Below are 72,089 nucleotides of genomic sequence, written 5' to 3'. Positions count from 1 at the left end.
TTAGCCATTTATTGGATATGTAGTTGATAAAAATCCCTTTCCCAGCCATGTGATAGTGGTGTACACCTTTAATCCCAGCACTCATGAATCAGAGCCAGGCGGATCTGTGTGACTTCGAGGGCAGCCTTGGCTACAGAGCAAGCTGTAGGACAGGCAACAAAACTACACACAGAAACCCTGACTAAAAAATAAATACAAAAAAAATCCTTTTTCCATTTTTTTAGGATGCCATTTGGAATAAATCAGTATTAGTGGCAGAATAGATAATGCCCCATGGGTGAACCCACAAGTGGACAGACACATTGGAGTTAACAGAATTCATTAAAGTTATTTAATAAATGATCCCTATATAATAATCCACTCTTTACATTAATAATTTAATGAATATACTTCAATGTATTTTTACTTACTCTTTGAGAATTGTATAGACTGCATTTTGATCATATGCACCCCACAACGCCTCCCAGTTATTCGCCCCAAATCTGCCCTCACATCTGTGATGCCCAACTTTGCATCTTCATCTTTGAATTAATTTTTAACAACCCCAGTGGCAGACTCTTGAAGAAAGCTTACTCTCCCTCTGCCAGAAAACATTATTCATCCTTAGGTTATCAGTCAGGAGTGGGGCCTCAAGCACCCTTCCCACTCTATGCTTGAAAGTTGACCAGCTTGATATTGTATAAGTGACCACAGGTGCTGTGGTTCATGAGTGCAGTGGTCCTGTCATGGCCAGAAGACACTGTTTGCTCTAATTCTCCATGAACTCTGGCTCCTACAATCTTTCTACCCCATCTTTCATGATGGTCTTTGAATCTTGTGGAAAGGGTGTAATACAGATGTCCCATTAAATATGGCTGAAATCAGTGAAAAAAAACTATAAAGATACAGTGAAACAAAGAGTCGATTCTTTGAAAACACTAACAAGATGGGCACACCTTTAGCCAAATTAACCAACAGGAAGAGGAGGATGAAAACAATAAAACAAGGAGGAAAAAGGAGACATGGAGGGGTCAATCCTTAAGAATCTTCATTCCACCAAACTGGAAAAAGCTTTTCAAAAATATTGATGAATTTCTAGATGTCTGTGATCCACCAAAATTGTATCAAGATAACATGAATAATTTAAATAGTCTCATACTAATTAATGATATAGAAGCAGTAATTAAATATTGCCCACTAAATGTAGCAAAGAGCAGGACAGAATCAGTGTAGAATTGGACCAGATATTTAAAGAACAACTAACATTCCTCAGATTATACCATAAAATAAAAAACGAAGAATCTCTTCCAAATTCTTCTTTATGCCAGGAATACCCTGATGTTGCAAGGGGGAGAGAGATAGATACTTAGATGGGTAAGAAGGAAAATAAATAGATAGGTTGAATGATAGATAGATATATGGATGGGTAGATAGAATTATAGGACAATCACCCTGATGAACATATACAAACAAATTCTCAATAGAATACTTGCAAATCAAGTTTAGGGTCATATCAAAAAATAATCATCTACCATGATCAAGTTGTTTTCCCTCCAGAACTGCAAGGATAATTCAACTGACATAAATCAACATATTTATTCCACCACATAAAAGGAATAAAGAAACTACATAACCATCTGAGTATATGAAAAAAACGGCCTTTGTAGAAATCCAACCTCCGTTGATGATGAAAGTTTGGAGAATCTAGGGATATAGAGGATATATTTAAACATAATAAAGTCCTTGTACAACAAGCCCATGGTAACATCATGCTAAATAGAAAACAAACTCAAAACAATTACAAAAAATTCAGGAACAAGAAATGGATATTCACTCTTTCTGTTCCTATTCAATATAGTACTTGAATTCTTAGCTAGAGCAATAAGACAACTGAGGTAGATAAAGAAGATACAAATAGAAAAGGGGGAAGTCAGAATGTCCTTATTTGCAGATGATATGATTCTAAACAAATAAAACTAAAAATTTTCAGAAGTCCCTTAAGGCTGATGAATACATTCATAAAGGTGGAAGAATGCAAAACTAACACAGAGTAGTCAGTGGCCTTCCTGTATACCAATGACAAACCTACTGAGAAAGAAATCAGGGAAACAATTCCACTCAGAATAGGCTTAAAACACATTAGACATTTGGATAGCATACTTTTAAAGACACTATTAATAAAACAGCTATGGAGTACCCAAGAGAAATCTAAATATATTCAAGACCCTTAAAGCTGATGTTCTGAGAGACCTTCAAGACTGAAATGAATGGAGGTTTTTTTTTTTTCTTAGAGGAATGGAGGTTTTTAAAGCTTGGTGGATAAGTACGTAATAGAAAAGGTCATTTTGGCTAAATTGATAATACTAATGCAATAAATCTTGAATAAGGAAATGTGAGTATAATAAATCACCCTTTTCTGTGGAACTTCATAATCTAACAATAAATGCACTATTATGTGGCAAAGGATAATTTATAAAGTGGAAAAGGCAGGAACATCAAAGGTACTTTTTAAGAGAGAAAAGTAGGGAGGCATGCCATATTAGTGAGAAATATGTCATATGATAATAAAAAAATAAAAAAACCACTTTAGTAGAGTTATGTAAGCAGTGGGTGAGATTGGTAGAATGGATATTGCAACAGATACAGTGTTTTCAAACTTTGTAATTGGTGAAAACAGAGGCTACAGGCAACATAGAAAATGATCGAATATCAGAGTATGTTCAGAGAATATGTCAAATGTTCTAGTTAGCTTTCTGTTGTTCTGATAAAAGTCCAAAAGCCAATCTGGAAAAGTAAAGTGTTTATTCACCTCACAGGTTACAGTCCATCATCAAGGGAAGCCAAGGCAAGATCCCAAGGCAGGGGCTTGAAACCACAGAGGAACACTGCTCACTGCCCTGCTCAGCTACCTTTCCTCTATGGCCCACATTCACATGCATGGGGATGCCACTACCTACAGAGGACTGAGCCCTGCTCCATCAGTTAGCAATCAAAAAAATGCCAAAGAAGCATACCTACAAACTAGTCTGAAGAAGTCAAACCTCAACTACTTGTCAAGTAGACAGCAATGATTAGCCATCATAGCAAGCCATAAAGGGGAAAACATTAACTTCAGCCTACTGCAAAGAAAATAGACCCTCTATGAATAGAATTCTATGTCTAAAGTGAAGTTTCAAATGTATGAAGAATAATTTCAAAGAATTTATGTTGGAAAATGTATCTCTCTTTAAAATGAGTGACAATCACTCAAGCCACAAAGGAAAAGTTGGTAAACTTGACTAGTGAAGCCCCTTCTGGAGGCTGCAGAGTGGACATGGGTGGTGGCTGTTGGCTGTTAGCACCTTGGACCATCCTTGCAGTGTTTTGGTGGAGGAGTTCCCATCAGTAGCCCTACCTCTTAATGCAGAGACCAGGTCCCAAATACAAGCCTGAGACATCAACTGGATACCAGAGCTTTTGTTCTAGAGAAATGGAGGAGTCCATTCTGCTTGATGATTTGGGGAAGGCTGCATCCCATTTTCAATGTTGTAGATGATGCAATCTTCTGAAGCAGCACCAGGAACATTGTCTAAAGCCAGTATTCTTGGGGACACACACTGCAGTGCCCTTGCTCATCATGGAAGTGTCAGTGGGAGCTCTGCAATAAGACTTTCTCTGGAGTATTATGTGCTTCCTGGTGCTGATGCTTCCAAATCCTGCTTCTTTAACCATCAGTAAACTTCAAATCCCAATAAAACATTTTGTGCTTTGAAAGCAATTGGAGTCTTCTACCTGTTGTATACAACAAAGACTCCACAGAAGTCTTCCCAGGTTCTCCTGTTTTAAGAGGGAGTTTTTGGCTTTTTTGTGTTGTTTTTCCATTTGTCTTTCCTTTTCAGGATGCATGGAGTGAGCAAGAAGGGGTCTGGAGGATTTAAAGTCCAAAACACATGGCCTGAGGAACCCCACTCTTTCTGACTGCTGCATTGTGTTTGCTGTGTTGGGCCTTTCTTCCTTTTTCTTTAAAGGACACCCGTTTCTACCTACTGGAGCCCATTTCCACCCCAGTAACTACCAGGCACATCGTACTTATTTCCATGTCTAATCTCCTATTGTATAGAAACTGGATTTCCAGCTGATCCCCTCCTTCCCAAGAACCAGAGATGGGTGTTTAGCCCTATTTCAGCCACCCATGGCCACAAGGAGGCCAATAAAGTCACCATGACCATGGGATCTACAGCTGAACCAGATGTAAAATGGTTATTGTCACTCCATCCTTTCACTCTCTAAGGGAGCCATTTGCTCAAGAATATAGTGACCGTGATGGCTATTCTTGGTTGTCAATGAAAATATATATGATATTAACTAAAATCAAAATATGTAGATCACATATATGGGAGATTTCATTTGAAGTAGGAGGATCTACTTCTAGTCCTGCTCTTTGAGGTAGGAAGTCCCACCTTGAATTCAGACTTTACCCAGATGTAATCTCGATCACCTCTTCTGCTAGAAGGTTGTATAATGAAATGGCAGAAGGAAGATTTACTCTTTCTCTGCTTGCTCTTGCCTTGTGAGCACATGCATTCCTTCACTGGAATTAGAACCTACTTCTTTAAGATTACAGCATAGACTACAGACAACTAAGACATCCAGTCTTGTGGACTGAGCAACTACTGGATTCTTGGACTTTCCATCATAGCCATCCTTGTATAGTCTGGACCACAGACTGGAAGTCATTCTAACAAATCCCTTTTCTAGACATAGAGAGCTTCAGGTTATAACTTCTGTTACTCTAGAGACCCCCGACTAACACACCAAGCAGGTAAAGAGGACATTCTAGAGCACTTTGTGTCTCAGCGATGTCAAGATTCCCCAATGGCCACCTTCCCTTAACCCTTCTTCAGGTGATGCTCTCAAATGGAATGCAGAGTAATACAATTAAATTAGGGCCTCAGATGGAGAGATTCTAGGGTAAGTGAGGACCGGAAACAAATCCCCGTGTCTTAGCTTTTGTGGGCCATGACTGGGCACCCCTACCGACATGAAGATCAGAGGACAATTTGTCAGAGGTTTGTTGTCTCCATCAATCATGTGAGTGCCAGGGAAGAAACTAAGGCCTATAGGCCTGGCAGCAGGTACCTTTGCCCACTGAGCCAATCGTCCAGGTGATCACAACATCCATGGAATTGAATGAGTTTTGTATCTATATTGATGATCTATTGTATATATGTTCTTTATTCATCGAGAGTAGATTTTTTTCTACTCTTGCTTGACTGCACCAGATTGGGATCCCACAGGATTAATCCCTCCACACATTAACTCTCTGATTCAGTCTCAGAAGTCAGATCTGGTCCAGGGGAGCTTCACAAGAATACAGCACTCATCTGGAAGGAACCCTTCTTCAATATACAGTGAGATCTGCTGTGGGAAAAGAGCAGCATCAACCATCCCTCACCCTTCCTAGCCTTGCACAGGTGTGCTCTCCATCAGAGGCACATGGCTTTTGCTGCAGGCTTCATCCACTCTGGCTAGTCTGAAGCTTCCTCCCAACACTTAGCTGGACCATCAAGAGGGACTCCTAACCACACCTCCACCACCAGGAGGATCTTCTCATTTCTGCATTTTATCAGATGGCCCTAATCTTTATTGTCATCCAATGTGAGATGTGAGAGATCTGCTCCAACGCTGACAATAAGTGATGCTGGAGCAGGATCCTGAACCCATGAACACCTTGCATGGTTGCATGGCATCCTAAGACAATTACCACCATGCCTACATCATGTATTTGTCCCTATTGAACTCCTGAACTTTCTCTTTTTGCTTAGGGCTGATTCATTCCAACTAATACAGCACACGTGGCTAGAAAAAAAAAAAGCCAAGTGTAGGAGCTGAAGAGATGGCTCCTTTATTTTGAGTAATTGTTTCTCTCCCAAAGAAAAAACAGAGCAGCTAAAAAGCATCCTTAACTCCAGTTTCAGTGGAATTTGATGCCCTCTTCTGGCCTCTGGTGTAATTGCATGCATGTAGTGTAGAGCCCTTCAGCAGGAAAAACATCCATACATATAAATAAAGAAATCTTAAAAAAAAAAAAAGTTGCACTAATGCATCATTAAGGCCTACAGCAGCAAAAAAATAATGTGAAAACTTATCTTTGAATTTAATCTGTCTGTTATTTGGTTATCACAAGAGCTATATTTCAAAGAAATCAGAGGCAGATAGCTCTGGTTTTTTAATTTGTTTTTATTTAATATTTTATTGATTCTCCTTTGGTTTCATATCCCACATCAATATTCCACTCTTCCAAATACCTATTCCCTTGCATCTGTGCTCTGCCCTTGATACTTCCCATCTAAAATAAAACAATATAAAGAAAAATGCAAAATGCAAAATGAAAAGAAAACAAACAAAAATCTTGCTGAGGAATCTGTATTGTGGCCCAGTGAGTCATACAGTACACCCTTTCGCCTATATATCTGTTCTTGCAAGTATTCCTGGCCTCTGACTTCTCCTACACTGTCAATAATCCACCCTCCCTGGGGCTCCTCTTGGATATAGAATTGATGTCTGTGTCATGGAGATCCTGTAGCTCTGATCTGCAGATCTGGGCCATTCACATGCTCCTGCAGTTCATAGATGAAGAGGGTGTTAGGGTGGGATAACTTATAGCCCTGGTTCTGAACCTGGGTGGTAGCTGGGTTAGTGAGCCCACCAGCTGTCCCTGATCGTCACACCTGAGCAAGCTCTCCAACACTGCCCCAGCTAATTCACCAAATGCAGCAGGCAGAAAGAACAGAGGACAATTCTCCTCATTTCAGGCCCTCATATCTGGGTCACCCACATTTAGACCACAAGAACCAGCTCTGCTGTTTGGACAGGCAAGGTGCTGGGCCCACTCTCCCAATTGTTGCAGTTGGTCAGGGACAGACCCAGCTCTTCTGTTCTCAGGCCCCAGAGGCCAACTCTCCCACCAGCTTCAGATAGCATGTGCTCAGGTGGGGCAGGCATCTTTCCCTCACCCTTGACAACACAGGTCAGAAGAAGGGGAGCAGAGTCAGCTCTTCTGCTCTCACACCCTCATGGCCAGCTCTCCTGCACCACCACTAACAAGAACAGCTCTACATGCTGCTCAGTCCAGGTGCAGGATCCACTCTCCAAGTGCTGCAGTTGGTGAGGGGCAGATCCAGTTCTCCCTAGTGCTGCAGCCCGTGAAGGGCAGGGTTAACTCTTTGAATCCCTATCCTGTCTTCAGTGGTAACAGAGCCACTGACACCAACATAAACTGAACCTGTGGCAGGGTACAGGTTCCAGACATGGCCCTTAGCAGCAGCCTAGGCCTGGAGGACACCATGGCCTCTGGTGGCAGCATAGGCCACTGAGAGCTGTATGGCCCTGGAAGAAGTACAGCCCTAGAACATTAACATGATCTTAAGTGGCTACCCACACACTAACTGCTTCTGTATATCTCTTGGTTGACAACACAGGCCATGGACATGAACATAGAACCAGGCTGCATTTGCAACATGGACCTAGACATGATCCTTAGGCTGCATCCTGAGTCTGCATGTCTCCATGGCCATGTTTGGCAATGCAGGTCACTCAGAACAGCATGGACTGAGCAGCAGGCCCCAGATATGTCCATGTGGCTGCCAAGATCCCAGGAATTTGCAATGTCTTTGATGGCATTAGGAGCCTGGGACATCAATGCAGACCCTGGTTTCAGCAAAGACATGGACCCAGATGTGGCCCTTGGCAAGCTTCCCGGCACATATTTCACTATGGTCCTCGGTGGCAGCACAGTCCTCTAAAACACACACTGCCCCTGTGGGATCATATCCCTTTGACAGTACCATAGTCACAGGTGGTAGCCCAGACTGAAGGTGGCTGCAGAGCCCTCAGTGGTAACAGGAGTCACAGATATCAACACAGATGCCCACAGCTGTGTCATGGCCATGGACAAGATATGGTCCTTGAATGCCCAGACAGGGACATCACAAAGGCCCGGATGGCAAGCAGGTCTTGGAGTTTTTGTATAATCCATCAGTAAATGTTTGGATTTCCTGAGAGGCATTAGAGCAGTACTGGTGTGTTTCTCATTAATAGGGTTCACAGGATCATTTCATAAAATGTGTATACAGAATACTATAGTTTAGGGATAGCTAAAGTTATGTCCAGAAAGAACAGTATGGATACTTTTTCTATCATGCAATGGGTATACACAGAGTTGGAAACACCATCCACATCCAAAGCCCTGTGTATCCCTGGCTTGGCTGGGAACTCACTATGTAAGCCAAGCTGGGCACACTGAAGTTCTGAAGTTACAGATGGTTCTGGAGCTATAAGAGTGAAACATCACACATGACCTAGAAATTGATATTAAGAGTGAAGAGTTGGAAACTGTGTGTTTAGAACAACTTGACATCAAGATAGTCTTCCGTGATGGATTTCCCACCACATGAGAAGGGCTAAGGACTCAGTGAGCTTGCCAAACCATGGACATTAAACTGACAGAAAAAGTCTTGCTCACCAACATCTCTACCCTTCACATTATTGTATCCTTCACAAGGAACACATTCTGTCGAATGTCAGGGTTCGCAGTAACTCTTGTCTCAGGTTTTCTGTGTCTCAAGCTCATTCATGATGCTTTCTTTTCTTCAGGAGTACTGAGTCAATAGACCATGGATGTGATGGGGCTGGACCACCCGGAAGTCAGCTGGTGTTTGTCTCACTGGTGAGATCACAGCTGAAAGGGGTGTCTTCATCTGAGGGGGCCTTGACACTAGGGTGGAGAATGTTGCACGATCAAGCTGACTGCGGCTTCTATGGCTTCCTCAGTTGTCCCTCAAGAGCTGCTGTCAGTGTAGGAAAGGCTATCATACCTAAAGCAGTTTGGCTGGGACACAGCTAGATAAACTTTGAGCCCAGAGCAATACTGACCAGAGAAATCAGTCTTAAGAGTTCAGAATGGGAAATCACATTTTTATTTACAAAAAAAAATACAGTCATTTTACTCAATAGTGCCTTAAAAGGAGCACAATATAAACAGTAAACAGCCTTATCAAAATACCAAACAACAAGAACACAAGAAAGAACAAATGAATTCAAAACCTCAAACCATAACAAAGCAAACCAAAAAACCCAAACCAAACAAAACAATCAAACAAAAAAAATTAAGCTAAGCAGCTTGCTTAATTAAAATAATAAGATTAGGTTAATCATGCAACAGACTTTGAAGCACAGACCAACAGCCTGTGGCTGGCCTTGGAAACATGGTAGGAAGGCAGTCGCAATTGTAAAAAGCATTTTCAAAGCAAATATAGCCATGCTTCCTTGGAATCTCATAGGATGTCTTCTTCTGAGGAGGCTTCCGTCCAAGGGTGGAGAACACCATGGGTTCATGATGTCTGTGGCTTCTTTGGCCTCCTCAGTTCTCTCATAGCTGCTGTGAGAGAAGGAAAGGCAATCAGTCCCAGAAGCAGCCTGCCTGGGCCACAGGCTAGACAAAATTAGGTCTATTCACACTGGAAGCCAATGTCAAGAGCCCCCAGTCCCCATGAATGCCATGGTTGCAGGGGTTGGAATGCAGTGGTGGCTCACTTGCCTGTGATACTTCCTGCTCCTGCTGCAGCAGCTCTGTCTGCAGGAGGCTCTCATCCTGGGCTGTGACATGTTCCAGCTTGTGGTGCAGATTTTCTGACCTAGAGGAGGAAGGCAGTTAGGGACAGGCCTGGTGGGGACCTGTTATCTCAGCTGTTGAGCCTGAACCAGCGCTAGTCAGCTGGACCGTCCAGTGTGACCTTTCAGCTGAGGTCATTCCCTGCATTTCCTAGCAGAGAAATGTCAGCTTATACCTGGGTCTGGGTTTTATTCTCAGCTAAAATCTACTAGAAAATGAACTGAGAACTACACTGTGCTGGGCAAGAAATTCAGCATGTTTTTCCAGTTCTCTAGATACATTGTTGTGAGAAAAAATAACAGTGTCTGATAAACAGTTCAGGGCAGATGTACATGGCCCTGATTAGATACCAGGTGAATGAGCAACCTGGGAAACTGAATGTAGACCCTCTAGAGACCTACAAAATAAAAGCAGTGAAGGTTCTGATTATTCCTACAGCACAGAAACCTGCCTGAGTTCAACACCTCAACCCCTAAATAATCTTATGTCCAGTAAAATCTTTTCACAGGAGACAGATGCACAGTGCAGAGAGCTTGTAATCAGCAAGAGTGTGCTGCATGCAGATCTGTCCAAAATAGGAACTTTTCTGTAAAGGTGATGTTCTAAAAGGAAAATAAAGTGACAGGAACACACCCTGTCCTCCAGAAGTATCCCGCCTCTTGCTAGACTGAGGACTACCATAGCGAGATTTATGTGGCAACACAGGGGACACTGAGAAGATACCAGAGAGCTCAGGAGGGAATAAGGGGTACACATTCCCCAGAAACATTAAAGATCAAACACAGTGTTTCCTGGAGAAGTTCTTGTGAACTGGGCTAGCACAATACCCTGAGGTGGTCTTTCCGTGGCTGTGGCTGAGAGCCATCCAGATGGGGAGAATCCCAAAAGGACAGAGATCCAGGGACAGGTGACCTACATCGTTATAACCACTCCCCCCAGCCTGGGCTCCCACCTCATCTCAGAGACACTGAAGTGATGTTGCAGCTTTTCTGCCAAGTCCCTTTGCTGGGTGACCAGCTCCTTCTGCTTCAGCAGGTCCTTCAGTCTTTCCTCCAGGTTTTCCTGCTCCTGTGCATTAGAAGATTGTGTTCTCAGTGGACTTTTGCTCACTCACATGGACACACATAAAGTCATGAAAGCACACAAGTACATGTATGCACACATACAAGCACACTGTAATGAACTAACATGTTCATTTTCCCAGCTAATGCTAATATAAAGAGCAATCACCAGAAATACTATTGAGAAGAGGATTAACTTTTGTTGGATGAGAAACAAACACAGTGAGTATGAGAGATAGGCAGTTCAGACACTGAATTGCCTGTCCTGTAACCTAATGTACAGGCAGGTAGACCTCCGGGGTCCTGGCCCATTAGCCAACCCTGCTTAAGAACTTCCCCAAGCTGTGCAGTTTAGGAATTAACCCCAGCACAGGACCACTGCATGTGGTGGACCAGACCACTGGTCTTGTTCAGTGCTTCCCAGTTGCCCTCAAGGTGAGCAAATTCCTCCAAGAGAAGCTCCCTTTACCACAGGCTGCCTCACTTCAGACCCAAAGCAATGAGCTCAGGAAACTAGAAGTTCTCCACAACCAGGATGCAAAAGGAACAGTTCCTCCCTGTAAGGTGATCATTTCAGAAGTTTGTATGAGTAACAAAAGGCTGACTAAATCAGAGTCAAATGATATTCCATGGAAGGGCTCAACCACACTGTACTACACTCTTCCAATAATGGACATCTAGATAGTTTCTACTAGAGGCTACTCTGAGGAACGCTGCTAAAACTCTGCTGCCCTCTAGCTTCTCTAGGGACATCTACTTCATGTTCTGGATCACTGTGTCACCTGGGGATTGCAGTTCAACCTTCTGAAGAATTGTTTGTGGCTTCTCACTGCGCTCTATCATTTTATATGACCAGCAATGTCTGAGGGTCCTCATTTCCCCCAGCCCTCATGAGGCGGATTTTAACTCAGAATGAAGAACTCTGAAGAAAAGCAGTTACTGAGTGCTGCAGGCACAGCACATGGTGAGTGCTTCAGACCATCATGAGCCTAAGTTGGGTGTGCTGAGACAGCCCCCTTCTCACACCTCAGCATGGCTAGGGGACTTCTGCTGGACTTGGATGCAGAAAGATGCACACTGCAAGTCAGACTCTCTCAACCAATAACATCCAGTCCAAGCTCCACAGCCAAGGTAAACTGAGCCAAGGTTAGGCAAAAGTGGAAAGAAAGTGGTAGCAGGCAATGGGGATGAGGACAAGACAGGGCACAGAGAAGACAAAGTAAGCCACAGACCATTGAGTATGCAGTCACCATTCACCCCGGGCAGAGAAGGGACACAAACTCTCAGCCAGCCAATCCTGCCTCAAAGACACAATGGCCTCAATATTCTGTACCAAGTTCCTTTGGTTTGCTCCAAGGATTTCCTTGCAGATAAAAGTTTTTGAGTCTATATATACTGAAAACCACTGAATTACAGCAGTTTTTCTATCCTTTCATTCTAGAGAGCTAGGTGGACATGTAGAAAGATGGGCAAAAGAATACAGAATTTGATAGATGCCAAGTGTGTTGGCACAGTACATTCTCAATAATGTTGGGTCTCCATCATCATTAAAGATGCTCATGAATAAGTTTGGAGAAATACACACACACACACACACAAGTTTACACATTCACACACAGAAGCACATACTTGCACTCATAAGCACCCATACTCCCAACACACACAAGCACTTACCCCTACACATACAGGAAACATGGGCACAGAAACACCCATTAACCCACACAAGGTCATAAACACAAACATAAAGGAACATTACTGTAGAAAGAACAGCCAGAATTCACACACACACAGAGGTTCACCCTCACAGTTGGACAGAAATGCAAACACAGATACACACACACACACACACACACACACACACACACACACACTCCTGAACATATGGCCAAGAGAGGACTGCTGCCTTGTAGCAGCTTTTCTGCTCTGGGGGAGGTCATGGGTCTTCCCTGCTGTGTACAAGGCTCTTAGATTCAGCCAGCCTCTGCTACCCTGCCCTGCACTCTTTTCCTTCCATGAACTTTATACATCCCAAGACCCACTGATCCCACAGGTGGCAAGTTAATCCATCATAATCTCTTCACTAAACTTACCCTAGCTCCTCCAAGAAGACCTGGATAGCTCAAGTGAAAGAGAGTGACCCATGGTCAACACCCAGGAGGTTGTCAACAGATGACAGTGCATATGATACGAATTCACCCCAATGTCAGTCAGAAGGAGGCCAGTGACATCACCTGCAGTGCTTTTCAGGAACACAGCACTCCTCACAGCTATGAGAGGGAATCTGTTCTAAGACACAGCCATGCAAATGACATAGTCAGCAACACAATGTCAGCAAAGAGATGCACTGTGGGATTCCGTGTTGTGAAGCCAATGAGACAAATCAGACACTTCCTGTTGTGTTAGCTTTGTGTAGTGAAAAGGAAGAAGTCTAATTTTATTTTTCAAATAGCCGTAGTGTTTGATTTTTGTTATTTATTAAAAAACACATGTATACCAAAGCAATAAAAGTGTATAAACACAACAGAAAGCAATTTAAACTTACTACAATTACATGAGACAAGACAAAAGGTCCCTCTGGGGAAGAGGGGAGCCAGAGTGCCGGCCAGCCAGAATGGCCCAAACAGAAATTTTTAGGTTCATTGAATGACCTGGGCTCAAGGGAACAAGGGAGTGAGCAACAGATGACAACATAGGATTTCATTATGTAGCCTCTGAACACACACATATGCACACATTTACACATGCCTGCATAGATCACACACCGACCACAGAAATCAAAAGTGAGCAGAAAACAAGGAAGGGTACATCGCATTGAGTGAACAACTGAATTTAGACTATACACATCACATGTTTCAGCAGAGACTTACAACACAGCTATCCGTCACTTGGGAACTAAAAATGCCTAGAGGAGAGCACACAGCTTAGTCAAACTATGTTGAAGTGATTGGAGAAAATGTTCTCTTGAAGCCTCAAATCAGTCACTCCAACCCTCAGGCTGTCAAAGTCCTCCCACATCTATGGTCATTCAGTCAGCTCCAGACTGGAAACTCCAGGAGGGAAGAACTGTCCAGCACCACCCACAGAAAACAGGCTGACAAGCTGATACTCAGGCCTCTGACATTATGAACCAAGAGTTAAGCTAAGAGAAGAGAGCACATTGCCATGTAGGAAGAAAGGAGAAGACCACATGCCACCCCAAAATTGACCCCAAAATGAGAACTACTCACTTTGCACTGGCCCTGGGCTCTAATTCTTACAAGCTGTTTCCTACCTGTGATCTCACATGACATCTGCAAAGCAAATGAGCCACAGGCCACTGACCTAATCAATGAGAGCTCTGTGATATTCTCCAAGTAGCTCTCTGCATAGCACACTGGTAACATAATAACATGTAGGTGTGTTAGAGCTGACTGACCCATCTCTCTGAATGTACTGCAGCTTCTAGCAGAGCAGGAGGGTTTGTTTGCTAATCATCCAGTATCTTGAAAGAGGCTAACTCTACAGAGAGACTTGTGAATGATCACAGAAATGAACAATTGGATGGTATGGAGTTTGGATTCTGGATGGGTGGGTGGATGGTTACATGGGAGTCTCTATGTCTATGGTTGGACAGTTGGGCAGCCTGCCCCTAGTGCCTCAGCCTACCTGCTGCTGCTCAGCACAGGGGTCACAGATCTTCTCATGGGCCTCCTTCAAGAGCTTCTTCACCTCCTCACAAGTCTTTTGCAGTTCAATCTGCTCTTTCCACAGCTGTATGTTCTGGATCCTCAACACACGTACACTCTTCTTTAGGGGATTGCACTCTCGTAGGAACCGGCCATGGAGGTAACTGAACCACCAAAGAAAGAAATGCTGAGCCTCAGAGAGGCTGCATTTGCCATCTCTACTTTAATGCCACTAACCCTGAAAAGTCACAGGCCCCCAGACAGCCCAAGAATGGAGCTCTCAGTAGCCAAGCCAGCATCACTCAGGGGCAGGCCAAATCCAGAGAGTAACCAAATTCCACACAGATTCAAACTACTTCTGAAAACCCTGGTACCAAAAGGGATCCTGTGCCTCTAAGAACAGGGCGCAGCCCATACCTGTGCTTAACTGTTCATGGTCTTGGGAAAGCATCAGCAGGTAGAGGGCAAACACTCTCTGAAGGAGGGCAGAAGTCCCAACCAGAATAAATTCTCTCTACAGATCCCAGGCAAACCAGATCTGTGAAGCTCCAACCAGAGCCCTGGAGGCCCTGGGCTTCAGGACATCCCCTTCATGATGCAAAGGATATTCCTATCTAAGGGCTCCCACGGCTGGACAACGATGGGAGGGCCTCAGTGTTTTTCCACACTTAGCAAAATTGACTCCAAGAGGCACAAACCCAAGGGTCACAAAGGAGGATGCTGGCTAAGAGGCACACAGGCTAGAACCAGAGCCTTCACTTTGAGTCAAGGACAAAGAAAGGCAGAAACAGTCCCTCCCAAGCTAGTAGGCACTTACCTAAAGTATTCAGTCTCCTCAATCAGCCCCTTGCACTTGTGCAAGGCATCACTAATCTCCATGGGCAATTTCTGGAGAGCTGACATCACCTGATTGTGTTCCATTTCAAGCATCTCGAGTTCAAAATTTAGCCTGTGGTAGGGCATGGACCCAGGAGGGAAAAAACCCATGAAAAAAGGCCAAAAAGAACACATGAAAGAAGCTGTGCCATGGACTACCCCAGTCCAGTGGATGCCAAAGCTTGCCACTTAAACAGTGGGACCTCCTGGTGCTTATTAAACATCCTATCCTGTCCCCAGGACAGAACAGCCAGGATGTCTAAGGGGAGGAATCCAATGATGCATGAGCACCCACAGTGGGCTTGGAGCTATAGATAAGCGCTCTAAGAAGTTCCCAGGAGTCTGTGTCACATATGTGGACTCACTAGAAACCTATGGGGACATTCTCCTGTCTTCAGAACAGGGATTCTCATTCCTGGGTGTCTATTGCTACATGGAGGACCAGAGCACACAATCAGTATTTCCAGGAGGGAGCCCCAACTTCAGGATGGTTTTGTAAACTTCACATGTGATTCGAATGTTCTACCAAGGTGAGCACAGAGCTCAAAGTGGGGTTCCCTGGCCTCAGCAGTGCCATTATCTGGAAACTATGTTAAATCCTCAGACCATGCCCTCAGACTCTCAGGAACACACACACACACACACACACACACACACACACACACACACACACCCCCCACATGAAATCAGGATGCCCAAGAAATATTGGCATGTGGCATTGTCACAGAGTATAAGAAGACCAGAGGGGAGCTGTGATGAGCTCCAGGCCTTCCAGCCACATCCTGAGACGGATGAGTGGACCAGGCCTCCAGCTGCTGCCAGGAGCTTTCAGCACACGGTCATCTGCTGGTCAAGCACAAAGACTTAACACAAACTCACCACACCTAGCATCTTTCACAAGGCACACCTGTCAAGACCTCTTGAAATGCATATTGAGAGCTCACATACTACTGTCCCTATCCCCAGACTGTGATTCAAGCTATAGGCTCTGCTTTTCATTTGGAGGAAGCAGACAAGCCTGCATCCCCATCTCACTCCTACCCATGCTCCAAGTTCTGCATTTCAAAAAAACTCATGAAATTAGTTTAGGCAGCAGGACACCATGGTGTTTCACCCTCCTGTTCCTCAGGAAACCTGGGCTTGATACTGTGGTGTCATCATGGCCAGCAGAGAACTGGGAATAAAGACTACCTGTTGTTCAAATCCTTGTTTGTGTAATTGGCCAGGATTCCACGCAGATCATTTCTCTCACATTCCATATCATGTAGACGAATGGTGAGTTTCTCTAGTTTTTTCATTTCCTGCACCTGCTCCTGCTCCTGCTTAGTGAAGGTGGAGAGTTGGGATGGTGCCCCCCGAGTAGTCCCTGCAGGTAGACAAAGACAAATGAACTTGTATTCTAGAATGGCATAGGACCAGGAGAGTCCATGCTGAGTCCCAAGATGAAGCCTAAGGAAGAGAAAATGCAAGGAACCCAGTGAAGCTTCCAAACAGCAGGGCAGCTATCCTCAAACTGGGGCCCCTGAGCTCTGTCTCTGTCCTCAAGCGCTGTGGATAATCATGTGCCTCCCTCTTTATTGCAGCCCTCTGGTCCTTGAAGGCATAAGCAAGCCCAGCCAAGTAGAATTGGAGGACAGTGTCAGGTCATATCTGATGTGATGCAAGTAAGTCCTGTTGTCCCTAGTACTTAGCAGCACCAAGGCTTAATCACATGTGCCCAGGACCAAAGCATCTGAAGATCTGCTGTGTGTCCAGGGGAGTTTCTTCACTCAAGTATACTATCATGTCATCTGCAAATAGGGAAAGCTTGACTTCTTCCTTTCCAATTTGTATCCCCTTAATCTCCTGATGTTGTCTTATTGCTCTGGCTATAACTTCAAGTACTATATTGAATAAGTATGGGAGGAGTGGACAGCCTTGCCTTGTTCCTGGTTTTAGTGGAATCGATTTGAGTTTCTCTCCAATTAATTTGATGTTTGTAGTGGGTAGCCATTCCAGCTTTGTTCTGGAAGTTCCAACCCCCATTGAGAGTTTGACAACTGTCACGCCTACAAGGCGGGGCTAAGGGAGGTGCCTGGGAACCCGAGATAAGGATGGGCGAAAGCTCTCTTGGTTCCAGGACGCTGGATGGTGGAGGTGGACAGAGGAGAGCTCCAGAGAACACCGCTGGATTGTGATACACCTTCCCCAGACCCCGCGACCTACCTATCCCTTAATTTGTAAGTTACGCCATTAAATAAATCTCCTTTTAACTACGTGGAGTGGCCTAAATAATTTCACCAATAGATGTTGGCTGTTGGCTTGCTGTAAATTGCCTTTATTATGTTTAGGTATGTTCCCTGTATTCCTGATCACTCCAAGACCTTTATCATGAAGGGGTGTTGGATTTTGTCAAATGTCTTTTCTGCATGTAGTGAGATGATCATGTGGGATTTTTTTCTTTGAGTTTGTTTATATGGTGTATTACATTGACGGACGTTCGTATGTTGAACCACACTTGCATCCCTGGAATGAAGCCTACTTGATCATGGTGGATAATTGTTTTGATGTGTTCTTGGAGTCTGTTTGCCAGTATTTTATTGAGTATTTTTGCATCAATGTTCATGAGGGAGATTGGTCTGTAGTTCTCTTTCTTTGTTGCATCTTTGTTTGGTTTGGGAATCAGGGTAATTGTAGCCTCATAGAAGGAGTTTAGTAATGTTCCTTCTATTTCTCTTGTGTGGAACAATTTAAAGAGTATTGGCATTAACTCTTCTTTGATGATCTGGTAGAATTCTGCACTGAAACCATCTGGTCCTGTCCTTTTGTTGCTTGGGAGACTTTTAATAGAATCACTTATTCTGTTTCCTTAGGGGTTATTGGACTATTAAAATAGTTTACCTGGTCTTGATTTTAACTTAGGTATGTGGTACCTATCGAGACAATTATCCATTTCTTTTAGATTTTCCAGTTTTGTGGAGTAGAGGTTTTTGAAGTATGACCTGATGATTCACTGGATTTCCTCATTGTCTCTTGTTATGTCCCCCATTTCATTTCTGATTATGTTAATTTGGATGCTCTCTCTCTCTGCCTTTGGTTAGTTTGGATAAGGGCTTGTCTATATTGTTGATTTTCTCCAAGAACCAGCTCTTTGTTTCATTAATTTTTTGTGTTGTTCTCTTTGTTTCTATTTTATTGATTTCAGCTCTCAATTTGATAATTTCCTGGCATCCATTCTTCCTGGGTGACTTTGCTTCTTCTTGTTCTAGAGCTTTCAGGTGTGCTGTTAAGTTACTAGTGTGAGATTTCTCCAACTTCTTTATGTGGGCCATTAGTGCTATGAATTTCCTCTTAGCAGTGCTTTTACAGTGTCCCGTAAGTTTGGGTATGTGGTATCTTCATTTTCATTGATCTCTAGGAAGTCTTTAATTTCTTTCTTAATTTCTTCCTTAACCCATTGGTGATTTAGTTGAACATTATTCAGTTTCCATGGGTTTGTAGGTTTTCTGTAGTTTTTGTTGTTGTTGAAATCTACCTTTACACCATGGTGTTCTGATAGAATGCAGGAGGTTATTCCAATTGTGTTGTATCTGTTGAGATTTGCTTTATGGCCAATTATGTGGTCGATTGTAGAGAAGGTTCCATTGGGTGCTGAGAAGAAGGTATATTCTTTTTTGTTAGGATGGAATGTTCTGTAGACATCGATTAAGTCCATTTGAGTCATAACATCAGTTAAGTCTTTTATTTCTCTGTTAAGTTTCAATTTGGCTGATCTGTCCAGTGGTGAAAGTGGGGTGTTGAAGTCTCCCACTATTAATGTGTGGGGTTTTATATGTGGTTTAAGCTTTAGTAATGTTTCTTGTACATATGTGGGTGCCCTTGTGTTTGGGGCATAAATGTTCAGAATTGAAACTTCATCTTGGTGGATCTTTCCTGTGATGAGTATGTAATGCCCTTCTTGATCTCTTTTGATTGATTTTAGTTTGAAGTCTATTTTGCTGCATATCAGGATGGCTACACCCGCTTGCTTCTTAAGATCATTTGATTGGAATGTCTTTTCCCAGCCTTTTATTCTGAGGCGGTGTCTGTCTTTGAATTTGAGGTGTGTTTCTTGTATGCAGCAGAAAGATGGGTCTTTCAAGCAAAATTAGTGTAACTCAAGGAGGTGGTCAGCTTCATTGACTGTCTCAATCCATTATCAAGGATCAACTTCAGAAGTAAATCATTTATTTAAATTTAAACAGCATTAAATTAAGATTAATAATTAATATGAAGTGAATTGTAGTCTATCAGAAGTTGTCTTAGAATAACATGATATATGAAAATGAGCATGGGAGAGGAAAGTTGTATAGTTTCAAATGTTTGTTAACCTATCAATCCAGATAATTTATTACAATGATTGTTTGTTGTTATTGCATATCAAACAAGTTGGCTCTTTTGCTGTGGATGATGAGACTTCCCGACTAAGGGGAAAATATAACAAATAAATTTATTTTTGTATTTTCAAAGGAAAACATCTTGTCAATATAATGGTATATTATAGATTGTGGAAATTGTACATGAATTATTTCCAACGGTTTTAGAACAAATTATTGGCACAGGGTAGACCTTTTAACATTCCCGGTCGGAGATATCTTCTATTATATCTCTTAAAAAGCTAAGAAGAATTATAAGTACATACCATGGAGGCAAACTTTTCCCTATCCTTTTCTTGTAGAGGTATAGTGAAGGAACAGTTTTTTAAGACAATAGTATAACAGGCCATTCTTTAGGTAACAGAGAAGGCAAAGGCATTCCAGGCTGTAGAGAGCCCATTGATTGAATTATTTTATTTATGGCTCTCAGATGTGTCAGCATTCTCCATTTTCAATAACAAATACAGGAGAATTACAAGGACTGAAGTCCCACACCACCTCACAGGTTACAGTCCATCATCAAAGGAAGCCACGGCAAGATCACAAGGCACGGGCTTGAAACCACAGAGGAAAATTGCCCATTGCTCTGGTCAGCTACCTTTCCTCTATGGCCTAGGCTCTCTTGTCTAGGGATAGACCTACCCAGAGGGCTGTGCCTTCCAAAATCAAATAGCAATCAAGAAAATGTCAAAAAAGCATGCTGCAAGCCATTCTGATGGTGTAAGTTCCTCAACTACATGTCAAGTAGACTTCCAATAGTAGCCATCATAGCAAGCCATAAAGGAGAAAACATAAGCCTCAGTTTGCTGCAAAAAAAACTTGATCATTGATGAATAAAATTCTATGTCCAAAGTTAAACTGCAATTGTAGAAAGAAAATTTAAAAGGATTTATGTCAGAAAATGAAATATTTAAAATATTGAGTGAACATAAGCCCGAGCCACAAAGGAAAAGTTGATAAATTTGACTATTGAAATCCCTTCTGGAGGCTGCAGGATGAACATGGGGAGGGGATGTTGGCTGACGACACCTTTGTCCATCCTCACAGTGTTTTGATGGAAGATTGAGAAGCCCTAACCCTTACTGCAGAGACCAGGTCCCAAATACAAGCCTGAATCATCAACTGGATGCCAGAGCTTATGTTCTAGAGAAATGGAGGAGTCCATTCTGCTTGATGACTTGGGGAAGGCTGCATCTCATTTTCAGAACTGTAGATGTTGCAATCTTCTGAAGCAGCACAAGGAACATTGTCTAAAGCCAGTATTCTTGGGGACACACACTGCAGTGCCCTTGCTCATCATGGTAGTGTCAATGGGAGATCTGCAATAACATTTAGCTCTGGACTATTATGTAGTTCCTGGTGCTGCACTTCCAGATCCTGCCTCTTTGATCACCAGTAAACTTCAAATCCTAATAAATCATTGTTTTCTTTGAAAGCAACTGGAGTCTTCTAGCTGTTGTATAGAATGAAGACTCCACAGAAGTCTTTTATGGCCCTCTTGTGTTAAGAGGGAATTTTGGCTTTTTGTGGTTTTTTTTTCATTTGTCTTTCCTTTTCAGGATGCATGGAGTGAGCAAGAATGTGTCTGGAGGATTTAAAGTCAGAAACACGTGCCCTAGTAACACCACTCTTTCTGAATGCTGCAGTGTGTTTGCTGTGTTGGGCCTTTCTTCCTCTTTCTAAAGAAGACACATTTCTCACTCCTGGGCCCTTTTTCACCACAGTTACTAAAAGGGACATCATACTTATTTCAATGTCTAATCTCCTATTGTATAGAAACTGGATTTCCAGCTGATCCCTTGTTCCCAAGTACCAGAGATGGGTGTTTAGTCCTATTTCAGCCATGCATGGCCATAAGGAGGCCAATAAAGTCATCATGACCATGGGATCTACAGCTGAACCAGATGTAACTTATGATTATTGTCACTCCTTCCTTTCACTCTCTAAGGGAGCCATTTGCTCAAGAATATTAGTGTAGAGGGAAATACAACCATGATGGCTATTCTTGGTTGTCCATGAGAGTACATATGATAATAACGAAAATCAAAATATATAGAGCACATCTATGGGAGATTTCATTTGAATTAGGAGGATCTACTTCTAATCCTGCTCTTTGAGGTAGGAAGTCACACCTTTAATTCAGACTTTAGCCCAGATGTAATCTGGACCACTCCTTCTGCTGGAAGGTTGTATAATGAAATGGAAGAAGGAAGATTTACTCTTTCTCTGCTTGCTCTTGCCTTGTGAGCACATCCATTCCTTCACTGGAGTTAGAACCTACTTCTTTAAGATTACATCATAGACTGCAGAAAACTAAGACTTCTTGTCTTGTGGATTGAGCAGCTACTGGATTCCTAGACTTTCCATCATAGCCATCCTTGTATAGTCTGGACCACAGCCTGGAAGTCATTCTAACATATTGCTTTTCTAGATATAGAGAGATTCAGTTTATAACTTCTATTACTCGAGAGAGCCCTAATACACCAGGCATATAGAGAAGACATCCTAGAGCAGTTTGTGTCTCAGCGATATCACAGGTTCCCAATGGCCACCTTCCCTTAACCATTCTTCTGGTGATGCTTTGGTGTTGGCCTTCATGGCTCCTATAACATCTCAGTAATGAGAGTAAAATAGCAAAAATTCCACTTCTCTCAAATGGAATGCAGAGTAATACAATTAAATGAGTGCCTCAGATGTAGAGATTCAAGGATAAGTGAGGAATGGACACAAATCCCCATGTCTTAGCTTTTGTGGGCCATGACCAGTCTCCCGACCCACATGAAGATCAGAGGACAATTTGTCAGAGGTTTGTTGTCTCCTTCAATCATGTGGGTCCCAGGGAAGGAACTAAGGCCCATAAGCCTGGCAGCAAGTGATTTTGCCCACTGAGCCAATTGTCCAGCTGAACACATCATCCATGGAATTGAATGAGCTTTATATATATATATATATATATATAGATGTTCTGTGTGTATATATGTTCTTTATTCATGAAGAGTAGATTATTTCTACCCTTGTTTGACAGCACCATTTTGGGACTCCACAGGATTATTTCCTTCACACATTAATCTCTGATTCAGTCTCAGACTTCAGATCAGGTTCAGGGGAGCTTCACAAGAATACAGAACTCATCTGGAAAAACCCTCTTCATCAGTACACAGTGGGATCAGTTGTGGGAAAAGAGCGGCATCAACCATCCCTCTCCCTTCCTAGCCTTGCACAGGCGTGCTCTCCATCAGAGGCACATGGCTTTTCTGCAGGCTTCATCCCCTCTGGCTCTTCTGAAGCTTCCTCCCAACACTTAGCTGGAGTGTCAAGAGGGACTCCTAACCACACCTACACCACCAGGATATCTTCTCATTTCTGCATTTCATCAGATGACCCTAATCTTTATTGTCATCCAATGTGAGATGTGAGAGATCTGCTCCAACGCTGATAATAAGTGATGGTGGAGCAGGATCCTGAACCAATGAACACCTTGCATGGATGTATGGCATCCTAAGACAATTACCACCATGCCTACATCATATATTTGTCCCTACAGAACTCCTGAACTTTCTCTTTGGTTTGTGCTGATTCATTCCAACTAATACAGCACATGTGGCTAGAAAGAAAAAAGCCAAGTGTAGGAGCTGAAGAGATGGCTCCTTTACTTTGAGTAATTGTTTCTTTCCCAAAGAAAAAACAGAGCAGCTAAAAAGCATCCTCCAGTTTCAAGAGGAATTTGATGCCCTCTTCTGGTCTCTGGTGGAATTGCATGCATGCAGTGTACAGCCCTTCAGCAGGCATAAGGCCAATACATGTAAATAAAACAAAGAAATCTTAAAAAAAAGATTGCAGTAATGCATCATTAAGGCCTACAGCAGCAAAAAAAAAAAGATCACTTATCTTTGTATTCAATATGTCTATTATTTGGTTATCACACAAGCTATATTTCAAGAAAATCAGAGGCAGATAGCTCTGGTTTTTTAATTTGTTATTTTTTAATGTTTTATTGATTCTCTCTTGGTTTCACATCATGCATCTCAATCCCACTCTTCCAACTACCTGTTCCCTTGCATCTGTGCTGTGCCCTTGGTATCTCCAATCTAAAATAAAATAATATAAAGAAAAATGCAAAATCCAAAACCAAAAGAAAACAAACAACAATCTTGCTGAAGAATATGTAGTGTGATCCAGTGAGTCACACAGTACATCTTTTAGTCTATACATCTTTTCTTGTAAGTGTTCTGGCCTCTGACTTCTCCTATACTGTCAATAATCCACCCTCACTGGGACTCCTCTTTTATAGAATGGTTGTCTGTGTCATGGAGATCCTGCAGCTCTGATCTGCAGATCTGGGCCTTTCACATGCTCCTGCAGTTCATAGATGAAGAGGGTGTTAGGGTGGGATGACTTGTAGCCCTTGTTCTGAACCTGGGTGGTAGCTGGGTTAGTGAGCCCACCGCTTTCCCTCATCTTCACCACCTGAGCAACACTGCCCCAGCTAATTCACCAAATGCAGCAGGCAGAAGGAACAGAGCCCAATTCTCCTCCTTTTATGCCCTCACATCTGGGTCACGCACACTCAGACAACAAGAACCCACTCTGCTGTTTGAACTGGTAAGATGCTGGGCCAATTTTCCCAATTGTTGCAGATGGTCAGGGACAGACCCAGCTCTTCTGTTCTCAGGCCCCAGAGGCCAACTCTCCCACCAGCTTCAGATAGCATGTGCTCAGGTGGGGCAGGCATCTTTCCCTCACCCTTGACAACACAGGTCAGAAGAAGGGGAGCAGAGTCAGCTCTTCTGCTCTCACACCCTCAGGGCCAGCTCTCCTGGACCACCACTAACAAGGACAGCTCTACATGCTGCTCAGTCCAGGTGCAGGACCCACTCTCCAAGTGCTGCCATTGATGAGGGGCAGATCCAGTTCTCTCTAGTGCTGCAGCCTGTGAGGGGTAGGGTTAACTTTTTGAATCCCTATCCTGTCTTCAATGGCAACAGGAGCCACTGACACCAACATAAACTGAAGCTGTGGCAGGGTACAGGTTCCAGACATGGCCCTTAGCAGCAGTCTAGGCCTAGAGGACACCATGGCCCCTGGTGGCAGCACAGGCCACTGAGAGCTGTATGGCCCTGGAAGAAGTACAGCCCTAGAACATTAACATGATCTTAAGTGGCTACTCACACACTAACTACTTCTGTGTATCTCTTGGTTGACAACACAGTCCATGGAAATGAACATAGAACCAGGTTGCATTTGCAACATGAACCTAGACATGATCCTAGGCTGCATCCTGAGTCTGCATTTCTCCATGGCCCTGGTTGGCAATGCAGGTCACTCAGAACAGCATGGACTGATCAGCAGGCCCCAGATATGACCATGTGGCTGCCAAGATTCCAGGAATTTGCAATGTCTTTGATGGCATTAGGAGCCTGGGACATCAATGCAGACCTGGTTTCAGCAGAGACAAGGACTCAGATGTGGCCCTTGGCAAGCTTCCTGGCACAGATGTCACTATAGTCCTGTGTGGCAGCACAGTCCTCTAAAACACGCACACTGCCCCTGTGGGATCATATCCTTTGACAGTACCATAGTCACAGGTGGTGCCCAGACTGAAGGTGGCTGCAGAGCCCTCAGTGGTAACAGGAGTCACAGATATCAACACAGAGGCTCACAGCTGTGTCAGGGCCATGGACAAAATATGGTCCTTGGATGCCCAGGCAGGGACATCACCATGGCCCGGATGGCAAGCAGGACTTGGAGTTTTTGCATACTCCCTTAGTAAATGTTTGGATTTCCTGAGAGGCATTAGAGCAGTATTGTTGTGTTTCTCATTAATATGGTTCACAGGATCATTTCATAAAATGTGTATACAGAATACTATAGTTTAGGGATAGCTAAAGTTATGTCCAGAAAGAACAGTATGGATACTTTTTCTATCACGCAATGGGTATACACAGAGTTGGAAACACCATCCACATCCAAAGCCCTGTGTATCGCTGGCTTGGCTGGGAACTCACTATGTAAGCCAAGCTGGGCACACTGAAGTTCTGAAGTTACAGATGGTTCTGGAGCTATAAGAGTGAAACATCACACATGACCTAGAAGCTGATATTAAGAGTGAAGAGTTGGAAACTGTGTGTTTAGAACAACTTGACGTCAAGATAGTCTTCCGTGATGGATTTCCCACCACATGAGGAGGGCTAAGGACTCAGTGAGCTTGCCAAATCATGGACATTAAACTGACAGAAAAAGTCTTGCTCACCAACATCTCTACCCTTCACATTATTGTATCCTTCACAAGGAACACATTCTGTTGAATGTCAGGGTTCGCAGTAACTCTTGTCTCAGGTTTTCTGTGTCTCAAGCTCATTCGTGATGCTTTCTTTTCTTCAGGAGTACTGAGTCAACAGACCATGGATGTGATGGGGCTGGACCACCTGGAGGTCAGCTGGTGTCTGTCTCACTGGTGAGATCACAGCTGAAAGGGGTGTCTTTATCTGAGGGGGCCTTGACCCTAGGGTGGAGAATGTTGCACGATCAAGCTGACTGCGGCTTCTATGGCTTCCTCAGTTGTCCCTCCAGAGCTGCTGTCAGTGTAGGAAAGGCTATCATACCTAAAGCAGTTTGGCTGGGACACAGCTAGAAAAACTTTGAGCCCAGAGCAATACTGACCAGAGAAATCAGTCTTAAAGTTCAGAATGGGAAATCACATTTTTATTTACAAAAAAAATTACAGTCATTTTACTCAATAGTGCCTTAAAAGGAGCACAATATAAACAGTAAACAGCCTTATCAAAATACCAAACAACAAGAACAAAAGAAAGAACAAATGAATTCAAAACCTCAAACCATAACAAAGAAAACCAAAAAACCCAAACCAAACAAAACCCAACAAAACAATCAAACAAAAAAGTTAAGCTAAGCAGCTTGCTTAATTAAAATAATAAGATTAGGTTAATCATGCAACAGACTTTGAAGCACAGACCAACAGCCTGTGGCTGGCCTTCGAAACATGGTAGGAAGGCAGTCACAATTGTAAAAAGCATTTTCAAAGCAAATATAGCCATGCTTCCTTGGAATCTCATAGGATGTCTTCTTCTGAGGAGGCTTCGGTCCAAGGGTGGAGAACACCATGGGTTCATGATGTCTGTGCCTACTTTGGCCTCCTCAGTTCTCTCATAGCTGCTGTGAGAGAAGGAAAGGCAATCAGTCCCAGAAGCAGCCTGCCTGGGCCACAGGCTAGACAAAATCAGGGTCTATTCACACTGGAAGCCAATGTCAAGAGCCCCCAGTCCCCATGAATGCCATGGTTGCAGGGGTTGGAATGCAGTGGTGGCCAACTTGCCTGAGATACTTCCTGCTCCTGCTGCAGCAGCTCTGTCTGCAGGAGGCTCTCATCCTGGGCTGTGACATGTTCCAGCTGGTGGTGCAGATTTTCTGACCTAGAGGAGGAAGGCAGTTAGGGACAGGCCTGGTGAGGACCTGTTATCTCAGCTGTTGAGCCTGAACCAGCTCTAGTCAGCTGGACCGTCCAGTGTGACCTTTCAGCTGAGGTCATTCCCTGCATTTCCTAGCAGAGAAATGTCAGCTTATACCTGGGTCTGGGTTTTATTCTCAGCTAAAATCTACTAGAAAATGAACTGAGAACTACACTGTGCTGGGCAAGAAATTCAGCATGTTTTGCCAGTTCTCTAGATACATTGTTGTGAGAAAAAATAACAGTGTCTGATAAACAGTTCAGGGCAGATGTACATGGCCCAGATTAGATACCAGGTGAATGAGCAACCTGGGAAACTGAATGTAGACCCTCTAGAGAGCCTACAAAATAAAAGCAGTGAAGGTTCTGATTATTCCTACAGCACAGAAACCTGCCTGAGTTCAACACCTCAACCCCTAAATAATCTTATGTCCAGTAAAATCTTTTCACAGGAGATAGATGCACACTGCAGAGAGCCTGTAATCAGCAAGAGTGTGCTGCATGCAGATCTGTCCAAAATAGGAACTTTTCTGTAAAGGTGATGTTCTAAAAGGAAAATAAAGTGACAGGAACACACCCTGTCCTCCAGAAGTATCCTGCCTCCTGCTAGACTGAGGACTACCATAGCGAGATTTATGTGGCGACACAGGGGACACTGAGAAGATACCAGAGAGCTCAGGAGGGAATAAGGGGTACACATTCCCCAGAAACATTAAAGATCAAACATAGTGTTTCCTGGAGAAGTTCTTGTGAACTGGGCTAGCACAATACCCTGAGGTGGTCTTTCCGTGGCTGTGGCTGAGAGCCATCCATATGGGGAGAATCCCAAAAGGACAGAGATCCAGGGACAGGTGACCTACATCGTTCTAACAGCTCCTCCCAGCCTGGGCTCCCACCTCATCTCAGAGACACTGAAGTGATGTTGCAGCATTTCTGCCAAGTCCCTTTGCTGGGTGACCAGCTCCTTCTGCTTCAGGAGGTCCTTCAGTCTTTCCTCCAGGTTTTCCTGCTCCTGTGCATTAGAAGATTGTGTTCTCAGTGGACTTTTGCTCACTCACATGGACACACATAAAGTCATGGAAGCACACAAGTACATGTATGCACACATACAAGCACACTGTAATGCACTAACATGTTCATTTTCCCAGCTAATGCTAATATAAAGAGCAATCACCAGAAATACTATTGAGAAGAGGATTAACTTTTGTTGGATGAGAAACAAACACAGTGAGTATGAGAGATCGGAAGTTCAGACACTGAATTGCCTGTCCTGTAACCTAATGCCCAGGCAGGTAGACCTCCGGGGTCCTGGCCCATTAGCCATCCCTGCTTAGGAACTTCGCCAAGCTGCACAGTATAGGAATTAACCCCAGCACAGGACAACTGCATGGTGGTGGACCAGACCACTGGTCTTGTTCAGTGCTTCCCAGTTGCCCTCAAGGTGAGCAAATTCCTCCAAGAGAAGCTCCCTTTACCACAGACTGCCTCACTTCAGACCCAAAGCAATGAGCTCAGGAAACTAGAAAATCTCCACAAACAGGATGCAAAAGGAACAGTTCCTCCCTGTAAGGTGATCATTTCAGAAGTTTGTATGAGTAACAAAAGGCTGACTAAATCAGAGTCAAATGATATTCCATGGAAGGGCTCAACCACACTGTACTACACTCTTCCAATAATGGACATCTAGATAGTTTCTACTAGAGGCTACTCTGAGGAACACTGCTAAAACTCTGCTGCCCTCTAGCTTCTCTAGGGACATCTACTTCATGTTCTGGATCACTGTGTCACCTGGGGATTGCAGTTCAACCTTCTGAAGAATTGTTTGTGGCTTCTCACTGCGCTATATCATTTTATATGACCAGCAATGTCTGAGGGTTCTCATTTCTCCCAGCCCTCATGAGGCAGATTTTAACTCAGAATGAAGAACTCTGAAGAAAAGCAGTTACTGAGTGCTGCAGGCACAGCACATGGTGAGTGCTTCAGACCATCATGAGCCTAAGTTGGGTGTGCTGAGACAGCTCCCTTCTCACACCTCATCATGGCTAGAGGACTTCTGCTGGACTTGGATGCAGAAAGATGCACACTGCAAGTCAGACTCTCTCAACCAATAACATCCAGTCCAAGCGCCACAGCCAAGGTAAACTGAGCCAAGGTTAGGCAAAAGTGGAAAGAAATTGGTAGCAGGCAATGTGGATGAGGACAAGACAGGGCACAGAGAAGACAAAGTAAGCCACAGACCATTGAGTATGCAGTCACCATTCACCCCGGGCAGAGAAGGGACACAAACTCTCAGCCAGCCAATCCTACCTCAAAGACACAATGGCCTCAATATCCTGTACCAAGTTCCTCTGGTTTGCTCCAAGGATTTCCTTGCAGATAAAAGTTTTTGACTCTACATATACTGAAAACCACTGAATTACAGCAGTTTTTCTATCCTTTCATTCTAGAGAGCTAGGTGGACATGTAGAAAGATGGGCAAAAGAATACAGAATTTGATAGATGCCAAGTGTGTTGGCACAGTACATTCTCAATAATGTTGGGTCTCCATCATCATTAAAGATGTTTCATGAATAAGTTTGGAGAAATACACACACACACACACACACACACACACACACACACACAAGTTTACACATTCACACAGAGAAGCACATACTTGCACTCATAAGCACCCATACTCCCAACACACACAAGCACTTACCCCTACACATACAGGAAACATGGGCACAGAAACACCCATTAACCCACACAAGGTCATAAACACAAACATAAAGGAACACTACTGTAGAAAGAACAGCCAGAATTCACACACACAGAGGTTCACCCTCTCAGTTGGACAGAAATGCAAACACAGATACACACACACACACACACACACACACACACACACACACACACTCACATTCCAGAAAATATGGCCAAGAGTGGACTGCTGCCTTGTAGCAGCTTTTCTGCTCTGGGGGAGGTCATGGGTCTTCCCTGCTGTGTACAAGGCTCTTAGATTCAGCCAGCCTCTGCTATCCTGGCCTGCACTCTTTTCCTTCCATAAACTTTATACATCCCAAGACTCATTGATCCAACAGGTTGCAAGTTAATCCATCATAATCTCTTCACTAAACTTACCCTAGCTCCTCCAAGAAGACCTGGATAGCTCAAGTGAAAGAGAGTGACCCATGGTCAACACCCAGGAGGTTGTCAACAGATGACAGTGCATATGATATGAATTCAGCCCAATATCAGTTAGAAGGAGGCCAGTGACATCACCTGCAGTGCTTTTCAGGAACACAGCACTCCACACAGCTATGAGAGGGAATCTGTTCTAAGACACAGCCATGCACATGATATAGTCAGCAACACAATGTCAGCAAAGAGATGCACTGTGGGATTCTGTGGTGTGAAGTCAATGAGAGAAACCAGACATTTCCTGTTGTGTTAGCTTTGTGTAGTGAAAAGGAAGAAGTCTAATTTTATTTTTTAAATACCTGTATTGTTTGATTTTTTTATTTATTAAAAAACACATGTATACCAAAGCAATAAAAGTATATAAACACAACAGAAAGCAATTTAAACTTACTACAATTACATGAGACAAGACAAAAGGTCCCCCTAGGGAAGAAGGGAGACAGAGTGCTGGCCAGCCAGAATGGCCCAAACAGAAATTTTTAGGTTCATTGAATGACCTGGGCTCAAGGGAACAAGGGAGTGAACAACAGATGATAACATAGGATTTCATTATGTAGCCTCTGAACACACACATATGCACACATTTACACATGCCTGCATAGATCACACACCGACCACAGAAATCAAACGTGAGCAGAAAACAAGGAAGGGTACATCGTATTGAGTGAACAATTGAATTTCGACTATGCACATCACATGTTTCAGCAGAGACTTACAACACAGCTATCCGTCACTTGGGAACTAAAAATTCCTAGAGGAGAGCACACAGCTTAGTCAAACTATGTTGAAGTGATTGGAGAAAATGTTCTCTTGAAGCCTCAAATCAGTCACTCCAACCCTCAGGCTGTCAAAGTCCTCCCACATCTATGGTCATCCAGTCAGCTCCAGACTGGAAACTCCAGGAGGGGAGAACTGTCCAGCACCACCCACAGAAAACAGGCTGACAAGCTGATACTCAGGCCTCTGACAGTATGAACCAAGAGTTAAGCTAAGGGAAGAGAGCACATTGCGATGTAGGAAGAAAGGAGAAGACCACATGCCACCCCTAAATTGACCCCAAAATGAGAACTACTCACTTTGCACTGGCCCTGGGCTCTAATTCTTACAAGCTGTTTCCTACCTGTGATCTCACATGACATCTGCAAAGCAAATGAGCCACAGGCCACTGACCTAATCAATGAGAGCTCTGTGATATTCTCCAAGTAGCTCTCTGCATAGCAGACTGGTAACATAATAACATGTAGGTGTGTTATAGCTGACTGACCCATCTCTCTGAATGTACTGCAGCTTCTAGCAGAGCAGGAGGGTTTGTTTGCCAATCTTCCAGTATCTTGAAAGAGGCTCACTCTACAGAGAGACTTGTGAATGATCACAGAAATGAACAATTGGATGGTATGGAGTTGGGATTCTGGATGGATGGTGGATGGTTACATGGGAGTCTCTATGTTTATGGTTGGACCGTTGGGCAGCCTGCCCCTACTTCCTCAGCCTACCTGCTGCTGCTCAGCACAGGGGTCACAGATCTTCTAATGGGCCTCCTTCAAAGCTTCTTCACCTCCTCACAGGTATTTTGCAGTTCAATCTGCTCTTTCCACAGCTGTGTGTTCTGGATCCTCAACACACATACACTCTTCTTTAGGGTATTGCACTCTCGTAGGAACTGGCCATGGAGGTAACTGAACCACCAAAGAAAGAAATGCTGAGACTCAGAGAGGCTGCATTTGCCATCTCTACTTCTAATGCCACTAACCCTGAAAAGTCGGAGGCCCCCAGACAACACAAGAATGGAGCTCTCAGTAGCCAAGCCAGCATCACTCAAACGCAGGCCAAATCCAGAGAAAAACCAAATTCCCGAGAGATTCAAACTACTTCTGAAAACCCTGGTACCAAAAGGGATCCTGTGCCTCTGAGAACAGGGTGCAGCCCACACCTGTGCTTAACAGTTCATGGTCTTGGGAAAGCATCAGCAGGTAGAGGGCAAATACTCTCTGAAGGAGGGCAGAAGTCTTAACCAGAATAAATTCTCTCTACAGATCCCAGGCAAACCAGATCTGTGAAACTCCAACCAGAGACCTGGAGGGCCTGGGCTTCAGGACATCCCCTTCATGATGCAAAGGATATTCCTATCTAAGGGCTCCCACTCCTGGACAATGATGGGAGGGCCTCAGTGTTTTTCCACACTTAGCAAAACAGAGTCCAGGAGGCACAAACCCAAGGGTCACAGAGGAGGATGCTGGCTAAGAGGCACATAGGCTAGAACCAGAGCCTTCACTTTGAGTCAAGGACAAAGAAAGGCAGAAACAGTCCCTCCCAAGCTTGTAGGCACTTACCTAAAGTATTCAGTCTCCTCAATCAGCCCCTTGCACTTGTGCAAGGCATCACTAATCTCCATGGGCAATTTCTGGAGAGCTGACATCACCTGGTTGTGTTCCATTTCAAGCATCTTGAGTTCAAAATTTAGCCTGTGGTAGGGCATGGACCCAGGAGGGAAAAAAACCCATGAACAAAGGCCAAAAAGAACACATGAAAGAAGCTGTGCCATGGACTACCCCAGTCCAGTGGATGCCAAAGCTTGGCACTTAAACAGTGGGACCTCCTGGTGCTTATTAAACATCCTATCCTGTCCCCAGGACAGAACAGCCAGGAGGTCTAAGGGGAGGAATCCAATGATGCATGAGCACCCACAGTGGGCTTGGAGCTATAGAAAAGCACTCTAAGAAGTTCCCAGGAGTCTGTGTCACATATGTGGACTCACTAGAAACCTATGGGGACATTCTCCTGTCTTCAGAACAGGGATTCTCATTCCTGGGTGTCTATTGCTACATGGAGGACCAGAGCACACAATCAGTATTTCCAGGAGGGGGCCCCAACTTCAGGATGGTTTTGTAAACTTCACATGTGATTCGAATGTTCTACCAAGGTGAGCACAGAGCTCAAAGTGGGGTTCCCTGGCCTCAGCAGTGCCATTATCTGGAAACTATGTTAAATCCTCAGACCATGCCCTCAGACTCTCAGGAACACACACACACACACACACACACACACACACACACACACACACACACTGCATGAAATCAGGATGCCCAATAAATATTGACATGTGGCATTGTCACAGAGTATAAGAAGACCAGAGGGGAGCTGTGATGAGCTCCAGGCCTTCCAGCCACACCCTGAGACGGATGAGTGGACCAGGCCCCTCCAGCTGCTGCCAGGAGCTTTCAGCACATGGTCATCTGCTGGTCAAGCACAAAGCCTCAACACAAACTCACCGCACCTAGCATCTTTCACAAGCCACACCTGTCAAGACCTCTTGAAATGCATGTTGAGAGCTCACACGCTACTGTCCCTTTCCCCAGACCGTGATTCAAGCTATAGGCTCTGCTTTTCATTTGGAGGAAGCAGACAAGCCTGTTTCCCCATCTCACTCTTACCCAGTCTCCAAGTTCTGCATTTCAAAAAAACTCATGAAATTAGTTTAGGCAGCAGGACACCATGGTGTTTCACCCTCCTGTTCCTCAGGAAACCTGGGCTTGATACTGTGGTGTCGTGATGGCCAGCAGAGAACTGGGAATAAAGACTACCTGTTGTTCAAATCCTTGTTTGTGTAATTGGCCAGGATTCCACGCAGCTCATTTCTCTCACATTCCATATCATGTAGACGAATGGTGAGTTTCTCTAGTTTTTTCATTTCTTGCACCTGCTCCTGCTCCTGCTCAGTGAAGGTGGAGAGTTGGGATGGTGCTTCCCGAGTAGTCCCTGCAGGTAGACAAAGACAAATGAACTTGTATTCTAGAATGGCATAGGACCAGGAGAGTCCATGCTGAGTCCCAAGATGAAGCCTAAGGAAGAGAAAATGCAAGGAACCCAGTGAAGCTTCCAAACAGCAGGGCAGCTATCCTCAAACTGGGGCCCCTGAGCTCTGTCCCTGTCCTCAAGCACTGTGGATAATCATGTGCCTCCCTCCTTATTGCAGCCCTCTGGTCCTGGAAGGCATAAGCAAGCCCAGCCAAGTAGAATTGGAGGACAGTGTCAGGTCATATCTGATGTGATGCAAGTAAGTCCTGTTGTCCCTAGAGCTTAGCAAGCAACAAGTCCTGATCACATGTGCCCAGGACCAAAGCATCTGAAGATCTGCTGTGTGTGCAGGGGAGTTTCTTCACTTCCTATAGGAATCATATTCCCATGGAAACTGAAGAAATCTACTGGGATGAGGTGCAGCAACACCCTACCCAGAGAGAGACATCTCAGCAGTCAGTCTGTTCCTCCTGCCCTTCTTTGCCTCTAAGAATGTAATGAAAGAATTCCCAGCTGCAGCCTGGACAGTTCATAGCTCTCCAGAAACTAACCATCAGAAACTCTTGACTCTGGGTCTGCTCTTTAGAAAGCCAGAGAAGCTGGATTGGCCCATTGTTACTCAGAAACCGCCTGCTGCTGAGCTCTACTACCAGAAATCTCAGTTCAAGTTCACTTCCTCCAGCACACTTCTCTAACTCTGCTCAGGAGTCACTGTGCCTTAGACAGAACCATCTATTTCTCCAGGTTTGACACTGAGGCCAGCTTCCTTCTTCCTCTCTTTGGTCTCTCCATGTTCTCCATTCTCTCTCCCAAGCAGCCTGCTCAGTCTTGCCAACATGTCTATGAGAACTGATGAATAACCCACAGGCATTGGTGTTACCACAACACGAGTGACATCATAGAGATTACCAAGGACTCTCCAGGATAGAATAGAATCACCATAGAAGGGATGATTAGGGTCACCTCCAGCAGACCTCAATTATCCACTAACTAGCTCTTCTCCACTTCACCAGAACCATGTTGCCATTCCCAGGAGCCTTCCCAGAAACACAAGGGAAGACCTTCAACACCTCCTCCTTACAAAGCCAGAGATTTCTTTCTGTTTCATTAGAGTATAATCACTCCTTCATGTATGGGAAGATGAAGACTCACTTCAAAACACATCCCAGGAAATGACTGGCCCCTTGTTGAGATCCCCAAACAATAACATGAGAAATAAAGTTTGCTAAGTAACACGAGAAGTAAAGGTCAGGATGGAGGAGAGGAAAGATCAGTCCCCTGATGTCAACAAGCACATTGTGGAGGATCCACAAGGCTGTTACTGTATGTGGGTGTGGTGGGAGCTTATGGGTGTCCTGTCAGAACAAAGAAATGTCCCTTAGTTAGTGAGAAAAATTTCCCTGAATCATCAGTCCAATAAATTGCAGCCAACACAATATTAGCCAATGTGTGATCAACTAGTGACATATCAGGCTGGAGATGCTAAGAACTGGGGTTCTCCATGTGAGCCCTGAGACAAAAAGAGCAAACACTCCCATTAATCGTCCATTCCTGCACTCAAGTTTGAGGAAAGATGAATGGCTAGAGGCAGGACAGACACAGACATGTAAGGACAAATGTGTCACAGTCATGGGAGAGTATGTAGTGTGTCACTGCTATGTTGCTTCACCTAGAGCTACACAAAGACTAATTTCTTGATCTGGAGCCACCTGTGACAATGCACATGCCCTTGGGAAGGAAATGGGCACAGCCAGCTTAAAGAATACTCATCGGAGCATGTGAAGGGCAGGCAAAGGACACAGGAGACATATTATTAGGGTTCATTTGCCCTAGACCCTTCCCAGAGCCGCAGTTCACACTTGTGAATTTCCTGGCAGTCCTGAAATGAGGAGCTAGCACCATGTTTAGCCTGGATTGCAAATTCTTCAGAAGACTGGAGTGTGGATTCAGAAGTGTACTTGGTGGACCCCAGAACAAATGAGTGATGTGGGGTAAACTATGTCTATTCAGATGTTATATTACCCTGACATCCAAGTTAGACAAAGTTAAGTATCTCAGTAATTCCCTATTCTAGGAGTCAAAGAACAGTACCTGCTCTATGCACTACCTCATCTCAGTCAAACCTGACACATTGAAAGATGCTCAGGAAGTAACTGACAGATGAGTCTTTGTCCTAGCAGTTTCTCAAAGACCAGACTTGAATCTCCCCCTCTGTGGATGTCAGTTCTCCCATCTCTCTATAGGGAGGTAGATGTCTCAGAAGTCAGCAGGTTTCCTCTGTCTCCCTAGACAATGTGACCCAGGATGCATCCTCCTGAGGCTTATTCATGGTTACAGAGAATGCACTGTAGCTTCAGAGCCCTCAGCCAAGTGCTTTGCAAAACCAGGAGAAAATTGCTACTGTCACACTCAGATAGTTTAAGGATGCCCACCTCACTTGCTCTATGCTTCAGACTCTCATGTTAACGGGGAAGCCATGCAGGGCACGACATGATCATCAGATTCACAAAGCCATCCTCACTGACAATCCAAGAAACCCAGAGCTGGCAGGATGGGGACAGTATCAGTCCAGGTCCACTGAATCTAACAGCTCTCAGGCTGAACTGCAGACCTGTGTGCCATCAGCAGGTGGTACCCAGAAACCACAGGGGTCCTATGAAGACAGCAGCACTTGGTGGATCCTGCCCTGCTAGTGGCTGTGATGTCAAGTATGAGAACCTTATGCTTTGCCAGGGCACTCTCCTTTCCCTATTATTACTGGCACACAACTAAAGAAAGAGATTGTGCATTTTTTGGGGGGGGAGACACAATTATGGTACAGAAATCTCATTAACTCCTCTGTGCCTCCTTCCCCACTCAGAGTGAAAGCAGATGGTACCCAGCAAAGCAGCTAAAGCCTTGTCAATTCCTAAATCTGTCAAACTAACCATCATGGATCCTTGATCTGGGTCTGCTCTTTAGGAACCCAAAGCAGAATAGGCCTATTCCTTCCCACAAGTTCCCAGCTCTTGAGCCCTAGCTCTGGAAGGCTCAAGACCATCACATCCAGAAAACTGCCCAGCCCTACTGAACTCACTGTGTCCTCCCCAGCACCAGAGATTTCTTCATGCTTTCCAGTGAGACCTAGGGCCTGCTTCTTTCTTCCTTGTTCTGGTCTCTCCCCGCTGTGTATTCTCTCTCTCAACTAGACGCCTCAGTCTTGACCACATCTCTGTAAGTGAACCTTACAGCACTGAACTAATGTCCTAAGCTCACGTGGTGTTGCTACAACACTAGTGACATCACAGGGGATTCCAAGAGCTCTCTAGGATACAGTAGAATTCCAGAGAAGAGACGGCTGATGTCATGGGGCACAGCCTTTGCTTCCTTGCTAATTATGCTTGAACTGACCAGAAGCTGAGGTTTCTTTCCAGGAGTCTCTGCTGTGACACAGGGGAAGCCATTCAGCTCCTACTCCTTCCAAAGCTAGAGATTTCTCTCTGCTTCATTAGAATCTTTTTGCAACTTCACCCATGAGGAGTTGAAAGCTCATTTATAAACACTGACAATAGTTGGCCCTTCCTATCCTATGGAGAGGCTACTCATTACCCCCACATTTCCCCAGAATACTCTTGAGTAGTAGCAGCTGGAAATATTACTTAGAAGTTTAGAGGTGGGAGAAACAGACAGAAACTACAGGATAACCTCCAGGGGGCCTGGCTCTCTGCCCTAGGGTATTTAAAGGAATGCCAAGGGGTAGAGCAAAAGACCACCCCCCCAGCGCAGACAAGTGCAGACTATCTCAAACACCTGCACTCAGGCCCGTGGTCCAATCATCCTCTCTATGCAGACCTGCTGGGTAAAGCCACTAGGAAACCCTAAAATGGGCTCCAATACCATTCTAATATCCATACCCAATAATATGAGAAATAAAGCATTCCAAGAAATTAGTCAGGATGATGTGGAGGAGGAGAGTTGAGTCCTCTGAAGTAAACAAGCACCTAGAGAAGGGTAAGGTTAAGGGAAGGTGGCCATTGGGAATTTGTAAGTGAGCTGAGACTCTTATGAGACACAAATTGTTCTAGAATGTCCTCTCTACATGCCTGGTGTATTAGTCAGGGCTCTGCAGCACAACAGAAGTTATAAAATGAATCTCTCTATATTGAAAAGGGATTTGTTATAATGACTTACAGGCTGTACTCTGGCTAATCCAACAATGGCTGGCTATGAGTGGAAAGTCCAAGAATCCAGTAGTTGCTCAGTCTACAAGTCTGGATGTCTCAGCTGTCTGCAGTCTATGCTGTAATCTCAAAATGTATGCTCTAGTGCCAGTGAAGGAATGGATGTGCTAAGAAGGTGGAGGAAGCAGAGAAAGAGGAAAAGCTTCCTTCCTCCAGGTCCTTCTATAGGCTTCCAGAAGAAAGCATGGTCCAGATTACATCTCGATTAAAGATCTGAATTAAAGGTGTGACTTCCTACCTCAAAAATCTAGACTAGAAATAGATCTACCTCCTTCAAATGAAGCAGAAATGGCCCACAGCTGTGCCCTCTATTTTCTGGGTGTTAGTTGAACTTAGATGTAGTCACACTGACAACCAAGAACAGCCATCACAGTTGTATTCTCCTGTTCACTGATACTCATGAGCAAATGACTTAGAGAGTGAAAGGAAGGACTGATGATGATCAAACATCACATCTGCATCACTTGTAGATCTCATGTCATGATGATATTCAGTGGCCTTTTTATGACAATGGATGGCTAAAATAGGATGAAATGCCACTCTGTGGTTTCTTGTGCAGGAGGGATCAGCTAGAAAACCGGTTACAAAAAAATCCAGTCTATCTGTATAATTGAAGATTTGGAACCAAATAATTATGTTATGTCTGGTAGGAACTGTGTTGGAAAAGTGTCCAGGAGGCAGAAAATGGGTACTCCTTCCTTAAAGAAATAGGAAGAAAGCAAACACACTGGACCTGTCAGAAAGAGTGGGCTGTCAGAAGGAGCCTGTGAATTTGGACTTGAACTCCTCCAGGCCACATCTTGCTTACTCCATGCATTCTGAGAAAGGAAAAAACTCCTACTGAAGAAAGGAGAACCCTGGGAAGACATCTGTGGGGTCTTCATTATAAACAACAGGTAGTAGCCTCCTATTGTTTTCTAAGCAAAAATGATTTATTAAAATTTGAAGTATCTCTGGTGGTCAAAGAGCCGGGATTTGGAGACAGCAGCAACAGGAAACAAATCATACCCCAGAGTTAAATCATGTTACAGAGCTCACCCCTGGCACTAGCATGATGAGCATGCAGTATGTGCCACCAAGAATACTGTCTTTGTGCCTGGTGCTGGTTTAGAAGTTTTCAAAATCTATGGCTCCGAAAATGGGATACAGCCTTCCAGAAATCATCAAGTAGAATGGGCCCATCCATTTCTTTGGAACATAAGCTTATAAGGAGCAGGAATTCTGATGGGAGCTCCTCCACCAAAACACTGCACGGATGGCCAAAAGTGCTGTCAACCATCAACTACTCCCTATGTGTACGCTGCAGCCTCCAGAAGGGACTTCAATAGCCAAATTTACCAACTTTTCCTTTGTGGCTTGTGTGATTGTCACTCATTTTAAAGAGAGTGACATTTTCCAACATAAATTCTTTGTAATTATTCTTCACACATTAAAATTTCACTTTGGGCATAGAATTCTATTCATAGAGGATCAATTTTCTTTGCAGTAGGCTGAAGTTAATGTTTTCCCCTTTATGGCTTGCAGTGATGGCCAATCTTGGCTGTCTACTTGACACGTAGTTCAAGATTTGACTTCTTCAGACTAGCTTGCAGGTATGCTTCTTGGGCATTTTCTTGATTGCTAATTGATGGAGCAGGGCTCAGTCCTCTGTGGGTAGCGGCATCCCGGATATGTGAACCTGGGCCATAGAGGAAAGGTAGCTGAGCAGAGCAGTGAGCTGCATTCTTCTGTGGTTTCAAGCCCCTGTTTTGGGATCATGCCTTGGCTTCCCTTGATGATGGACTGTAACCTGTGAGGTGAATAAACCTTTTACTTTCCCAGATTGGCTTCTGGATATTTATTAGAGCTTCAGAAAGCTAACTAGAATGTTTGACATATCCTCAGGGCATGCTCTGTTGGCCCATCCTTTTCATTGCGGCCTATAGCCTCTTCTTTCACCAATTACAAAATTTAGGGACACTGCATCTGTTGCCATATCCAGTCTACCAATCTCACCCACTGCTTACATAACTCTATAAAATATTTTTTTATTTTTTGTCATCGTATGACGAATTTCTCGCTAATATGGCATGCTCCCATACTTTTCCCTCTTAAAAAGTACCTCTGGATGTTCATGCACTTTCTGCTCTGTAAATTATCCTTTGCCCGTAATAGTGCAGTTATTGTTAGATTATGAAGTTCCAAAGAAAATAGTGATTTTTTTGTACTCACATTTTCTAATTCAAGATTTATTGAATTAGTATTATCAATTTAGCAAAATTGACCTTTTCTATTACCTACTTATCCACCAAGTTATAAAACCCACCATTCATTTCAGTCTTAAAGTTCTCTCAGAACATCAGCTCTAAGGGTCTTGAATATATTTAGATTTCTCTTGGGTACTCCATAGCTGTTTTATTAATAGTGTCTTTAAAAATATGCTAATCCAAATGTCTAATATGTTTTAAGCCTATTGTGAGTGGAATTGTTTCCCTGATTTCTTTCTCAGTTTGTTTCTCATTGGTATACAGGAAGGCCACTGACTATTTTGCATTCTTCCACTTCTATGAATGTATTTATCAGCCTTAAGGGATTTCTAATAAATTATTACTTTTATTTGTTTAGAATCATATCATCTGCAATAGGGACATTTTGAATTGCCTCTTTTCTATTGGTATCCTCTTTATCTACCTCAGTTGTCTTATTGCTCTAGCTAAGTGTTCAAGTACTGTATTGAATAGGGGTAGAAAGAGAGAATAACCATTTCTTGTTCCTGAATGTTTTGAAATGGTTTTGAGTTTTTTTCTATTTACCATGATGCTGCCATGAGCTTGTTGTACAATGACTTTGTTATGTTGAAATGTATCCTCTATATTCCTAGATTCTCCAGGACTTTCATCATGAATGGAGGTTGGACTTCCACAAAGGCCCCCTTTTTTTTAATACTCTGATGGTCATGTAGTTTCTGTCTTTTATTCCTTTTATGTGGTGGAATAAATATGTTGATTTATGTATGTTGAATTATCCTTGCAGGTCTGGGGTGAAGATGATTTGATCATGGTGGGTGATTATTCTTTGATGTGATCCTGAACTTGATTTGCAAGTATTCTATTGAGAATTTGTGTGTATATGTTCATCATCATAATTGTCCTGTAATTCTATCTACCCATCCATCTATCTATCCATTATCTATCTATCTATCTATCTATCTATCTATCTATCTATCTATCTATCCATCTATCTATCTATCATTCTACCTATCTATTTATTTACATTCTTACCTATCTGTGTTTCTATCTGTCTCCTTCCCTCAACATCAGTGTGTTCCTGGCACAAAGAAGAATTTGGACGAGATCCTTCATTTTTTATTTTATTGGATAATTTGAGGAGTTTAAGTTGTACTTTAAATGTCTGGTCAAATTCCACACTGATTTTGTCCTGCAATAGTCTTCTTTTAGTTAGGCAATTTTTAATTACTGTTTCTATATCATTAATTAGTAAGGGACTATTTAAATTATTCATGCTATCTTGATATAACTTTGGTGGATCACAGACATCTAGAAATTCATCAATATTTTAAAATGCTTTTTCCAATTTGGTGGAATGAAGATTCTTAAGGATTGAATCCCCCTCCGTGTCTCCTTTTTCCTCCTGTGTTTTATTATTTTCATCCTCCTCTTCCTATTGGTTAATTTGGCTAGAGGTGTGCCCATCTTGTTAGTGTTTTCAAAGAATCGACTCTTTGTTTCACTGTATCTTTATATTTTTCTGTTTATTCCACTGATTTCAGCCGTATTTAATGGGACATCTGTATCATACCCTATCCACAAGGCTCAAAGACCATCATGAAAGATGAGGCAGAAAGATTGTAGGAGCCAGAGGTCATGGAAGACTAGAGCAAACAGTGTCTTCTGGCCATGACAGGACCACTGTACTCATGACCCACAGCACCTGTGGTCACTTATACAACATCAAGCCAGTCAACTTTCCAGCATAGAGTGGGAAGGGTGCTTGAACCCCTACTCCTGACTGATGACCTACGGATGAACAATGGCTTCTGGGAGAAGGAGAGTCAGCTTTCTTCAAGAGTCCTCCACTGGAGTTATTAAAACATAATTTAATAATAAAGATACAAAGTTGGGCATCACAGATGTGGGGGCAGATTTGAGGTGAATTACTTGGAGTTGGGGGGTGAATATGATCAAAATGCAGTCTATGCAATTCTCAAAGAGTAAGTAAAAATACATTGAAGTATACTCATTAAATTATTAATGTAAAGAATGTATTATTATATAGGGATCTTTTATTAAATAACTTTAATGAATTCTGTGAACTCCATTGTGTTTCTCCACTTGTCGGTTCACCCAGGGAGCATTATCTATTCTGCTACTAACAGTGTTTTATTCCAAATGGCAGCCTACAAAGTTGATAAAGGATTTTTTTGTTTTATTTTTTATTTTATTTTATTTTATTATTATTATTATTATTATTATTATTATTATTATTATTGGTTTTTCAAGACAGGGTTTCTCTGTGTAGCTTTGCGCCTTTCCTGGAACTCACTTGGTAGCCCAGGCTGGCCTCGAACTCACAGAGATGTTTTATTTTTTGAGACAGGGTTTCTCTGTGTAGTTTTGGTGCATGTCCTGGATCTTGCTCTGTAGACCAGGCTGGCCTCAAATTCACAGAGATCCGCCTAGCTCTGACTCACTAGTGCTGGGATTAAGGCATACACCACTATCACAGGGCTGGGAAAGGGATTTTTATCAACTACATATACAATAGAAGGCTAATATCTAAAATATGTAAAGAGCTAAAAAAAAAAAACCCTGGATATCAGGAAAATGAATGACACAATTAAACTTGATTTACAGAAAAAACAGAGAATTTTCAGTAGAGGAAATTCTTGTGTCTTGGAAACAGTTTTAAAAAATGTTAAGTATCCTTAGTCATCAGGGCAATGCAAATCAAAACTATTGAGACTTCACATTTCATGAGGCAGAAGAGAGGAGATTAATAAAATAAACAACATCTAATGTTGGCCAGGATATGGAGTATGGAAAACCCTCATCCATTGCTGGTAGGAATGCACACTTGTACAGCCGCTATGGAAATAGGTGTAGCTGTTTCTTGGGAAGGTAAGAATCGATTAAGACCCAGCTCTGCCACTCTTGGTGTAAACCTAAAGGATGCTTCACCTACCACAGAGACACTTACTTGCTCAACCAAGTTCATTGCTGCTGTATTTATAATAGCCAGAAAGTGGAGACATCCTAGGTGTCCCTGAACACATGAATGTCTAAAGAAAATGTGGTTCACTTACAGAGATAGGCTATTACTAAGCAGTTAAAAAGAAAAAGAAAACCATGAAATTTGCAGGTAAATGGATGAAGCTAGAAAAAGTTATCCTGAGTGAGATAACCCAGACACAGAAAGACAAATAAGGTATGTTTTCACTTATATATGGATGTTAGCTGTTGAGTCCAAGATAAATAAGTTACAATCTGTATATGCCAGGTTAGGTATGTAATAAGGGACTTAGTGGGAGGGACAGATCTCCACCTAGGGGGAATAGAATAGATTGTTATAGATGGATGAAGGACAGAGTCTGGAACAGGATGGTCAAATGAGGGGGGAGAGTGAAGAGGGGGCTGTGAAGAAATATAAGGAGGGAGAGGTAAAATTAAGGGCCATGTGAGGGATCTTATGCAAGTCTAATACAGTAGAACCACTCTAATAAATATATATATGAGGGATGTAGATGGAACAGCCAAAAAGAAAAAAAACAAAAAATCAGGAAGACAGAACCCCAAATGAATATCTCTTGTCACCAAATGAAGCTTCCAATATTGGCGCTGGGTTACATTTAGTCCATTTGTTGGCCTAATGAGACCAATTGAACCCCATAAAACCCAAGGTATTGTAAGGCTATTGGTTGCTCTCCATAAACTGACAGGAAGGTGCTATTCTTGAAAATGACACCATCACAACTTATTGAACATGCATCAGTCAAGCTGATGCCTCCTTAAATCCCTCACCACATAAGGACTAGATTTTATGGCAGTGGAAGGGACTCTGCCCATGATCAAAGAGAAAAGTAACACCAACCCAGCTACAATGGTGACTGCATCCAAGATATGATGGTGCCGTGGTAACAAACTAGTCTGAGAAACCAACCAGTATCTCTCTTGAATAAGGCCCACTCCATGTGAGATGGAACTCATACCAAGCACTGTGTGCATCAACAAGACCTGAGACTGGATAGGCCAGGGTCCACAGGGAAAATCAAATACTACTGTTCTGCTTAAGGAACATAGCAATAAAATGACTCCTAACAATATTCTGCTGTACTCATAGATAATGCCTTTCTCAGCCCTCATCAGAGCAGCGCCCTCCTGCGGCAGATGGGAACAAATACAGAGACTCTCAGCTAGAGCATATGCAGAGAGGAAGAGATCCTGGAAACTCAACTCTAAACAGGACATCTCCACTCAAACTCCTCCCATCAGGACTTAGGGAACCCTGTGGAAGAGGAGGTGAAAAGAGTCCCACAGCATACTGCAGATGGTGAGACCACGGTCCATCTACTGAGGGGAAGCACAGATGTGGAGTGGGGCCAGACTAACCCTGAGAAGAGCTGCACTGCATGTGTTTCACAGGGCAGAGCTGGAGAGGGAGGAATGCCCCATCCATCTGGATTCCAGAAGATCACATGAGTACCAGATGCTGGACATTGGGCTGTAGGATTTGGATTATTATAGCTGGATTTTGGTATTGTTATCATCTTAAAATTTTTGTGCTCCAGCTCTTCTCTTGTGGAATAAGAAAATATCTAATTTTTTGTTTGTTTTACCAGACCCAATTAATAAACTTTTGTTTTATTTGTTTTTTAGAGACCTTGTACTTTTGAGTTGTAATTTTTAAAGATTGTGGGATTTTTAAAACTTACACTGTGTTTTATATTATGATATTATCATAAGAATTTGGGGAACAAAAATAAATGGTTATGATGTTCAAGTGATGTGTGTGTGTGTGTGTGTGTGTGTGTGTGTGTGTGTGTGTGTGTGTGTGTTATGCTGACAAGGAATAGAAACTCCTAGCTAAGTTTATCTCTCAACTTGAAGCAGCATAGCAACAATGGAAATGAGAATTTCAGTATAGAACCTGCATGGATCAGAAGGCACATTAATCACAGAGAAATTTTCTTTCATAGTTTTACATTATTATACTGGATAAACATTTTCTGTATTACAATAAGTTTACAGCATGTGTAATTTGTATTTGATAATAACTTTTATGGCCTGACCACTTAGGGTTGGATAACCTATGAAGGGATTTTTTTCCTAGGAAAGGTTAATTTTCTCACCTACATTTTTTAAATATTGTGGGCACCACTTCCCTGTCATATATAAAAGAAAGTACCTAGGAAAAAAGATTAAGTTTAAAATTTTCGTTGAAACATATTTCATGTTATTATGTAAAATAGTGGGGCTTTTTAATTTTATTGGATAATTTAATTTAATTTAACATATCAGCCCCGGATTACCCTGGCCCCCCTCCCATTCCAATCTCATCCAGGGCAAGTACTCCCCTGGGGATTGTGTTCAACCTGGTAGATTCAGTTCAGGCAGGTCCAGTCCCCTCCTTCCAGGCTGAGCTAAGTGCCTCTGTATAAGCGCCAGGTTTCAAACAGCCAACTCATGCTCTGAGGACAGGTCCCAGTCCCAGTGCCTGGGTGTCCTCCCAAACAGTTCAAGTTAATCAATTGTCTCACTTATCCAGAGGGCTCCTCAGCTATTGGTTCATAGTTCATGTGTTTCCATTCGTTTGGCTATTTGTCCCTGTGCTTTTTCCAACCTTGGTCTCAGTAGTTCTCGCTAATACAAATGCTCCTCTTTCTCGCCAATTGGACTCCTGGAGCTCCACCTGGGGCCTGGCCATGGATCTCTGCATCCGGTTCCTTCAGTCATTGGATGAGATTTCTAGCATGACAATTAGGGTGTTTGGCCATCCTATCACCAGAGTAGGTCAGTCCGGGCTTTCTCTCACCCATTGACAGTAGTCTACTGTGGAGGTATCTTTGTGGATTTCTGTAGACCTCTCTAGCACTTTGCTTCTTCCTACTCTCATGTGGTCTTCATTCATCATGATCTCTTATTTCTTGTTCTCCCTCTCTGTTCTTGATCCAGCTGAGATCTCCCACTCCCCAAAGTTCTCTTTCCCTAGAACCTTGCCCTTCATTACCCCCAATCACGTCCAGGTTGTTCATGTAGATCTCATCCATTTCTCTGTCATTGGGCGATCCCTCTGTCTTTCTTAGAGTCCTGTTTTCTAGGTAACCTCCCTGGAGTTGTGAGTAGCAGTCTAGTCACCTTTGTTTTACATCTAGTATACTCCTAGGAGTGAGTACATATCATGTTTGTCTTTCTGTGTCTGGGTTACCTCACTCAGGATGATTTTTTTCTACATCCATCCATTTAGCTGCAAACCTCATGATGTCATTGTTTTTCTCTGCTGAGTAGTATTCCATTGTGTATATGTACCACATTTTATTTATCCATTCTTCAGTTGAAGGGCATCTAGGTTGTTTCCAGGCTCTGGCTATTACAAACAAGGCTGATACGAACAAAGCTGAGCAAGTGCCCTTGTGGTATCATTGAGCATTCCTTGGGTATATGCCCAAGAGTGGTATTGCTGGGTCTTGGGGAAGACTGATTCTCAATTTTCTGAGAAAGCACCATATTGATTTCCAAAGTGGTTGTCCAAGCTTGCATTCCCACCAGCAGTGGAGGAGAGTTCCCCTAGCTCCACATCCTCTCCAGCATAAGCTGTCTTCAGTGTTTTTGATCTTAACCATTCTGACAGGTGCAAGATGGTATCTCAGAGTCGTTTTGATTTACATTTCCCTGATAATTAGGGATGTTGAGCAATTCCTTAAATGTCTTTCAGTCATTTGAGCTTCCTCTGTTGAGAATTCTCTGTTTAGTTGTATAGCCCATTTCTTAATTGGAATGTTGGGCATTTTGATGTCTAATTTCTTGAGTTCTTTATATATTCTGGATATCAGCCCTCTGTCAGATGTGGGGTTGGTGAAGACCTTTTCCCATTCTGTAGGCTGTCGCTTTGCCTTGTTGACTGTATCCTTTGCTCTACAAAAGCTTCTCAGTTTCAAGAGGTCCGTCCCATTGATTGATTGTTTCTCTCAGTGTCTGAGCTACTGGTGTTCTATTTAGGAAGTGATCTCCTATGCCAATGCATTCAAGACTACTTCCTACTTTCTCTTCTATCAGGTTCAGAGTAGCTAGATTTATGTTGAGGTCTTTGATCCACTTGACTTAAGTTTTGTGCACTGTGACAGATATGGATCTATTTGCAGCCTCTACATGTTGATAACCAGTTATGCCAGCACCATTTGCTGAAGATGCTTTATTTTTTCCATTGTTCATTTTTGGCTTCTTTGTGAAAAATTATATGTTCATAGGTGTGCGGATTAATGTCAGGGTCTTCAATTTGATTCCATTGATCCACATGTCAGTTTTTATGCCAGTACCAAGCTGTTTTTATTACTGTAACTCTATAGTATAGTTTGAGGTCAGGGATTTTGATGCCTCCAGAGGTTGTTTTATTGCACAGGATTCTTTTGGCTATCCTGGGTTCTTTGTTTTTCCATATGAAGTTGAGTATTATTCTTTCCAGGTCTGTGAAGAATTGTGTTGGTATTTTGATGGGGATTGCATTGAATCTGTAGATTGCTTTTGGTAAGATTGCCATTTTTACTATGTTAATCCTGCCTATCCATGAACATGGGAGATCTTTCCATTTTCTGACATCTTCTTCAATTTCTTTTTTCAGGGACTTAAAGTTCTTGTCATATATGTCCTTCACTTGCTTAGTTATTGTTACCCCAAGGTATTTTGTATCATTTGTGGCTATTGTAAAGGGTGATGTATCTCTGATTTCCTTCTCAGCCTGTTTGTCAATTGTATATAGGAGGGCTACTGATTTTTTTGAGTTGATCTTGTACCCTGCTATGTTGCTGAAGATGTTTATAAGCTGTATCAGTTCCTTGGTTGAATATTTGGGGCCACTCAAGTATACTATCATGTCATCTGCAAATAGGGAAAGCTTGACTTCTTCCTTTCCAATTTGTATCCCCTTAATCTCCTGATGTTGTCTTATTGCTCTGGCTATAACTTCAAGTACTATTTGAATAAGTATGGGGAGAGTAGACAGCCTTGCCTTGATCCTGATTTTAGTGGAATCGATTTGAGTTTCTCTCCATTTAATTTGATGTTTGCTGTTGGCTTGCTGTAAATTGCCTTTATTATGTTTAGTTATGTTCCCTGTATTCCTGATCACTCCAAGACCTTTATCATGAAGGGGTGTTGGATTTTGTCAAATGTCTTTTCTGCATGTAGTGAGATGATCATGTGGGTTTTTTTTCTTTGAGTTTGTTTATATGGTGTATTACATTGACGGACGTTCGTATGTTGAACCACATTTGCATCCTTGGAATGAAGCCTACTTGATCATGGTGGATAATTGTTTTGATGTGTTCTTGGAGTCTGTTTGCCAGTATTTTATTGAGTATTTTTGCATCAATGTTCATGAGGAAGATTGGTCTGTAGTTCTCTTTCTTTGTTGCATCTTTGTTTGGTTTAGGAATCAGGGTAATTGTAGCCTCATAGAAGGAGTTTAGTAATGTTCCTTCTGTTTCTCTTGTGTGGAACAATTTAAAGAGTATTGGCATTAACTCTTCTTTGAAGATCTGGTAGAATTCTGCACTGAAACCATCTGGTCCTGTCCTTTTTTTGCTTGGGAGACTTTTAATAGAATCACTTATTCTGTTTCCTTAGGGGTTATTGGACTATTTAAATAGTTTACCTGTTCTTGATTTAACTTAGGTATGTGGTACCTATCCAGACAATTATCCATTTCTTTTAGATTTTCCAGTTTTGTGGAGTAGAGGTTTTTGAAGTATGACCTGATGATTCACTGGATTTCCTCATTGTCTCTTGTTATGTCCCCCTTTTCATTTCTGATTATGTTAATTTGGATGCTCTCTCTCTCTGCCTTTGGTTAGTTTGGATAAGGGCTTGTCTATGTTGTTGATTTTCTCCAAGAACCAGCTCTTTGTTTCATTAATTTTTTGTGTTGTTCTCTTTGTTTCTATTTTATTGATTTCAGCTCTCAATTTGATAATTTCCTGGCATCTATTCTTCCTGGGTGACTTTGCTTCTTCTTGTTCTAGAGCTTTCAGGTGTGCTGTTAAGTTACTAGTGTGAGATTTCTCCAACTTCTTTATGTGGGCCTTTAGTGCTATGAATTTCCCTCTTAGCAGTGCTTTTATAGTGTCCTGTAAGTTTGGGTATGTGGTATCTTCATTTTCATTGATCTCTAGGAAGTCTTTAATTTCTTTCTTAATTTCTTCCTTAACCCATTGGTGATTTAGTTGAGCATTATTCAGTTTCCATGGGTTTGTAGGTTTTCTGTAGTTTTTGTTGTTATTGAAATCTACCTTTACACCATGGTGTTCTGATAGAATGCAGGAGGTTATTCCAATTGTGTTGTATCTGTTGAGATTTGCTTTATGGCCAATTATGTGGTCAATTTTAGAGAAAGTTCCATGGGGTGCTGAGAAGAAGGTATATTCTTTTTTGTTAGAATGGAATGTTCTGTAGACATCGATTAAGTCCATTTGAGTCATAACATCAGTTAAGTCCTTTATTTCTCCGTTCAGTTTCGATATGGCTGATCTGTCCAGTGGTGAAAGTGGGGTGTTGAAGTCTCCCACTATTAATGTGTGGGGTTTTATATGTGGTTTAAGCTTTAGTAATGTTTCTTGTACATATGTGGGTGCCCTTGTGTTTGGGGCATAAATGTTCAGAATTGAAACTTCATCTTGGTGGATCTTTCCTGTGATGAGTATGTAATGCCCTTCTTGATCTCTTTTGATTGATTTTAGTTTGAAGTCTATTTTGCTGCATATCAGGATGGCTACACCCGCTTGCTTCTTAAGATCATTTGATTGGAATGTCTTTTCCCAGCCTTTTATTCTGAGGTGGTGTCTGTCTTTGAATTTGAGGTGTGTTTCTTGTATGCAGCAGAAAGACGGGACTTTCAAGCAAAATTAGTGTAACTCAAGGAGGTGGTCAGCTTCATTGACTGTCTCAATCCATTATCAAGGATCAACTTCAGAAGTAAATCATTTATTTAAATTTAAACAGCATTAAATTAAGATTAATAATTAATATGAAGTGAATTGTAGTCTATCAGAAGTTGTCTTAGAATAACATGATATATGAAAATGAGCAAGGGAGAGGAAAGTTGTATACTTTCAAATGTTTGTTAATCTATCAATCCAGATAATTTATTACAATGATTGTTTGTTGTTATTGCATATCAAACAAGTTGGCTCTTTTGCTGTGGATGATGAGACTTCCCGACTAAGGGGAAAATATAACAAATAAATTTATTTTTGTATTTTCAAAGGAAAACATCTTGTCAATATAATGGTATATTATAGATTGTGGAAATTGTACATGAATTATTTCCAATGGTTTTAGAACAAATTATTGGCACAGAGTAGACCTTTTAACATTCCCGGTCAGAGATATCTTCTATTGATATCTCTTAAAAAGCTAAGAAGAATTATAAGTACATACCATGGAGGCAAACTTTTCCCTATCCTTTTCTTGTAGAGGTATAGTGAAGGAACAGTTTTTTAAGACAATAGTATAACAGGCCATTCTTTAGGTAACAGAGAAGGCAAAGGCATTCCAGGCTGTAGAGAGCCCATTGATTGAATTATTTTATTTATGGCTCTCAGATGTGTCAGCATTCTCCATTTTCAATAACAAATACAGGAGAATTACAAGGACTGAATTCCCACACCACCTCACAGGTTACAGTCCATCATCAAAGGAAGCCACGGCAAGATCACAAGGCACGGGCTTGAAACCACAGAGGAACATTGCCCATTGCTCTGGTCAGCTACCTTTCCTCTATGGCCTAGGCTCTCTTGTCTAGGGATAGACCTACCCAGAGGGCTGAGCCTTCCAAAATCAAATAGCAATCAAGAAAATGTCAAAAAAGCATGCTGCAAGCCATTCTGATGGTGTAAGTTCCTCAACTACATGTCAAGTAGACTTCCAATAGTAGCCATCATAGCAAGCCATAAAGGAGAAAACATAAGCCTCAGTTTGCTGCAAAAAAACTTGATCATTGATGAATAAAATTCTATGTCCAAAGTTAAACTGCAATTGTAGAAAGAAAATTTAAAAGGATTTATGTCAGAAAATGAAATATTTAAAATATTGAGTGAACATAAGCCCGAGCCACAAAGGAAAAGTTGATAAATTTGACTATTGAAATCCCTTCTGGAGGCTGCAGGATGAACATGGGGAGGGGATGTTGGCTGACGAGACCTTTGTCCATCCTCACAGTGTTTTGATGGAAGATTGAGAAGCCCTAACCCTTACTGCAGAGACCAGGTCCCAAATACAAGCCTGAATCATCAACTGGATGCCAGAGCTTATGTTCTAGAGAAATGGAGGAGTCCATTCTGCTTGATGACTTGGGGAAGGCTGCATCTCATTTTCAGATCTGTAGATGTTGCAATCTTCTGAAGCAGCACAAGGAACATTGTCTAAAGCCAGTATTCTTGGGGACACACACTGCAGTGCCCTTGCTCATCATGGTAGTGTCAATGGGAGATCTGCAATAACATTTAGCTCTGGACTATTATGTGGTTCCTGGTGCTACTGCTTCCAGATCCTGCCTCTTTGATCACCAGTAAACTTCAAATCCTAATAAATCATTGTTTTCTTTGAAAGCAACTGGAGTCTTCTAGCTGTTGTATAGAATGAAGACTCCACAGAAGTCTTTTCTGGCCCTCTTGTGTTAAGAGGGAATTTTGGCTTTTTGTGGTTTTTTTTCATTTCTCTTTCCTTTTCAGGATGAATGGAGTGAGCAAGAATGTGTCTGGAGGATTTAAAGTCCGAAACACGTGCCCTAGTAACCCCACTCTTTCTGAATGCTGCAGTGTGTTTGCTGTGTTGGGCCTTTCTTCCTCTTTCTAAAGAACACACATTTCTCACTCCTGGGCCCCTTTCCACCACAGTTACTAAAAGGGACATCATACTTATTTCAATGTCTAATCTCCTATTGTATAGAAACTGGATTTCCAGCTGATCCCTTGTTCCCAAGTACTAGAGATGGGTGTTTAGTCCTATTTCAGCCATGCATGGCCATAAGGAGGCCAATAAAGTCATCATGACCATGGGCTCTACAGCTGACCCAGATGTAACTTATGATTATTGTCACTCCTTCCTTTCACTCTCTAAGGGAGCCATTTGCTCATGAATATTAGTGTAGAGGGAAATACAACCATGAAGGCTATTCTTGGTTGTCCATGAGAGTACATATGATAATAACCAAAGTCAAAATATATAGAGCACATCTATGGGAGATTTCATTTGAAGTAGGAGGATCTACTTCTAATCCTGCTCTTTGAGGTAGGAAGTCACACCTTTAATTCAGACTTTAGCCCAGATGTAATCTGGACCACTCCTTCTGCTGGAAGGTTGTATAATGAAATGGAAGAAGGAAGATTTACTCTTTCTCTGCTTGCTCTTGCCTTGTGAGCACATCCATTCCTACACTGGAGTTAGAACCTACTTCTTTAAGATTACATCATAGACTGCAGAAAACTAAGACTTCTTGTCTTGTGGATTGAGCAGCTACTGGATTCCTAGACTTTCCATCATAGCCATCCTTGTATAGTCTGGACCACAGCCTGGAAGTCATTCTAACATATTGCTTTTCTAGATATAGAGAGATTCAGTTTATAACTTCTATTACTCGAGAGAGCCCTGACTAATACACCAGGCATATAGAGAAGACATCCTAGAGCAGTTTGTGTCTCAGCGATGTCACAGATTCCCAATGGCCACCTTCCCTTAGCCATTCTTCTGGTGATGCTTTGGTGTTGGCCTTCTTTTCTCCTATAACATCTCAGTAATGAGAGTAAAATAGCAAAAATTCCACTTCTCTCAAATGGAATGCAGAGTAATACAATTAAATGAGTGCCTCAGATGGAGAGATTCAAGGATAAGTGAGGAATGGACACAAATCCCCATGTCTTAGCTTTTGTGGGCCATGACCAGTCTCCCGACCCACATGAAGATCAGAGGACAATTTGTCAGAGGTTTGTTGTCTCCTTCAATCATGTGGGTCCCAGGGAAGGAACTAAGGCCCATAAGCCTGGCAGCAAGTGATTTTGCCCACTGAGCCAATTGTCCAGCTGAACACATCATCCATGAAATTGAATGTTCTGTGTATATATATGTTCTTTATTCATGAAGAGTAGATTATTTCTACCCTTGTTTGATAGCACCATTTTGGGACTCCACAGGATTATTTCCTCCACACTTTAACTCTCTGATTCAGTCTCAGACGTCAGATTAGGTTCAGGGGAGCTTCACAAGAATACAGAACTCATCTGGAAAAAACTCTTCATCAGTACACAGTGGGATCAGTTGTGGGAAAAGAGCAGCATCAACCATCCCTCTCCCTTCCTAGCCTTGCACAGGCGTGCTCTCCATCAGAGGCACATGGCTTTTCTGCAGGCTTCATCCCCTCTGGCTCTTCTGAAGCTTCCTCCCAACACTTAGCTGGAGTGTCAAGAGGGACTCCTAACCACACCTACACCACCAGGATGTCTTCTCATTTCTGCATTTCATCAGATGACCCTAATCTTTATTGTCATCCAATGTGAGATGTGAGAGATCTGCTCCAACGCTGACAATAAGTGATGGTGGAGCAGGATCCTGAACCTATGAACACCTTGCATGGATGCATGGCATCCTAAGACAATTACCACCATGCCTACATCATATATTTGTCCCTACAGAACTCCTGAACTTTCTCTTTGGTTTGTGCTGAATCATTCCAACTAATACAGCACACGTGGCTAGAAAGAAAAAAGCCAAGTGTAGGAGCTGAAGAGATGGCTCCTTTACTTTGAGTAATTGTTTCTTTCCCAAAGAAAAAACAGAGCAGCTAAAAAGCATCCTCCAGTTTCAAGAGGAATTTGATGCCCTCTTCTGGTCTCTGGTGGAATTGCATGCATGTAGAGTACAGCCCTTCAGCAGGCATAAGGCCAATACATGTAAATAAAACAAAGAAATCTTAAAAAAAGATTGCAGTAATGCATCATTAAGGCATACAGCAGCAAAAAAAAAATAAAGATCACTTATCTTTGTATTCAATATGTCTATTATTTGGTTATCACACAAGCTATATTTCAAGAAAATCAGAGGCAGATAGCTCTGGTTTTTTAATTTGTTATTTTTTAATGTTTTATTGATTCTCTCTTGGTTTCACATTATGCATCTCAATCCCACTCTTCCAACTACCTGTTCCCTTGCATCTGTGCTGTGCCCTTGGTATCTCCAATCTAAAATAAAATAATATAAAGAAAAATGCAAAATCCAAAACCAAAAGAAAACAAACAACAATCTTGCTGAGGAATATGTAGTGTGATCCAGTGAGTCACACAGTACATCTTTTAGTCTATACATCTTTTCTTGTAAGTGTTCTGGCCTCTGACTTCTCCTACACTGTCAATAATCCACCCTCACTGGGACTCCTCTTTTATAGAATTGATGTCTGTGTCATGGAGATCCTGCAGCTCTGATCTGCAGATCTGGGCTTTTCACACGCTCCTGCAGTTCGTAGATGAAGAGGGTGTTAGGGTGGGATGACTTGTAGCCCTTGTTCTGAACCTGGGTGGTAGCTGGGTTAGTGAGCACACCGCTTTCCCTCATCTTCACCACCTGAGCAAGCTCTCCAACTCTACCCCAGCTAATTCACCAAATGCAGCAGGCAGAAGGAACAGAGCCCAATTCTCCTCCTTTTATGCCCTCACATCTGGGTCACGCACACTCAGACCACAAGAACCAGCTCTGCTGTTTGAACTGGTAAGATGCTGGGCCAATTTTCCCAATTGTTGCAGATGGTCAGGGACAGACCAAGCTCTTCTGTTCTCAGGCCCCAGAGGCCAACTCTCCCACCAGATTCAGATAGCATGTACTCAGGTGGGGCAGGCATCTTTCCCTCACCCTTGTCAACACAGGTCAGAAGAAGGCGAGCAGAGTCAGCTCTTCTGCTCTCACACCCTCAGGGCCAGCTCTCCTGCACCACCGCTAACAAGGACAGCTCTACATGCTGCTCAGTCCAGGTGCAGGACCCACTCTCCAAGTGCTGCCATTGATGAGGGGCAGATCCAGTTCTCTCTAGTGCTGCAGCCTGTGAGGGGTAGGGTTAAATTTTTGAATCCCTATCCTGTCTTCAATGGCAACAGGAGCCAAAGACACCAACATAAACTGAAGCTGTGGCAGGGTACAGGTTCCAGACATGGCCCTTAGCAGCAGTCTAGGCCTAGAGGCCACCATGGCCCCTGGTGGCAGCACAGGCCACTGAGAGCTGTATGGCCCTGGAAGAAGTACAGCCCTAGAACATTAACATGATCTTAAGTGGCTACTCACACACTAACTACTTCTGTGTATCTCTTAGTTGACAACACAGGCCATGGAAATGAACATAGAACCAGGTTGCATTTGCAACATGGACCTAGACATGATCCTAGGCTGCATCCTGAGTCTGCATGTCTCCATAGCCCTGGTTGGCAATGCAGGTCACTCAGAACAGCATGGACTGATCAGCAGGCCCCAGATATGACCATGTGGCTGCCAAGATTCCAGGAATTTGCAATGTCATTGATGGCATTAGGAGCCTGGGACATCAATGCAGACCTGGTTTCAGCAGAGACAAGGACTCAGATGTGGCCCTTGCAAGCTTCCTGGCACAGATGTCACTATGGTCCTGTGTGGCAGCACAGTCCTCTAAAACACGCACACTGCCCCTGTGGGATCATATCCTTTGACAGTACCATAGTCACAGGTGGTGCCCAGACTGAAGGTGGCTGCAGAGCCCTCAGTGGTAACAGGAGTCACAGATATCAACACAGAGGCTCAGAGCTGTGTCAGGGCCATGGACAAAATATGGTCCTTGGATGCCCAGGCAGGGACATCACCATGGCCCGGATGGCAAGCAGGACTTGGAGTTTTTGCATACTACCTTAGTAAATGTTTGGATTTCCTGAGAGGCATTAGAGCAGTACTGGTGTGTTTCTCATTAATAGGGTTCACAGGATCATTTCATAAAATGTGTATACAGAATACTATAGTTTAGGGATAGCTAAAGTTATGTCCAGAAAGAACAGTATGGATACTTTTTCTATCATGCAATGGGTATACACAGAGTTGGAAATACCATCCACATCCAAAGCCCTGTGTATCCCTGGCTTGGCTGGGAAATCACTATGTAAGCCAAGCTGGGCACACTGAAGTTCTGAAGTTACAGATGGTTCTGGAGCTATAAGAGTGAAAGATCACACATGACCTAGAAATTGATATTAAGAGTGAAGAGTTGGAAACTGTGTGTTTAGAACAACTTGACATCAAGATAGTCTTCCGTGATGGATTTCCCACCACATGAGGAGGGCTAAGGACTCAGTGAGCTTGCCAAATCATGGACATTAAACTGACAGAAAAAGTCTTGCTCACCAACATCTCTACCCTTCACATTATTGGATCCTTCACAAGGAACACATTCTGTTGAATGTCAGGGTTCGCAGTAACTCTTCTCTCAGGTTTTCTGTGTCTCAAGCTCATTCATGATGCTTTCATTTCTTCAGGAGTACTGAGTCAACAGACCATGCATGTGATGGGGCTGGACCACCTGGAGGTCAGCTGGTGTCTGTCTCACTGGTGAGATCACAGCTGAAAGGGGTGTCTTCCTCTGAGGGGGCCTTGACCCTAGGGTGGAGAATGTTGCACGATCAAGCTGACTGCGGCTTCTATGGCTTCCTCAGTTGTCCCTCAAGAGCTACTGTCAGTGTAGGAAAGGCTATCATACCTAAAGCAGTTTGGCTGGGACACAGCTAGATAAACTTTGAGCCCAGAGCAATACTGACCAGAGAAATCAGTCTTAAGAGTTCAGAATGGGAAATCACATTTTTATTTACAAAAAAAATACAGTCATTTTACTCAATAGTGCCTTAAAAGGAGCACAATATAAACAGTAAACAGCCTTATCAAAATACCAAACAACAAGAACAAAAGAAAGAACAAATGAATTCAAAACCTCAAACCATAACAAAGAAAACCAAAAAACCCAAGCCAAACAAAACCCAAACAAAACAATCAAACAAAAAAAGTTAAGCTAAGCAGCTTGCTTAATTAAAATAATAAGATTAGGTTAATCATGCAACAGACTTTGAAGCACAGACTAACAGCCTGTGGCTGGCCTTGGAAACATGGTAGGAAGGCAGTCACAATTGTAAAAAGCATTTTCAAAGCAAGTATAGCCATGCTTCCTTGGAATCTCATAGGATGTCTTCTTCTGAGGAGGCTTCAGTCCAAGGGTGGAGAACACCATGGGTTCATGATGTCTGTGCCTTCTTTGGCCTCCTCAGTTCTCTCATAGCTGCTGTGAGAGAAGGAAAGGCAATCAGTCCCAGAAGCAGCCTGCCTGGGCCACAGGCTAGACAAAATCAGGGTCTATTCACACTGGAAGCCAATGTCAAGAGCCCCCAGTCCCCATGAATGCCATGGTTGCAGGGGTTGGAATGCAGTGGTGGCCAACTTGCCTGAGATACTTCCTGCTCCTGCTGCAGCAGCTCTGTCTGCAGGAGGCTCTCATCCTGGGCTGTGACATGTTCCAGCTTGTGGTGCAGATTTTCTGACCTAGAGGAGGAAGGCAGTTAGGGACAGGCCTGGTGGGGACCTGTTATCTCAGCACTTGAGCCTGAACCAGCTCTAGTCAGCTGGACCGTCCAGCATGATCTTTCAGCTGAGGTCATTCCCTGCATTTCCTAGCAGAGAAATGTCAGCTTATACCTGGGTCTGGTTTTATTCTCAGCTAAAATCTACTAGAAAATGAACTGAGAACTACACTGTGCTGGGCAAGAAATTCAGCATGTTTTTCCAGTTCTCTAGATACATTGTTGTGAGAAAAAATAACAGTGTCTGACAAACAGGTCAGGGCAGATGTGCATGGCCCTGATTAGATATCAGGTGAGTAAGCAACCTGGGAAACTGAATGTAGACCCTCTAGAAGCCTACAAAATAAAAGCAGTGAAGGTTCTGATTATTCCTACAGCACAGAAACTTGCCTGAGTTCAACACCTCAACCCCTAAATAATCTTATGTCCAGTAAAATCTTTTCACAGGAGACAGATGCACAGTGCAGAGAGCCTGTAATCAGCAAGAGTGTGCTGCATGCAGATCTGTCCAAAATAGGAACTTTTCTGTAAAGGTGATGTTCTAAAAGGAAAATAAAGTGACAGGAACACACCCTGTCCTCCAGAAGTATGCCGCCTCCTGCTAGACTGAGGACTACCATAGCGAGATTTATGTGGCGACACAGGGGACACTGAGAAGATACCAGAGAGCTCAGGAGGGAATAAGGGGTACACATTCCCCAGAAACATTAAAGATCAAACATAGTGTTTCCTGGAGAAGTTCTTGTGAACTGGGCTAGCACAATACCCTGAGGTGGTCTTTCCGTGGCTGTGGCTGAGAGCCATCCATATGGAGAGAATCCCAAAAGGATAGAGATCCAGGGACAGGTGACCTACATCATTCTAACCGCTCCTCCCAGCCTGGGCTCCCACCTCATCTCAGAGACACTGAAGTGATGTTGCAGCTTTTCTGCCAAGTCCCTTTGCTGGGTGACCAGCTCCTTCTGCTTCAGCAGGTCCTTCAGTCTTTCCTCCAGGTTTTCCTGCTCCTGTGCATTAGAAGATTGTGTTCTCAGTGGACTTTTGCTCACTCACATGGACACACATAAAGTTATGAAAGCACACAAGTACATGTATGCACACATACAAGCACACTGTAATGAACTAACATGTCCATTTTCCCAGCTAATGCTAATATAAAGAGCAATCACCAGAAATACTATTGAGAAGAGGATAAACTTTTGTTGAATGAGAAACAAACACAGTGAGTATGAGAGATAGGCAGTTCAGACACTGAATTGCCTGTCCTGTAACCTAATGCACAGGCAGGTAGACCTCCGGGGTCCTGGCCCATTAGCCAACACTGCTTAGGAAGTTCCCCAAGCTGTACAGTATAGGAATTAACCCAAGCACAGGAGCACTGCATGGTGGTGGACCAGACCACTGGTCTTGTTCAGTGCTTCCCAGTTGCCCTCAAGGTGAGCAAATTCCTCCAAGAGAAGCTCCCTTTACCACAGGCTGCCTCACTTCAGACCCAAAGCAATGAGCTCAGGAAACTAGAAAATCTCCACAACCAGGATGCAAAAGGAACAGTTCCTCCCTGTAAGGTGATCATTTCAGAAGTTTTTATGAGTAACAAAAGGCTGACTAAATCAGAGTCAAATGATATTCCATGGAAGCGCTCAACCACACTGTACTACACTCTTCCAATAATGGACATCTAGATAGTTTCTACTAGAGGCTACTCTGAGGAACGCTGCTAAAACTCTGCTGCCCTCTAGCTTCTCTAGGGACATCTACTTCATGATCTGGATCACTGTATCACCTGGGGATTGCAGTTCAACCTTCTGAAGAATTGTTTGTGGCTTCTCACTGCGCTATATCATTTTATATGACCAGCAATGTCTGAGGGTCCTCATTTCTCCCAGCCCTCATGAGGCAGATTTTAACTCAGAATGAAGAACTCTGAAGAAAAGCAGTTACTGAGTGCTGCAGGCACAGCACATGGTGAGTGCTTCGGACCATCATGAGCCTACGTTGGGTGTGCTGAGACAGCCCCCTTCTCACACTTCAGCATGGCTAGGGGACTTCTGCTGGACTTGGATGCAGAAAGATGCACACTGCAAGTCAGACTCTCTCAACCAATAACATCCAGTCCAAGCTCCACAGCCAAGGTAAACTGAGCCAAGGTTAGGCAAAAGTGGAAAGAAAGTGGTAGCAGGCAATGTGGATGAGGACAAGACAGGGAACAGAGAAGACAAAGTAAGCCACAGACCATTGAGTATGCAGTCACCATTCACCCCGGGCAGAGAAGGGACACAAACTCTCAGCCAGCCAATCCTGCCTCAAAGACACAATGGCCTCAATTTCCTGTACCAAGTTCCTTTGGTTTGCTCCAAGGATTTCCTTGCAGATAAAAGTTTTTGACTCTACATATACTGAAAACCACTGAATTACAGCAGTTTTTCTATCCTTTCATTCTAGAGAGCTAGGTGGACATGTAGAAAGATGAGCAAAAGAATACAGAATTTGATAGATGCCAAGTGTGTGGGCACAGTACATTCTCAATAATGTTGGGTCTCCATCATCATTAAAGATGTTTCATGAATAAGTTTGGAGAAATACACACACACACACACACACACACACACACACAAGTTTACACATTCACACACAGAAGCACATACTTGCACTCATAAGCACCCATACTCCCAACACACACAAGCACTTACCCCTACACATACAGAAAACATGGGCACAGAAACACCCATTAACCCACACAAGGTCATAAACACGAACATAAAGAACACTACTGTAGAAAGAACAGCCAGAATTCACACACACACAGAGGTTCACCCTCACAGTTGGACAGAAATGCAAACACAGATACACACACACACACACACACACACACACACACACACACACACATTCCTGAACATATGTCCAAGAGAGGACTGCTGCCTTGTAGCAGCTTTTCTGCTCTGGGGAAGGTCATGGGTCTTCCCTGCTGTGTACAAGGCTCTTAGACTCAGCCAGCCTCTGCTACCCTGCCCTGCACTCTTTTCCTTCCATGAACTTTATACATCCCAAGACTCATTGATCCAACAGGTTGCAAGTTAATTCATCATAATCTCTTCACTAAACTTACCCTAGCTCCTCCAAGAAGACCTGGATAGCTCAAGTGAAAGAGAGTGACCCATGGTCAACACCCAGGAGGTTGTCAACAGATGACAGTGCATATGATATGAATTCACCCCAATGTCAGTGAGAAGGAGGCCAGTGACATCACCTGCAGTGCTTTTCAGGAACACAACACTCCACACAGCTATGAGAGGGAATCTGTTCTAAGACACAGCCATGCACATGACATAGTCAGCAACACAATGTCAGCAAAGAGATGCACTGTGGGATTCCGTGTTGTGAAGCCAATGAGACAAATCAGACACTTCCTGTTGTGTTAGCTTTGTGTAGTGAAAAGGAAGAAGTCTAATTTTATTTTTTAAATAGCCGTAGTGTTTGATTTTTGTTATTTATTAAAAAACACATGTATACCAAAGCAATAAAAGTATATAAACACAACAGAAAGCAATTTAAACTTACTACAATTACATGAGACAAGACAAAAGGTTCCCATGGGGAAGAAAGGAGACAGAGTGCTGGCCAGCCAGAATGGCCCAAACAAAAATTTTTAGGTTCATTGAATGACCTGGGCTCAAGGGAACAAGGGAGTGAGCAACAGATGACAACATAGGATTTCATTATGTAGCCTCTGAACACACACATATGCACACATTTACACATGCCTGCATAGATCACACACCGACCACAGAAATCAAACGTGAGCAGAAAACAAGGAAGGGTACATCGTATTGAGTGAACAATTGAATTTAGACTATGCACATCACATGTTTCAGCAGAGACTTACAACACAGCTATCCGTCACTTGGGAACTAAAAATGCCTAGAGGAGAGCACACAGCTTAGTCAAACTATGTTGAAGTGATTGGAGAAAATGTTCTCTTGAAGCCTCAAATCAGTCACTCCAACCCTCAGGCTGTCAAAGTCCTCCCACATATATGGTCATTCAGTGAGCTCCAGACTGGAAACTCCAGGAGGGGAGAACTGTCCAGCACCACCCACAGAAAACAGGCGGACAAGCTGATACTCAGGCCTCTGACAGTATGAACCAAGAGTTAAGCTAAGGGAAGAGAGCACATTGCCATGTAGGAAGAAAGGAGAAGACCACATGCCACCCCTAAATTGACCCCAAAATGAGAACTACTCACTTTGCACTGGCCCTGGGCTCTAATTCTTACAAGCTGTTTCCTACCTGTGATCTCACATGACATCTGCAAAGCAAATGAGCCACAGGCCACTGACCTAATCAATGAGAGCTCTGTGATATTCTCCAAGTAGCTCTCTGTATAGCAGACTGGTAACATAATAACATGTAGGTGTGTTAGAGCTGACTGACCCATCTCTCTGAATGTACTGCAGCTTCTAGCAGAGCAGGAGGGTTTGTTTGCCAATCATCCAGTATCTTGAAAGAGGCTAACTCTACAGAGAGACTTGTGAATGATCACAGAAATGAACAATTGTATGGTATGTAAGTAGGAGTCTGCATGGGTGGTGGATGGTTACATGGGTGTCTCTATGACTATGGTTGGACAGTTGGGCAGCTTGCCCCTAGTGCCTCAGCCTACCTGCTGCTGCTCAGCATAGGGGTCACAGATCTTCTCATGGGCCTCCTTCAAGAGCTTCTTCACCTCCTCACAAGTCTTTTGCAGTTCAATCTGCTCTTTCCACAGCTGTATGTTCTGGATCCTCAACACACGTACACTCTTCTTTAGGGGATTGCACTCTCGTAGGAACCGGCCATGGAGGTAACTGAACCACCAAAGAAAGAAATGGTGAACCTCAGAGAGGCTGCATTTGCCATCTCTACTTCTAATGCCACTAACCCTGAAAAGTCACAGGCCCCCAGACAGCCCAAGAATGGAGCTCTCAGTAGCCAAGCCAGCATCACTCAAATGCAGGCCAAATCCAGAGAAAAACCAAATTCCCGAGAGATTCAAATTACTTCTGAAAATCCTGGTACCAAAAGGGATCCTGTGCCTCTGATAACAGGGTACATCCCACACCTGTGCTTAACTGTTCATGGTCTTGGGAAAGCATCAGCAGGTAGAGGGCAAACACTCTCTGAAGGAGGGCAGAAGTCCCAACCAGAATAAATTCTCTCTACAGATCCCAGGCAAACCAGATCTGTGAAGCTCCAACCAGAGCCCTGGAGGGCCTGGGCTTCAGGACATCCCCTTCATGATGCAAAGGATATTCCTATCTAAGGGCTCCCACTCCTGGACAATGATGGGAGGGCCTCAGTGTTTTTCCACACTTAGCAAAACTGAGTCGAAGAGGCCCAAATCCAAGGGTCACAAAGGAGGATGCTGGCTAAGAGGCACACAGGCTAGAACCAGAGCCTTCACTTTGAGTCAAGGACCAAGAAAGGCAGAAACAGTCCCTCCCAAGCTAGTAGGCACTTACCTAAAGTATTCAGTCTCCTCAATCAGCCCCTTGCACTTGTCCAAGGCATCACTAATCTCCATGGGCAATTTCTGGAGAGCTGACATCACCTGCTTGTGTTCCATTTCAAGCATCTCGAGTTCAAAATTTAGCCTGTGGTAGGGCATGGACCCAGGAGGGAAAAAACCCATGAACACAGGCCAAAAAGAATACATGAAAGAAGCTGTGCCATGAACTACCCCAGTCCAGTGGATGCCAAAGCTTGCCACTTAAACAGTGGGACCTCCTGGTGCTTATTAAACATCCTATCCTGTCCCCAGGACAGAACAGCCAGGAGGTCTAAGGGGAGGAATCCAATGATGCATGAGCACCCACAGTAGGCTTGGAGCTATAGATAAGCGCTCTAAGAAGTTCCCATGCGTCTGTGTCACATATGTGGGCTCACCAGAAACCTATGGGGACATTCTCCTGTCTTCAGAACAGGAATTCTCATTTCTGGGTGTCTACTGCTACACAGAGGACCAGAGCACACAATCAGTATTTCCAGGAGGGAGCCCCAACTTCAGGATGGTTTTGTAAACTTCACATGTGATTCGAATGTTCTACCAAGGTGAGCACAGAGCTCAAAGTGGGGTTCCCTGGCCTCAGCAGTGCCATTATCTGAAAGCTTCGTTAAATCCTCAGACCATGCCCTCAGACTCTCAGGAACACACACACACACACACACACACACACACACACACACACACACCACATGAAATCAGGATGCCCAAGAAATATTGGCATGTGGCATTGTCACAAAGTATAAGAAGACCAGAGGGGAGCTGTGATTAGCTTCAGGCCTCACAGTCACACCCTGAGACGGATGAGTGGACCAGGCCCCTCCAGCTGCTGCCAGGAGCTTTCAGCACACAGTCATCTGCTGGTCAAGCACAAAGACTCACCACAAACTCACTGCACCTAGCATCACCCAAGAGTCACACCTGTCAAGACCTCTTGAAATGCATGATGAGAGCTCACACACTACTGTCCCTATCCCCAGACTGTGATTCAAGCTATAGGCTCTGCTTTTCATTTGGAGGAAGCAGACAAGCCTGTGTCCACATCTCACTCCTACCCAGGCTCCAAGTTCTGCATTTCAAAAAAACTCATGAAATTTAGTTTAGGCAACAGGACACCATGGTGTTTCACCCTCCAATTCCTCAGGAAACCTGGGCTTGATACTGTGGTGTCATGATGGCCAGCAGAGAACTGGGAATAAAGACTACCTGTTGTTCAAATCCTTGTTTGTGTAATTGGCCAGGATTCCACGCAGCTCATTTCTCTCACATTCCATATCATGTAGACGAATGGTGAGTTTCTCTAGTTTTTTCATTTCCTGCACCTGCTCCTGCTCCTGCTCAGTGAAGGTGGAGAGTTGGGATGGTGCTTCCCGAGTAGTCCCTGCAGGTAGACAAAGACAAATGAACTTGTATTCTTGAATCGCATAGGACCAGGAGAGTCCATGCTGAGTCCCAAGATGAAGCCTAAGGAAGAGAAAATGCAAGGAACCCAGTGAAGTTCCCGAACAGCAGGGCAGCTATCCTCAAACTGTGGCCCCTGAGCTCTGTCTCTGTCCTCAAGCACTGTGGATAATCATGTGCCTCCCTCCTTATTGCAGCCCTCTCGTCTTGGAAGGCCTAAGCAAGCCCAGCCAAGTAGAATTGGAGGACAGTGTCAGGTCATATCTGATATGATGCAAGTAAGTCCTGTTGTCCCTAGAGCTTAGCAAGCACCAAGTCCTGATCACATGTGCCCAGGACCAAAGCATCTGAAGATCTGCTGTGTGTCCAGGGGAATTTCTTCACTTCCTATAGGAATCATATTCCCATGGAAACTGAAGAAATCCACTGGGATGAAGTGCAGCCTCACCCCACCCAGAGAGAGACATCTCAGCAGTCAGTCTGTTCCTCCTGCCCTTCTTTGCCTCTAAGAATGTAATGAAAGAATTCCCAGCTGCAGCCTGGACAGTTCATAGCTCTCCAGAAACTAACCATCAGAAACTCTTGACTCTGGGTCTGCTCTTTAGAAAGCCAGAGAAGCTGGATTGGCCCATTGTTACTCAGAAACACCCTGCTGCTGAGCTCTACTACCAGAAATCTCAGTTCAAGTTCACTTCCTCCAGCACACTTCTCTAACTCTGCTCAGGAGTCACTGTGCCTTAGACAGAACCATCTATTTCTCCAGGTTTGACACTGAGGCCAGCTTCCTTCTTCCTCTCTTTGGTCTCTCCATGTTCTCCATTCTCTCTCCCAAGCAGCCTGCTCAGTCTTGCCAACATGTCTATGAGAGCTGAAGGAATAACCCACAGGCATTGGTGTTACCACAACACGGTGACATCATAGAGATTACCAAGGACTCTCCAGGATAGAATAGAATCACCATAGAAGGGATGATTAGGGTCACCTCCAGCAGACCTCAATTATCCACTAACTAGCTCTTCTCCACTTCACCAGAACCATGTTGCCATTCCCAGGAGCCTTCCCAGAAACACAAGGGAAGACCTTCAACACCTCCTCCTTACAAAGCCAGAGATTTCTTTCTGTTTCATTAGAGTATAATCACTCCTTCATGTATGGGAAGATGAAGACTCACTTCAAAACACATCCCAGGAAATGACTGGCCCTTTGTTGAGATCCCCAAACAATAACATGAGAAATAAAGTTTGCTAAATAACACGAGAAGTAAAGGTCAGGATGGAGGAGAGGAAAGATCAGTCCCCTGATGTCAACAAGCACATTGTGGAGGATCCACAAGGCTGTTACTGTATGTAGGTGTGGTGGGAGCTTATGGGTGTCCTGTCAGAACAGAGAAATGTCCCTTAGTTAGTGAGAAAAAATTCCCTGAATCATCAGTCCAATAAATTCCAGCCAACGCAATATTAGCCAATGTGTGATCAACTAGTGACGTGTCAGGCTGGAGATGCTAAGAACTGGGGTTCTCCAGGTGAGCCCTGAGACAAACAGTGCAAACACTCCCATTAATCGTCCATTCCTGCACTCAAGTTTGAGGAAAGATGAATGGCTAGAGGCAGGCCAGACACAGTATGTAAGGGCAAATGTGTCACAGTCATGGGAGAGTATGTAGTGTGTCACTGCTATGTTGCTTCACCTAGAGCTACACAAAGACTAATTTCTTGATCTGGAGCCACCTGTGACAATGCACATGCCCTTAGGAAGGAAATGGGCACAGCCAGCTTAAAGAATACTCATCAGAGCATGTGAAGGGCAGGCAAAGGACACAGGAGACATATTATTAGGGTTCATTTGCCCTAGACCATTCCCAGAGCCGCAGTTCACACTTGTGAATTTCCTGGCAGTCCTGAAATGAGGAGCTAGCACCATGTTTAGCCTGGATTGCAAATTCTTCAGAAGACTGGACTGTGGATTCAGAAGTGTACTTGGTGGTACCAAGAGCAAATGATTGATGTGGGGTAAACCATTTCCATTCAGATGTTATATCACACTGACAACCAATTTAGACAAAGTTAAGTATCTCAGTAATTCCCTATTCTACAAGTCAAAGCACAGTACCTGCCCTATGCACCACCTCATCTCAGTCAAACCTGACCCACTGAAGAATGCTCAGGAATTAACTGGAAGATGAGACTTTGCTCTAGCAGCTTCTCAAAGACAAGACTTGATTCTCCCCCTCTGTGGATGTCAGTTCTCCCATCTCTCTATAGGGAGGTGGATGTCTCAGAAGTCAGCAGGTTTCCTCTGTCTCCCTAGACAATGTGACCCAGGAGACATCCTCCTAAGGCTTATTCACGGCTACAGAGAATGCACTGTAGCTTTAGAGCCCTCAGCCAAGTGCTTTGAAAAACCAGGAGAAAATTGCTACTGTCACACTCAGGTAGTGTATGGATGCCTGCCTCACTTACTCTATGCTTCAGACTCTCATGTTAACGGGGAAGCCATGCAGGGCACGACATGATCATCAGATTCACAAAGCCATCCTCACTGACAATCCAAGACACCCAGAGCTGGCAGGATGGGGAGAGTATCCGTCCAGGTCCACTGAATCTAACAGCTTTCAGGCTGAACTACAGACCTGTGTGCCATCAACGGCTGGTAATTCAGAAACCCCAGGGGCCCTTGAAAGACAGCAGCACTTGGGGGATCCTGCCCTGCTAGTGGCTGTGATGTCAAGTATGAGAACCTCAGGCTTTGCCAGAGCACTCTCCTTTCCCTATTATTACTGGCACACAACTACAGGACTCCAGTGTGTGTGTGGCAGGGGGTGGTGGGGGGGACACAGTTATGGTACAGATATCTCATTAACTCCTCTGTGCCTCCTTCCCCACTCCGAGTGAAAGCAGATGGTACCCAGCAAAGCAGCTAAAGCCTTGTCAATTCCTAAATCTGTCAAACTAACCATCATGGATCCTTGATCTGGGTCTGCTCTGTAGGAACCCAGAACAGGATAGGCCTTTTCCTTCCCACAAGTTCCCAGCTCTTGAGCCCCAGCTCTGGAAAGCTCAAGACCATCACATCCAGAAAGCTGCCCAGCCCTACTGGACTCACCGTGTCTTTCCCAGCACCAGAGATTTCTCCATGTTTTCCAGTTAGACCTAGGGCCTGCTTCCTTCTTCCTTGCTCTGGTCTCTCCATGCTGTGTATTGTCTCTCTCAACTAGACGCCTCAGTCTTGACCACATCTCTGTAGGTGAAACTTACAGCACTGAACTAATGTCCTAAGCTCACGTGGTGTTGCTACAACACTAGTGACATCACGGTATTCCAAGAGCTCTCCAAGATACAGTAGAATTCCAGAGAAGAGACTGCTGATGTCATGGGGCACAGCCTTTGCTTCCTTGCTGATTCTTCCTCAACTGCCCAGAAGCTGAGGTTTCTTTCCAGGAGTCTGTGCTGTGACACAGGGAAGGGAAGGGAAGGAAAGGGAAGGGAAAGGGAAGGGAAAGGGAAGGGAAAGGGAAGGGAAAGGGAAGGGAAAAGAGAAGGGAAAGGGAAGGGAGGGAAGGGAAAAAGGGAGTGAAGGGAAAAAGGGAAGGGAAAAAGGGAAGGGAAAAGGGGAAGGGAAAAAGGGAAGGGAAAAAGCGAAGGGAAAAAAAGGGAAGGGAAAAAGGGAAGGGAAAAGGGAAGGAAAAAAGGGAAGGGGAAAAGGGAAGGGAAAAAGAGAGGGAAGGGAAAAAGGGGAGGGAAAAAGGGAGGGAAGGAAAAGGGGAAGGGAAAAAGGGAGGGAAGGGAAAAAGGAAGGGAAAAGGGAAGGGAAAAAGGGAGGGAAGGGAAAAAGGGAGGGAAGGGAAAAAAGGGAAGGGAAAAAAGGGGAAGGGAAAAAAGGGAAGGGAAAAAAGGGAAAGGAAAAAAGGAAGGGAAAAAAGGGAAGGGAGAAAAAGGAAGGGAAAAAAGGGAAGGGAAAAAAGGGAAGGGAAAAAAAGGAAGGGAAAAAAGGGAAGGGAAAACGGAAGGGAAAAAGGGAAGGGAAAAAGGGAAGGGAAAAAGGGAAGGGAAAGAGGGAAGGGAAAATGGGAAGGGAAAAAGGGAAGGAAAGGGAAGGAAAGGGAAGGGAAAAGTGAAGGAAAGGGAAGGGAAAAGGGAAGGGAAGGGAAGGGAAGGGAAGGGAAGGGGAAGAGGGGACGGGGAAGGGGGACGGGGGATAAAGGGGAAGGATTGCGGAAGAGGAAGGGGTGAGGAAGGGGAAGGGGCAGAAAGGGGAAGGGGGAGGAAGGGGAAGGGAGAGAAAGGGGAAGGGGGGAGGAAGGGGAAGGGGGAGATAGGGGAAGGGGGAGGAAGGGGAAGGGGGGGAGGAAGGGTGAAAGGGGAGGAAGGGAAAGGGGGAGGAAGGGGAAGGGGGAGGAAGAGGAAGGGGGAGGAAGGTGAAGGGGAAGGGGGGAGGAAGGGGAAGGGGAAGGGGGGAAGAAGTGGAATGGGGGAAGAAGGGGAATGGGGGAAGAAGGGGAAGGGGGAGGAAGGGGAAGGGGGAGGAAGGGGGAGGGGAGAGGAATGGGAAGGGGGAAGGGCGAGAAAGGGGAAGGGGGGAGGAAGGGAAAGATGAGGGAGGAAGGGAAAAGTGGGAAGAAGGAAAAGGAGGGAAGTGAAAGAAGGGAAGGGAAGGGAAGAAGGCAGGGAAGCTCCTCCTCCTTCCAAAGCTAGATATTTCTCTCTGCTTCATTAGAATCTTTTCACTACTTCACCCATGAGAAGTTGAAAGCTCATTTATAAACACTGACAATAGTTGGCCCTTCCCATCCTATGGGGAGGTTACTCATTACCCCCACATTTCCCCAGAATACTCTTGAGTAGGAGCAGTAGCAAATATTACTTAGAAGTATAGACATCGAAGAAACAGAAAGTAAATACAGAATAACCTCCAGGGGGCCTGGCTGTCTCTGCCCTAGGGTATTAAAGAAATGCCAAGGGGTGGAGCAAAAGACCTCCCTGCAGCACAGCCAAGTGCAGACCATCTCAGACACCTGCACTCAGGCCCGTGGTCCAATCATCCTTTCTATGCAGAACTGCTGGGTAAAGCCACTAGGAAACCTGTAAATGGACTCTAATACCATTCTAATATCCATAACCAATAATATGAGAAATAAAGCATGCCAAGAATTGGTCAGGATTATGTAGAGGAGGAGAGTTGGGTCTCCTGAAGTAAACAAGTGCTTAGAGAAGGGTAAGGTTAAGGGAAGGTGGCCATTGGGAATTTGTAAGTGAACTGAGACGCTTATGAGACACAAATTGTTCTAGAATGTCCTCTCTACATGGTGTGTTAGTCAGGGCTCTGTAGCACAACAGAAGTTATAAAATGAATCTCTCTATATTGAAAAGGGATTTGTTATAATGACTTACAGGCTGTACTCTGGCTAATCCAACAATGGCTGGCTATGAGTGGAAAGTCCAAGAATCCAGTAGTTGCTCAGTCTACAAGTCTGGATGTCTCAGCTGTCTGCAGTCTATGCTGTAATCTCAAAATATATGCTCTAATGCCAGTGAAAGAATGGATGTGCTAAGAAGGTGGAGGAATCAGAGAAAGAGGAAAAGCTTCCTTCCTCCAGGTCCTTCTATATGCGTTCAGCAGAAAGCATGGTCCAGATTATATCGCAATTAAAGATCTGAATTAAAGGTGTGACTTCCTACCTCAAAGATCTAGACTAGAAATAGATATTCCTACTTCAAATGAAGCAGAAATGGCCCACAGCTGTGCCCTCTATTTTCTGGGTGTTAGTTGACCTTAGATCTAGTCACACTGACAACCAAGAACAGCCATCACAGTTGTATTCTCCTGTTCACTGATACTCATGAGCAAATGACTTAGAGAGTGAAAGGAAGGACTGATGATGATCAAACATCACATCTGCATCACTTGTAGACCTCATGTCATGATGATGTTCAGTGGCCTTTTTATGACCATGGATGGCTAAAATAGGATGAAATGCCAGTCTGTGGTTTCTTGGGTAGGAGGGATCAACTAGAAAACCAGTTACAAAAGAATCTGGTCTATCTCTACAATTGAAGATATGAAATCAAATAATTATGTTATGTCTGGTAGGAAGTGTGTTGGAAAAGGGTCCAAGAGGCAGAAAATGGGTACTCTTTAAAGAAATAGGAAGAAAGCAAACACACTGGACCTGTCAGAAAGAGTGGGCTGTCAGAAGGAGCCTGTGAATTTGGACTTGAACTCCTCCAGGCCACATCTTGCTTACTCCATGCATTCTGAGAAAGGAAAAAACTCCTACTGAAGAAAGGAGAACCCTGGGAAGACATCTGTGGGGTCTTCATTATAAACAACAGCTAGCAGCCTCCTACTGTTTTCTAAGCAAAAATGATTTATTAAGATTTGAAGTATCTCTGGTAGTCAAAGAGGCAGGATTTGGAGACAGCAGCAACAGGAAACAAATCATACCCCAGAGTTAAATCATGTTACAGAGCTCACCCCTGGCACTAGCATGATGAGCATGCAGTATGTGACACCAAGAATATTGTCTTTGTGCCTGGTGCTGGTTTAGAAGTTTTCAAAATCTATGGCTCCGAAAATGGGATACAGCCTTCCAGAAATCATCAAGCAGAATGGGCCCATCCATTTCTTTGGAACATAAGCTTATAAGGGGCAGGAATTCTGATGGGAGCTCCTCCACCAAAACACTGCACGGATGGCCAAAAGTGCTGTCAACCATCAACAACTCCCTATGTCTACGCTGCAGCCTCCAGAAGGGACTTCAATAGCCAAATTTACCAACTTTTCCTTTGTGGCTTGTGTGATTGTCACTCATTTTAAAGAGAGTTACATTTTCCAACATAAATTCTTTGTAATTATTCTTCACACATTAAAATTTCACTTTGGGCATAGAATTCTATTCATAGAGGATCAATTTTCTTTGTAGTAGGCTGAAGTTAATGTTTTCCCCTTTATGGCTTGCTGTGATGGCCAATCTTGGCTGTCTACTTGACACGTAGTTCAAGATTTGACTTCTTCAGACTAGCTTGCAGGTA

At 43.6% G+C, this 72,089-nt stretch overlaps 2 protein-coding genes and 1 long non-coding RNA gene across 4 annotated transcripts; 1 reads left to right on the top strand and 2 right to left on the bottom strand.

Moving 5' to 3' along the window:
- The first annotated feature begins 43,622 nt into the window (after positions 1–43,622).
- LOC131919521 (uncharacterized) lies at positions 43,623–45,161 on the top strand. Its single transcript, XR_009381274.1, has 2 exons — positions 43,623–43,714; positions 44,643–45,161. It is a non-coding gene; the product is annotated as an uncharacterized LOC131919521 (long non-coding RNA).
- A 12,415-nt stretch (positions 45,162–57,576) lies between these two features.
- On the bottom strand, positions 57,577–60,783 carry LOC131919055 (disks large homolog 5-like). The gene is made up of 4 exons (XM_059273113.1): positions 60,764–60,783; positions 59,010–59,162; positions 57,989–58,080; positions 57,577–57,825 (listed from the first exon to the last, which is right to left on the bottom strand). Coding segments are annotated over exons 1-4 (267 nt in total). The 3' UTR covers positions 57,577–57,823.
- Positions 60,784–62,704: 1,921 nt separating this feature from the next.
- Positions 62,705–68,359, bottom strand: LOC131919520 (uncharacterized). Of its 2 annotated transcripts, none has more exons than XM_059273783.1 (4): positions 68,164–68,359; positions 64,867–65,041; positions 63,620–63,751; positions 62,705–62,965 (listed from the first exon to the last, which is right to left on the bottom strand). In XM_059273783.1, the coding sequence occupies exons 1-4, from the start codon at positions 68,294–68,296 to the stop codon at positions 62,773–62,775; spliced, it is 633 nt and encodes a 210-aa protein (XP_059129766.1). In that variant the 5' UTR covers positions 68,297–68,359; the 3' UTR covers positions 62,705–62,772. The 2 variants fall into 2 exon arrangements, with proteins under 2 accessions (XP_059129766.1, XP_059129767.1); XM_059273784.1 differs by lacking the exon at positions 68,164–68,359 and adding an exon at positions 65,777–65,921 and having other exon boundaries at positions 62,712–62,965.
- Positions 68,360–72,089: the final 3,730 nt, after the last annotated feature.

The sequence above is a fragment of the Peromyscus eremicus genome, chromosome 9 (assembly GCF_949786415.1).
Source record: "Peromyscus eremicus chromosome 9, PerEre_H2_v1, whole genome shotgun sequence".
NCBI lineage: Eukaryota > Metazoa > Chordata > Mammalia > Rodentia > Cricetidae > Peromyscus > Peromyscus eremicus.
Note: the sequence above shows the minus strand (reverse complement) of the source record. Positions and strands in the feature narration are given on the sequence as shown.

Bases quoted from the DNA above. Each gene is read 5' to 3' on its own strand.
- LOC131919520 (XM_059273783.1), bottom strand. From the start codon at position 68,296: ATGTGGTCAAGACTGAGGCGTCTAGTTGAGAGAGACAATACACAGCAT. The intron at 65,042-68,163 runs GTGAGTCCAGTA...GTCTACCTGCAG, and splicing joins CTGGTGCTGGGAAAGACACG to GGACTACTCGGGAAGCACCA. The intron at 62,966-63,619 runs GTAAGTGCCTAC...TTGGTGGTTCAG, and splicing joins GAGGAGACTGAATACTTTAG to TTACCTCCATGGCCGGTTCC.
- LOC131919055 (XM_059273113.1), bottom strand. From the start codon at position 60,783: ATGGGTGCTTATGAGTGCAA. The intron at 59,163-60,763 runs GTATGTGCTTCT...CATGTGAGTGAG, and splicing joins ATGGGTGCTTATGAGTGCAA to CAAAAGTCCACTGAGAACAC. The intron at 58,081-59,009 runs GTGGGAGCCCAG...TTCCTCCTCTAG, and splicing joins TTCAGTGTCTCTGAGATGAG to GTCAGAAAATCTGCACCACA.